Source organism: Mixophyes fleayi, chromosome 3 (assembly GCF_038048845.1).
Source record: "Mixophyes fleayi isolate aMixFle1 chromosome 3, aMixFle1.hap1, whole genome shotgun sequence".
In the NCBI taxonomy this organism is placed as follows: Eukaryota; Metazoa; Chordata; class Amphibia; order Anura; family Limnodynastidae; genus Mixophyes; species Mixophyes fleayi.
Genome location: NC_134404.1, coordinates 210483924 through 210556012, shown reverse-complemented (window position 1 = coordinate 210556012; position 72089 = coordinate 210483924). Strand labels below are relative to the sequence as shown.

The 72089-nt window shown below is 41.4% G+C and overlaps 1 protein-coding gene across 1 annotated transcript; it reads left to right on the top strand.

Annotated features, from left to right (window-relative positions):
- The first annotated feature begins 14929 nt into the window (after nucleotides 1-14929).
- On the top strand, nucleotides 14930-46908 carry TMEM244 (transmembrane protein 244). The gene is made up of 6 exons (XM_075203060.1): nucleotides 14930-15049; nucleotides 15984-16069; nucleotides 29729-29802; nucleotides 32231-32356; nucleotides 38721-38765; nucleotides 45128-46908. Exons 1-6 carry the CDS (start codon nucleotides 15017-15019, stop codon nucleotides 45220-45222), a joined length of 459 nt encoding a protein of 152 aa, XP_075059161.1. The 5' UTR covers nucleotides 14930-15016; the 3' UTR covers nucleotides 45223-46908.
- Nucleotides 46909-72089: the final 25181 nt, after the last annotated feature.

Below are 72089 nucleotides of genomic sequence, written 5' to 3'. Positions count from 1 at the left end.
TGATGATGTATCTCCTATAAATTAGCAACAATAACTGTTATATCTAGGGCACACTGCACTATGTAGCAATTACATAAATTAACAGACAGTTCTTCCACTCGAGGAACCATACATACATTTCACCCATTCCTAAGAAGCAATCCTAATTCAGATAAATAATCCTTTGGCAGGGAAGGAGCTTCTCAGGTTAAGGCAGTGGTTCCCAAAGTGTGCGACTAGGCTCCCTGGGGTGCCCTGGAGATCTCATAGGGGTGCCTCGGCCAGGGCCAGTGGTAAGCAAAGCGGATGACTACTTGGCAATTATTTTGGCTTAGGGGTGCCTTGAAAAAATTATGGATACCTTAAGGTGCCTTGAACTGAGTTAGGATCCACTGGGTTAAGGGATCATGCTCTGTTTACCAAATAAAGTACATATGATAAGTGCCATTTATGGCTTTTAATATCGTTCTGATAAAATAGTAATGCAGCATGTACCGCTGTTTAAACCTCTGGGTCCCTACCATATTCTATAACTTGTTCACTCTTATAGTTTTGCTCCACTAAATCTGGGGGCCAGACAGAGCTTATCTGCCTGTGTATGATTCCTGTTACCTTGTGTTTAGGACCACCGACTGAATACTAGTTAAATATTAGACCTCCTATTGAACTTTGCTTGCACTAGGTGCATTCAGCTAAATGCTGGCGCTCGTTTTACTGAGACTGAGCGTCTTCAAGGCAACTCTGTTTTGTCCAATTTCCATATGTTTTCTAGTTTAGTAGTAGTACCTTCATGATCAGTATGCATATTTAACTCTGATTACATTATAGAGAGTTGCAGTCTCTTGATATTACTGGCTGATGGTAACACAGTCCAAATAGCACAAACAGTTGAGCACTCAGAAAGAACAGCGTGGAGGCCCTCAGTATGGATGGAAGAAATCTGAAACGAGAGTAGAGAAAATACTCTGGTATGGTAACTGAAGTAGAGCGACTCGGGAGTAGAGTGCTGAAGATGGAGAAGGTGTTCATAAACCTAAGCCGAGTTGTCTGCAGCAAAAATCATTGTAATCAGAAGTCAGGAATCAGTACCAATGGAGATGCAGACCCAAGGATCACGAGCCAGAGATCACCGTAATGTAGAGCCAGATACCAGAAGTGTCACACATTGCAACAGCTAACCTGCATTTCGGTCACTGTTCTTACCTGTTTCCATTGGTTCTCACTCCCTGCATTCACTTGCTGGTCTGAACTGGGCATGCGCATTCCTGGTCTTTTCAAAACTTCTTGCATTTTCTTGATTGGCTAATTGCCTGTCAGCTGTGTCTATTTAAAGCACCTGCTTCTCTACTAAGTTGCTAGATCTTCAGGTCTCCTTATCTGTTAGGACGCTGTTCTCTCTGGCTCCCATCTGCACATCAGGATCCTGTGTTACCTGTTCCACGATCAAGACCTGTGGTATTATTGCAAGAACCTCGTGCCTCATCATCGGTCCCGTCCTCAATCTATTCGCTTTCCAAGAATCTTAGTGCACTAGTTCTATGCAGTTCACCACCTCTCAGTTGGTATCCTGTGTAACTTGTTCCACGATCAAGAACAGTGGTATTGTTGCAGGAACCTCGTGCCTCATAATCAGTCCTGTTCTCAGCTATTATCTTTCTAAAGTTCTCAATGCTTCAGTTCACTGCTGTTCACCTGAATCTCTGCATTTCTCATCCAGCAGTCCTGCTCTACTCCACAGTTCCATCTCAGTTTAGCAAATATTTTTGTCAAGAAAATATTCTGCTCACATGGACATCCTCTTGAGATTGTCTCCGACCAGAGAGTCCAATTTGCATCCAAATTTTGGAGAGCTCTCTGTAAACTCCTGGATATCTAGCTGAACTTCTCGTCATCTTACCATCCCAATCAAATGGTCAAACTGAAAGAGCGAACCAAAATTTGGAGACTTTTATTTGTCTATATATCTTGGCTTCCAAGGATAATTTGGTGGATCGTTTGCCTTGGGCAGAATTTGCCCATAATAACCTCAATCACGAATTCACCTCTTCCACTCCGTTCTCCATTGTTTATGACCTTCATCCTGATCTTCCCATGTTCTCAGCCCTTCATTTCACCCAGGTTCCAACTGCTTATTATCTCCATCGCAATTTCCTTGCTATTTGGAACCAGACGATTGATTGTCTCAAGAAGACTTATTCCCGTTATAAATGGTTTGCCGATAAAAAACGTTGGGCGATTCCTCCCATCAAGGTTGGGAGCAAGGTGTGACTGTCGACCAAAAATATCTGCCTACGAGTCGCTTCCATGAAGTGCGCCCTCCGATTCATTGGACCCTTCAGAATTCTTCAGGTCATCAACCCAGTATCTGTCAAATGCATGCTTCCTCCGCATCTTGAATTCCTTTCATGATTCGCTCCTCAAGCCTCTAATCATTAACCGGTTTTCTTCCGATAAGAATACGTCTCCTCCTCAAAACTTCCTGCATTCTCTTGATTGGCTAATTGCCTGTCAGCTCTGTCTATTTAAAGCACCTGCTTCTCTACTAAGCTGCCAGATCTTCAGGTCTTCTTACCTGTTAGGATGCTGTGCTCTCTGGCTCCCATCTATCCTGTGTTACCTGTTCCATGATCAAGACCTGTGGTATTATTGCAAGACCTTGTGTCTCATCATCAGTCCCGTCCTCAAGCTATTCGCTTTCCAAGGATCTAAGTGCATTAGTTCTCTGCAGTTCACCACCTCTCAGTTGGTATCCTGTGTTACCTGTTCCATGATCAAGACCTGCGGCATTATTGCAAGAACCTTGTGCCTCACCATCAGTCCTGTTCTCAAGCTTTTCGCTTTACAGGTATCTCAGTACATCAATTCTCTGCAGTTCATCACTTCTCAGTTGGTATCCTGTGTTATCTGTTCCATGATCAAGACCTGCAGTATTGTTGCAGGAACCTCGTGCCTCATAATCAATCCTGTTCTCAGCTATGCGCTTTCTAAAAACCTCATTGCTTCGGTTCACTATCGTTCACCTGAATCTCTGAATTTTTCATCTGGCGGTCCTACTCCACTCAATGGTTCCATCTCAGCCTGCTCTAATCCCCCTGAGAGGACCTTGAACTGTGGCTAGAGAGCAGCTAAGTCCATATTCCCTTGTGGGGATCCCTGGTGAATACCTCTCTACCTGTCTGAGGGTAAGTCTATCTAGAGGGGGGCTTCAAGGTCTATTCCAAACTCAGGCTCCGTGACAAAAAGTCACTATAATGCAGAGCCAGGGGTCAGGAGACAGAAATCAACCACAGTAGAAGGTACAAGACCAGAAAGTTAACATGTAAACGCTATCACCAGCAATATAAAGCTAGGCAGCTGAGGTCCTATCTCAGAGAGACCCCCAATAGGATTAGAGAACACGCTCCCAACAGTAATCAATAATTTAACTGGGCATTTCCTTACACTATTTGAAAGAAACCACAATGTAGAAAACCCCAACATGTCACACCCAACACGTTTCGCCTTAGAGTGAATTTCAAAATACATGTTAAGTAAATTGCTCACTAAAATCCTTTTTTCATCACTTTACTAAATTTCAAAACTCCTCTTATCCTTTCTTGATTTGTCATAGTTGAAATAAAAAAAAGGAAAAAAATAATTCCCATTAAAAAATGACCCATGGGCATACTGCAGCGCTGAAGGTGATAAAATGATTATAGGTGGTAGCTGGGGATGACCAGGAAGTTAACATGTAATCACTATCACCAGCATTATGAAGCTAGGCCAATAGAGAGAAACTCCCAATAGAATAGACCTCCAACAATAACTGTTTTGTTGATCGCACTAGATGTGAGAAAGTAACCAAAATGACCCAGAACACAGTGGCAACATGCATAAGAATGTACCAAGTTGAGAAAAGGAATAAACTGATCACATGCAAATCATATGCAAATCAGAGTGAATCAGAGTAGTAGCAATTGATGTACATACCTGGGGATGAAAGAGAATAAAGATAGTTAGCTGTTAGCTGTGTCATTTAATTGGGCACTTCCTCACACTTTGTGATAGAAACCACAGTGTAGAAAATCCCAACATGTCACACCCCAACACATTTTCCTTAGCATGAATTTCAAAATAGATGTTATGAAAATTACTCATCAGATTCCTTTTTCACCATTTTATTAAATTTCAAGACTCCCCTTATCTTTTCTTGATTTGTCATAGTCCAAATGAAAAAAAGGAAGAAAAATTCCCATTAAAAAATTACCCATGGGCATAGTGCAGCTGAAGGTGGCAAAATGATTATAGGTGGTAGCTGGAGATGACCCTCATAAGCCAGCAGTGACATGCTGCCAGCGTGGAAAAATGCATTCACTCTGACTAACTCGTCCCTTCTGCCTGTACAAATTGCTGCACCTCCACAAATGATGCCACAAACCTAAGTGCCTATGGACAAACCTATGAGCATCTGCAGAAATCAAGGTGCATTTTCTCAAATCAAGGTGCACAGTGTTTGCAAAGCTGTATTTGCACTGCACAGGGGTATTTTTCTTTTTACATCTTTTTTTCTTTTATAACTTCCAAAAGCATTTTAGCATGTCTGATAGATAGATAGATGTGCTTCTGGTAGAGCCTGATAATGAAGGTTCTGAGATGGTGAAGCAAATTGTCAGTCTATTACAGTTAACAAATCATTAAAAATGTGAACTCACACTGCTTCTTTTTTTGTGCAATTGCACCTATTTATCTGTTCAGTGCATCTCAAAGTGCAAGTCCAATTCCTCCAATTCCCGATCCTTGAAATTGCTTGGTGAAAGGAGGATGGGCATTTGTGGATACATATGAAAATGTGCCTAATGGAAACAGTATAATGTTACTTCAAAGACCAACTTGCTACAAATTGAAAGCCACCCATTTAATTAATTTGAAGTTTTTTCATTTTTCTCCTAAAATATTGCTGGCATATCCTCTTTTATGTCTTAATTTTATCATGAGAGTGAGGGACATCAGGGGGTAAATGTATCAAGGTGCAATTTTTTCAGTGATTTAAAATCGTGGCAAATCGCGGGTGATAACCCGTGATTTTAGTCCCCAAGTCGCCAGATTTATTAAGCTGCAATTTTTACTCTGATCTTCAAAATTGCTGGTCATCTCTGGTGATTTATTGAGATTTCAAACACTCCTGTGTTTAGCTAACTCTCCCGTGTTTAGCAAACCCACATGTGTTTAGGTTTAAAATCCGATAGACAACACGCTGCTTCCTAGCTGCATGATTAGTACCCACATCACTGGTACACTGCCCTGCCTATAGAGCCGGAGGTTGGCAGGCTGTCAGAAGATGAATGTTCCAAAAAAAAGAGCATATGGTCCCCCCGCCAGACCACTATTAACACTAGTGCTGCTTTTTTGGCCCTACATGTATAAACTTGAATAGCACATGTTAGCATAGTTCATTAGATACTACTGATATATGGGCACATTTTTGCAAGCATAGTCATGGGCAGACCTGGTGAAATAGTCATTGGCAAATGGTTATTGCTGGCATATTGTCACCATTGTGCTAGCATAGTCATGGGCACTGATGCTGGTATAGGAGCATCTAACTCTAATGGGAAAGTAATGGACACTACCGCTGGTATATAGGAATACAACTTCTGTTGGTATAGTAATGGAAACTGAGATTGGCATATGGACACTCACCTCTTTTTTGTGTTGCTTTGAAATGTGGGCACATACTGAATCTTTGTTGGCATACATGGGGGCACTGTTGGTATGATACAGACACCCACTTCAGCTGGCACATACATATGGCACCATTAGTAAAATATGGGCACCAGTCTTTCATATAGTCAGAGCTTTCTTTGTCATAGAACGCTAAGAATGGAGTTCCGGCATCTTTTTTCCATGGATTTTCAAAGTTTAATGAACTTTTTTAAAAAAAAAATTCTCTGCGGTGCTGCTACAGTGCTGCACCGCATCTCATTGTGTGTCCTGCTTCCGGCTCCGGCAGCGTTGTGACGTCACAACGCTGGCAGTGAGAGGAGCCGCGATCAAGCAGAAAAGCGAGAAAAGAAGAATAGAAGGTAAATACTGACTACAGAAAGTGGGGGAGGGGCGTAGAAAGAGAGGGCTACAGAAAAATGAGGGGGCAGAAAGAGAGGGCTACAGAAAAACAACGGGGGCAGAAGGAGTGGGTTACAGAAAAACGAGAGGGGCAGAGAGAGGACTACAAAAAAACGAAGGGGCAGGGAAGAGGACTACAGAAAAATGAGGGGGCAGAAAGAGAGGGCTACAGAAAAACGAGGGGGGCAGATAAAGAGGGCTACAGAAAAATGAGGGGGCAGAAAGAGAGGGCTACACAAAAATGCGGGCATTTAGTCATGGGCTCCACTGGTAAAATATGTGCACCTGAATCATTAACAGTGTTATCATGATTACTGCTGGTATAATATGGCACTAATTCCAGCTGACTTCTAGAGACTAAGGGCCTGAGTCATTAAGGCACACATACTGATGCATTGTGCAGTTGTACTCAACGGCACACAAATCGGCTCTGCATACTCCTGGAGTCAGCAAGGAATGGATCTCAAGACACGTGTGGTGTTGACTATGGATGTAGGTTCACTCTGCTGTACTAGACCAGACACTGCAGGATGCATACAATACGTATGTGGAATATGAAATCTCAAAAGAACGCACAGAGACAAAAATATTAATCAATTAATGTTACCTGTCAATATTATAGTCATTTATGATTAGAAATGGAAATTGTATAAAATAAAAAAAATTTGCCATTGAAAAACATTAGGGTTAGGCTGTTCTTCATGTCTACTGTACATAAAATACATTTTTACAGTTGCAACTGATTGCAGACACATGTTATAGAATGCATACGATACTGACTCAGGACTTAGACTAGCCCCTTAGCTGGTGCAAGAGATACGACAGAAAAACTAGAAAATTCACACACACAGAGCTTCAGTCCAACATGGCTGCATTTGCTTGAGTTTGGCACACCCACATTGTGCATCGAGTACGGGCACACGCCCCTTCCCCGCCCCATTCACTCCTGGAAATCGTAGACCGTCGTAACTGTCATTTGCAGTGGCACACGCAGCAAACTTGCTTTCATTTACGGCTGAGTGTCCTCGTTCTGGACATGCGCAGAAGGGAATTGTGTACAATACGCAAAAAAACAGAGATATGTTCCTTAATGACTCAGGTCCTACTTGTATAATATGGACACTTAGCTCCTCTGTTATATAATTACATGAATCCCCAACTCTGATATGTAATCCGATGTGCATTGCTGGTATAATATCATCATCATCATCATTTATTTACATAGCGCCACTAATTCCGCAGCGCTGTACAGAGAACTCATTCACATCAGTCCCTGCCCCATTGGAGCTTACAGTCTAAATTCCCTAATATAGACACACACTCACACAGACAGACAGACGGACAGAGACTAGGGTCAATTTTTGATAGCAGCCAATTAACCTACCAGTATGTTTTTGGAGTGTGGGAGGAAACCGGAGCAAACCCACGCAAGCACAGGGAGAACATACAAGCTCCACACAGATAAGGCCATGGTCAGGAATCGAACTCATGACCCCAGTGCTGTGAAGCAGAAGTGCTAACCACTAGGCCACTGTGCCGCCCATAATATGCACTGTGCTACTATACAGCTTGATGATGTTTGCTTATGGGATAAAATGATTGTTTTATAAGGTTAATATTGTGGAAAATGGACAAGTATTACTGGTGCAAGTTCAAAAATTACACAGAAGGGGAACCCAAACCTGCAACTTTGTTCATGGTCCCATTTGGTCTTAATCTGTCTCTGAAAAATTGGCTATACTGCAGCATGAGGCCTCATAAAGAAGAAATTGCTAACATCCCCGCTAATAGCATTTATGTTTTTCTATTATATAGTTTTTATACTTTTTTTATTGTACATTCTTTTAGATTATTTCCTTCCTTGATATGTGAAGATATAGAAGGTTATTATAATCTTTGTACACAGTCACAGGGAAGGAGGCCCCTTCAAGAAGATATCTCCATTCCTCAACAGCAAATTTAATAGCTAATTTTTCCCTATCTCCAGCAAATTTATGACTAAGAAAAATACAAGCCCAGCAGGTAAGGTTTATTTACGGATGAAACATCACACTAAATGTATTGAATCTATTCTGACATAGCCAAGGACAATTGGTAATCACAACCAAGTGGAGGCGTTCACCTAGTAAGATATCTATAGCACAGTTGCATTGTGATCCCTGCTTACTGAAAACATTTGAAAAAGCACCATATTGAGAAGAGAGACAGAGGAAGAGGACATCTGTAAATGAGGAGGAGCGCTAACTCTCTGCAGACACTGAGAGTGACCATGTGGATCACAGACAGGAATTTGCGCAGAGTGCCAGTCTAACACTGTATGAGTAACTGGAACCATGAAAACCAAGAACCAATTTGTCACGAACACGCTCCCAGCTGCCGTGACCTTGGGGTGTTCGCTGTATGAGGTCACATGATTTCAGCCCGCAGTCTCCCTACCTATCACACAGGTTATAGACCTACAGAATCGCCCCCAAACACATCGCTCTCACACCCCCAGACACTTCAGGTTCTGCCACCACCTATTGAAAACGGGCAATAGGACCCCAATATACTGTTCCACACTGGCACACAGGTTTCTAGCTATCCACAAACTAGCAAGACCCACACCAGCATGCACAGGGTTAACTCTTCACACCTCCAGACTGTTACACAAATGTAAATGAAGGCACACACAGCTTGTTAATCAAATGTATCAACAAATCACACACTGGTATTCCAAGGGTTAACTTGGTCGAGCAATCTTTTCTTCTAACAGGCTAATGGATTTGTTAGAGTATCAAGGACGCAACTTATTAAATTATAGATTTAATATACAAAGATACAGGGCATACAGATAAAAAAAAATAATGAATAACAATTAATTGACATAACAAGCAAAAACAGTTTAAAATAAAATGGGTTACATTCAGATTTGCACTTACATGAATTGCATTCTGGCCAACGAAATTTGGCTAGGAAGATGGATAGCTTATCAATGTGAATTGATTTCCCAAAAAGTCTGTACAGCGCTACGGAAATAGTGGCGCTATGTAAATAAATGGTGATGATGATGATGATGAACTATAGTATTAACAAACACAGGAATGATTAAGAAAGAGATAAAGGAGATCAGGGTCTCCAAGGTGGGAGTAGGAAGAACCAATATAGAGATTATAGAGGCATAGTAACTAACAGCTATGCCTGAATCCAAATTAGGATATAAAGTAACTGACCACATGCTTGACAGTTGTTGTAAAATGGGCACAAGAATCAAAGGAGGGAGAATGGATGGATGTACCTACAGGCGCAGGCTGGGAGGTATAAGCCCGGGGGGCACATAGGCGGCCGCATCACCGCCTGTGCGCTGACGCGGCTGCATCGGATGCGGCCGCCTGTAACATAAAAAAAATTATTATATTCACAGCGGGGGACGGGGGGAGGCGGCCGGCCCGAACAGCCGCTAGACTGAGCGGCCCGGGTGCCCGATGCCCCCCTAACCCCCGGTCCAGCCCGCCCCTGTGTACCTAGCAATGGCCTCACTAATACTAACTAGGCTTTGGAGTTTCCTGGTCACCATGATGCAACCAGTTGTCCTGGTTTGACACAGTAAAGACAATAATTAGTTTTGAACCTTGTTAGGAACAGCAGGTAGCTGCTTTCCGAGCTTTGCAGATGCTGTAAACAAGCATTTTGGTATTTACCTGTGTAGTGCTATCGCATCATCTGTTATATCACCTGAAGGCTGACCATGACCTGAGTCTCATGGGGCCTGATATCTTAAATAGCTACCATGTCAAACAAACCTTGCTGGTTACAGCTTCCACATACAGGCATCTCTATGCTCATGTTCAGTGTTGTTCTGAATACAGTCTGTTTTCTGATATCCTACTCTTGCTTGTAACCATGATTGTCCTATTTGCTGCTTGAGTTTCAGTTCAGCTAGAAAATGTTAAAGTAGGGGAAAGGACAGTATTCAAATGTAGATGTCATTGCCGATGACAGTCAATCAATGCCAGTTTGCATACCAGTAGACAAAGGTAGATTCCATGAATAGCAAAACATTAGACTGCAGAGCTTTTCATTATGCATAAATGCGGCTAAGGGCCTGATGGAGAGTTGGACACATTTTTTACGTATAAAACACAGACATAAATTTAGTCCAAAATAGGGCCGCAATTGCAGGAGTATGCTAAGCTGCAAGTATCTTAACCCCCATTTTTGTTTTCTGCTACTGCTGTGTGCCAATGTGTCCTAGATGTGCTAGGAACTGTAGTGTGTTTGAGTCATTGCTCTGTCCGGCAGCTGTCAAATGTTTAAAAATAGATCAAAGTTTTTTTTAAAAAAAGCGTGGGGTCCCCCCATCCGGTCACTATAACCCCAGTGCAGCCAGCCTACTGCTGGTTACGTGATAATCGGGAAAATTTTTTGCGTGGGTTCCCTCCGATTTTCACATAACCAGCACTAGGCAAACCAGCCTGCGGTGGCACTATAGCAGGGGGACACCACACGGCAGGGACAGGAAAGCGTGGGAAAATCCCTTATACTATATATAGACCTCGCGCAAGAGCTAAGTTCATTGTGAATCGGAGCTTCTACAGTGTAGAAGCTGTTTTGCTGCGTCTGTCCTTTTTTTATTTTTTTTTAACCAAGCATGTTCCGGATTGCATTACAAATATGGGGCCCTTCTGGTTGAAGACTGCTATCAACAAGGGGGCTCTCCTGACCAGAAGAACTGAAGATTTTTCCAAGCATGGACTTTGGGATAAAAATTTATTTGGGACATTTACAAGCCGTACTTTGGAATTACAAATACTTTTGGACATTTCAAGCAGGGACTTTGGAATTACAAATACTTTTGGACTTGGTTTTGAAGCATTTTTAAATTAAAAGCTGACGAAAGAAGAATAAATCTGATTGGTAAGTATTTTGTAGTTTTCTTATTTTTAATAAATATATGTGGTATTAATGAGGGTGTATATTGTTTTTATTGGGGTTTTATTATTTTAATTACAATTTGGTGGTTTTAAACAGGGAGTAGTGGTTTATTTAACATTTTGTTTTGTGGAACTATAGGTCCCAGCCAGTCATGGGTGTCAGGGCATGTTGGCACTTTTGGTTCTCCAAGTGCCAGCATATCCTGGCTGCCATGGGTATGCTGGTGCTTGTAGTTATACAAGTATCAGCATGCCCACACTGTTTATGGCAGCCGGGGCTCACTGGGGCTTGTAGTTCCACAAAAAATGGCATCCGTTTGTTTTTTTAACTATATACTCGCTGTTTATTACCCTACACCCACCGCTCCGAGAGGTAGGAAGAGGCCTAGTGCTTTCAGCACTGGATTGGGTGTCCCTAGAGGGGGGTCCGCTTATTTTTGTTGGCGGACCCCACTCCCTAGGGAATCCAGCGCAGTGCGGAACAGCCTGGGTTTGGTTGTCATTATGGAAGGTGCCGAGTGTCCCCCGCTATTGTGCCACCCATCCCAGGCTGGTTTGCCTAGTGCTGGTTATGTGAAAATTTTCCCCTATTCTTTTAAAAACATTTGACAGCACAGGAGAGTTTGCTAAACAAACCCTCGATTTGCCGCGATTTTAAAACACTGAAAAAATCAGACCTTGATACAATTACTCCTTGAAAGTGGCCTGGCTTCAAACATTCAAAGCAGTTCGAATTACACGCATTTGTAACCGACCCTTTGTCAATAGCAGTTTTACTGGGCACCGTGACAAAGAATGTCAAACCTGGATTTTGATGTGGCATTGGTTTTGGCACAAACACTTTGCTCATTTACTGAAAAACACCAAACATCTCTGAACTGTGGCAAGTTCTCCATAAGACTGTGGGTCCGACTGCACCTATTTTGAAAATACAGTGGTCTACTGCCAAAACGTCAATTCCTATAGGTGAATTCAACTTTAGCTGCAGCCATTTGTTTCTAATTTCGTAAAGTTTGGATATTATGCTTGGGCCGGTTTTTCATGGTCATAGAGCCACTCATGATAGCGCTGGTCTTGGCCTGGTCCTGAAACCCCAATGTGAGCCATTATCTTAGTCTTCAACCATGGATAATTGAGGCCTGGTTCTCATCTAGATCCATACAAGCTTACTGGGTTTCTCCAGTTAGATATGCAGTCAGCCTCTCAGTCCAAATTTGAGGAGGTCAATTTGCCCTTGTTCAACTCTTTCAAAGGACACCAGATATGCTTCTATGTCTTCAGCTGGTGAAATTTTTCTGCAGAGCTGGACCAGGTGGTATGTATCTGTCACGCATCTCCTGGGCTAACTCTTCCTGTACGAGCCTGGTGTTTTCCTCCTGTGCCTCTGCAAGTTGCAGCACCTGAGCGTGTTCTCTTGCTGTGAAGTGGCCACATTTGCGAGGGCTCTCAAGACTTCCTGCATGTTGATGTCTATGCGGGCTGGATAGCGGTAACCTGTGTCCCTAAGCATCCCACTTCTAACACCACTTATGGCACAGGCACTCTTCTGTTGATGCACACATGACCAACTTCTTGCTTTGTACTTTGCTTTATTTGTCAGGATGGCAAAATAGCTCATAACATACGTTCCACATACTTTCCTGTGAGCCTAATGCTAAATTAACAGAGACCAGCTCCCTAGACACTGGGCAAATTATTCGGTATTGGTTACCTTGAGCAATGAAAAAAGGTTTAAATACTTTACTCAACTCTCATAGCCCTAGCTTGATAGACAGATGACATTCCCACCTTGCCTTTAAAAAGGAGTTATTTGCATGTGTTCTGCTTGATTACTCTCACTGCAGATACAGCTTGTCAGCTTGTTGTTAGCTATGGATAATGATGCTTCTAAACCACTTCAAAATATGGAAGTCACATCATACTCTATACTATTACTGTGTAGTATTAATGTGCATCTTTGAACTAGGTGCACTGCTAAGTCCATATGTATGTGGACACTGACAAAAATTTTGTTATTTTAGCTGTTTACCAATACATATTCAGTTATATAATAACTATGGACCTAAAGTGCCATAGTGCAGACTCTCAGCTTTAATTTGAAGGTATTTACACCCCATGGCCTTATCTGTGTAGAGTTTGTATTTTTGGACAGGTCTAATGCTTCATTAATTCTTTATCAATTAAGCAGTTAAAACGTCTGGAGTTGATTCTAAGTGTGGCATAGCTCTCAATGCAAGTGAAACTGTCCATTTTTAAGCTGCAGTAACAAAAAAAATATTTTAGAGAAATAGCAGGAACCTTAGGAGTGGCTAACAGTTTGTTACATTCTGAGAAAAAAAAGAAAACACTTGTGAGCTTGGCAACAAAAAAAATGCCTGGACGTCCATGGAAGACAATAGTGGTGGAGGATCGCAGGATTCTTTCCATGGTTAAGAAAAACCCCTTCACAACATCCAGCCAAGTGAAGAGCACTCTCCTGGAGGTAGGCATATCATTATCCAAGACTATCATGAAAAGAAGACTTTTTAACAGCAAATACAGAGGGTACACCAGAAGGTGTAAACCATTCAAATGCCTCAAGAATAGAAGGGCCAGATTCGACTTTGCCAAAAACCATCTAAAAAGCCAACTCAGTTCTGGAACAGCATTCCTCAGACAGATGAAACTAAGTACCAGAATGATGGGAAGAAAAAAGTATGGAGAAGGCTTGGGATGATTTGTGAACTGAAGCTTACCACATCATTTGTAAAACACTGTGGAGGCAGTGTCATGGCATGGACATGCATGACTTCCAATTGCCATGGGTCATTAGTGTTTATTGATGATATGCAGAAGACGGAAGCAGCCAAATGAATTCTGAAGTGTATAGGTATTTACTGTCTGCTCAGATTCAGCCAAATTCAACAAAGTTGGTAAGACAGCGCTTCACAGTGCAGATGGACAATGACCCAAAACATACTGCAAAAGCAACCTAGGAGTTATTTTTAATTCAAAGAAGTGGAATATTCAATCACTTGATCTTAATTCGATTGAGAATGCATTTCAATCACTGAAGACAAAGCTAAAGGCAGAAAGAATGAAGACAGCTGCAATAAAGGCCTGGCAAAGCATAACAAAGAAGGAAACCCAGCATTTGGTGATGTCCATGGGTTCCAGACTTCAGGCAGTCATTGCCTGCATAGAATTCATGACAAAGTATTAAAAATAAACATTTTATTTATGATTATGTTAATTTGTCCAATTACATGTGAGCACCTGAAAGTAGAGGACTGTGTATAAAAATAATTACAATTCCTATATGTTTCATATGATATATTTGTTCGGCCCCTTGAATTAAAGCTGAAAGTCTGCACTTCAATTGCATCTCCATTGTGTCTGTCTATCTATCTATCTATCTATCTATCTATCTATCTATCTATCTATCTATCTATCTATCTATCTATCTATCTATGCCACCAAAAGAAAGTCCAATCTGCCTTGCATAGAAACATTTACTGGTGTAGAATACAAAATAAAAACAGCTTTTCCTGGTAAAAAAAAAAGATGTATAAGAAAATGTGAAAATTCATCTGGTCATTATGCTACTTCCCACTACAGAATATAACAGAAATATTGGACAATTATTATTATTATTACAAGTAAAACATTGTAACATTTTTCTTCCAATGCTAATTAAAAAGTTTTAATTTTTCCAGAGTGTGACTCATTAGAGCTATATATCTGTGTGATAATGTGTGGTGTTCTAATGATGCTGGAGTATCTAAATTACATTTCTTCTCCTCTAAGTAAGCATTCTGCTTTCTTCTGCTAATTTAGGAAAACATGCAGTCCAGGAGTTCCTTGGAAATGCACAGGCCATTGCTTTACAGATTATCCTAGCAGATGGCCTGAGTCTTTGCTGGGTTCAATCCTGCTAAGCTGCCAAGATATGCATTATTCAGTATATCCTAAGAGCTAGAATGATCCACATAGTTTTTATATATCTGTGTCCAACGGTTTTCTATATGTTGTAGAATCCTCTGATGGCGCTCAAGATCAAAGTACCTAAGACGCAGGTAAAAAAAAATAAAAAATTGTTAGAGAGCAAGTTACAGTCGATGCTAACATAGTCTGTTGTATTTTTTATTACTTAGATTACTATAGCTTAGTGGGTTACTACCATTGATATGTTGGTAATTTAGTCAATTCATTTTAAAAGCATTACATACATTTGAGTATGTATTTTATAACACAAAATTATTTTAAACTGTTTTATACGTAACTTAATTTTCACTTAAGTCTAAAGAAGTGGATTTTAAGTTCAGCATATTGTATGTCAAAGGGTATAGTTCTCTTTCACATACATCTGTAATGACTTTAAAGTCCAGATAGTGTGTTTCACAAAATCAGTCAATTCATATTAATTTATGATGGAAGCCTGTCTTGCTTGTATTTAATAGATGTACTAACTGTATTTAATAGATAACTGTCTGTATTTTATAATATTATTTTATTTCACTTTTAGTAATAAAAATACATCTGTCTTTCAAAGAAACTATTTTAATGTCAGTCTCCTTGAAAGAAGAGTACAAGTCTTTCGTTTAACACCATTTGCTATATCCCCCAAATGTCCATAGAATTCATGACACCTGTATATTTTGTCATTGTGTCGCCCACATTTTCTCATTTTTCTCTTGAAAAAAAAGACCAAATTGTCAGTAATCTGAATATAGGTAACTAAGCTGTTTATAAATGTCACATGCAGCAAATACCCCATAAGTATAGTCAGTCAATGTACCGATATGAAATCTTTTATCTGGAAGATTTAGGGTTTTCTGGATAATGGATTTTCTTGAAGAACCAGGTATAAAATGTGTGATTAAATTACACTAAAATATTAGCTACTCAGGCATGCCTATCCTTAATTCATCTCTGCCTACGTATTTATGTCTGTGCATGCAATATAGTTCATGTGTGTGTGTTTCACAATGACAATATTCTTCCCTACAGATTATCCTTCAGAACCTGTTCATTTGCACTACAATTTTCTATACAGTGTATTATTTAACCCACACCATTTGCTTCATAATACTAAGGTAAGTACCATGGCATAAAGGCAAAGGAGTCCAAAGAGGACTCACTGGTAGTTTATGGTTTGTTTAGCAGTACAAACAGTTGTTGAAGTAGGGGTGTATATGGGTATGCCCTACCGCCACTTGTCCTACTGCTTACATACCACAATGCATTGTGCATTGCCCCTATACATATTTTGCAATTCATAAATCACTCTGGAAGTGGCATTTATCACATTGGACCTTTTTTTTTCCTGAGAATTAGAATATTTAAAAATAATAATAATAATAATAATAATAATAATAATAATAATTGTGACTGGATGGGCTTACTCTGCCACCTAGTTTCCTTTTGGGAAGTCTTGCAACAAGAAACTACTTACAACTGTGTTTCTGTCTGTCTGTCAGTAACCTGCCAATACTGACCACTCCTTTTGGTCCCCTACCACCAGACACTCGCCATCTGCGAATGCCAACTGTGCACTAGAAGTAGGAGAATATTGCTGCTACCACCCAGCCACTACACTGGCACCAGGAACTGCTTACTTCTGGGTAGTTGGTAGTGCTGATGAACTGTCTCTTTGCTAGTGACTGGCTGGTTCATCCTGACCTATGGGTCAGTGCTGCTAGGTAGTCGGCAGAGCGTTAACACAAAGACGCTGTTTTCAACACATGACAGCTGGGGAAACATATTAGAATGTTAGCTCTTATGTGTATCTCAGGATTACAGCAAGCAATGTTATGTTTTTGCTGTTCTGTGTTAAGTCGTGCTGCTCTATTGATTCAGAAATCTATTCCATATTTTGTTGCATGTCAGATTTGTTGTGTTTCTGTTGCTGGGCAACCATACTTACCCTGCTTCCTGAGCTACTAATGAGGATTCTACATTGCAGCTGATTTATCAGCTCTTGCAAATCACTGCTCACTACCTAGCAGCTGAGCAGTCAACATTTTCTGCTCACATGATTTCTAAATAGCAGCTGGTTTGTCAGGACCTACATAAATACAGTAATTGCCATTATTGCCTTGCTGGTGTTAGGTTTACCTAGGCTAGTTCCTGTATTTTTATCTTATGTAGATTGGTATATCTCTTTGCTGCTGGATTCATTATATTTGACCTTGGCTTTGTTTACTGGACCTTGCTGTTGGACCTCTGCCTGCCCTTGAACTCTCAGCCTGCGTATTGACTTCATGTACCTCTACTGTCCTCTGCCCCAGCTTGCCAATTGACTATTCTCTTTTATGTCCTGTTTGTCTTGTTTGGCTGCATGTTGCTCAAATCTGCGAGTCTCTCTGACTCTACCTCACGCACAACTGTTAACAACAACACACTACTGGGATCATGTCAAGGGGGCATCCGAGTACCAGTGAACAGTGTAAATCTTGAAGAAATTAGAAATAACACAGGTGCCAAAAATTCAACACATAGAACATCGTGACGAACCATGGGATCAGGATCCAGAGAAAAACATGGACCTTTTTTTAGATCTCACGAAAGATCCCAGGTTTCTGACAGAAATAGTGCATCTGGACAAAAACCAAATAGGACAAATCCCCCCATCCCCCAGAAGGAGAAAAAGGCGCATATCTTCAGAGGAAAGAGGGGAGGAAGAATGTGTAGGGGCAAGGCCCAAAATAAGAAAGTAATTCCACTCACTAACGAAGGAATTTTCAACCTTAGTAGCACCCACCTTACTAAAGCCCAATATGAGGTTTTGGGGAAAGGACTCAAATTTGCCCCAAATAGAGCAATGGATAAGTTTGAAACATACATCGATATCCATAGATTTATCCGCAAGCTTACTTTAAAGAGATACTTTATCAAGGATCAGAAAGACATTGCCTCCACCACAACACCCAAGAGCAATAGAGAATTACTTGACAAATACACTCACACAACCTTAAGAAACAAATCTACATTTTACCCTAACTACATGAAAGGATCTTTTGTAAACACGTTTCAGAAACTAGTTGAAAATGACCTAGAGCAATTGAAAATAAAAGAAAATAGCTCTCATTGCAATATAAGTAAGGCAGAGATGAGAGCCATTAAAGAATTGAAGGAGAATCACGACATTGTCATCAAACCAGCGGACAAAGGAGGGGGGATTACTGTCCTTAACACCACTGACTACCTAACGGAGCTGGAAAGGCAATTGAGTGACTCAGATACATATGAGCATCTCAACGGTGACCCCCTAACCCATTATCAATGTGACTTAGTGCAATTACTTAAAAGTGCATCAGAGGAGGGAATACTTAATAAAACAGAATTGGAGTTCCTTAGGATCAAGGACCCAAGATTACCTGTTATATATCCCCAAGTTGCATAAGTCACGCACCAACCCACCTGGAAGACCAATTGTCTCTGGGATAAACTCCCTCACTACCAACCTGTCGAGCTACATAGACTTCTTTCTGCAACCACTGGTCACTCAGCAAAGAAGTTACTTGAGGGACACCAGCCACACTTTGGAAATACTACAGAGTGTCCAATGGGAAGAAGGATTTATTCTCCTTACATGCGATGTAACTTCATTATACACGATTATAGATCATGACAAAGGTTGCCAGCATGTTAGTCACATTCTAAGAGAAGAATCTAACCTCCAAGTAGAGCAAATAGAATTTCTTCTGCAAAGCATACACTTTGTTCTACAGCATAACTACTTCTGGGCAAACAGTGGATACTACAGACAAGTTCGCGGGACTGCGATGGGCGCGAAATTCGCGCCTAGTTACGCGAATTTGTTTGTAGCCCACTGGGAGAATCTTACCATATGGAACAACAACCCGTTCACAGAATACATACACAAATGGTACAGGTTCATAGACGACGTGTTGTGCGTATGGACCGGTACTATAGGACAGTTAGAAGAGTTTCTACTCTACATCAACACTAATGACCTAAATATGAGATTCACAGCTAACTACAGCAGAGAAAAAGTTGTCTTCCTAGATTTAGAGATCTACATTGAAGATAACCAGGTTGCAACAAAAACACACCTTAAAGAGGTTGACTGCAATTCGTACATCCCGGCCTGTAGCAGCCACCATACTAACTGGCTGCGAAACATTCCCAAGGGTCAATTCACCAGAATCAGGAGGAACTGTTCCACCATAGAACAATATGACATCCAAGCCAACCTTATAAAGGAAAGGTTCCTACAAAGGGGTTATGAGAGTACCCCTGTAGAGAAAGCCCTTGGTGAAGTCAGGAAGGAGGAAAGGCAGAATCTCCTAACAAAGAAGGCAATAAAATCTGGAGAACCATCGGACGCCCCCTCATTCATTACCAGATACAGTAGTGATTCCAAAAAAATAGAAAAAATTATCTGCAAACATTGGAATATCCTTCTGGGTGATGACAAATTGAGGGAGGTTTTACCCAATAAACCTAGGTTCATCTATAAGAAGGCCAACAACCTTAAAAATGTCCTTGTAACAAGCAGTATCCCTACTACAAGACAGACACCCATTAGCACATGGCTGGGAGAAGATAAAAAAGGTTTCTTCTACTGTACAAGATGTCTAGCATGCAGGACTAGTCATATGAGGGGTACTAAACCCACCTGTACATTTACTGCAACAGCTACTGGTGCCACATATACCATTAAGGATAAAATCACCTGTGACACCAAGGGGGTGATATACATGCTTGAGTGCCCCTGTGGAAAACAGTATGTAGGTAGGACCGCAAGAGATCTACATATCCGCATTAGCGAGCATCAAAGAAACATTCAAAAAGGTTTGGAGACACATAGTGTTTCCAATCACTTTGCACTCCTTCACAACAAGGATGCCTCATTGCTTCGATTTCTAGGCATCTGTAAGGTGAAAAGACCATGGAGAGGAGGAGATTTCATCCGATCCATGTCATGTGAGGAAAGTAAATGGATTTATACATTAAAGACTCTAACACCACGAGGCTTAAATATTGATTTTGAGCTCAACAGTTTTCTTTAATAAATATAAGGTTTCAATTTGGACCATATTTATCATTTTCACAATAATCCTTTTTTACACCTTTTAACATTCCTGGTTTCATATATGTTTTTTCACATATTGACACTTTTTGCTCTATATTGATTCCAAGTAAGGCTTGCTGCTATTTTTGAATCTCCTCATCAATACATCTGGTCTATAAAGACCTTCATGGGTTAAACTCCGTTTTAAAACTATAAAAGGAGGCCAAGTTGCCCTCCTATTCCATACATCCCTGAGGAAGCCCTTCATTGGGTGAAACGCGTAGGATACCTAATCTAAACGGATTTACCAATAACCAACAGCATTTACATCTCTCACTGACAAGCCGGCATCACGCTAATACAGACTGGATAATCACATCCGCATGCGCATGCGCGAACAACCAACTTTCACTCGGCAGCTGGATGTCTAACAGCGTGGACGGAGACTCGTACAGCGGCTTCCCCATACGGACACCTGTGGAATAGATCCTGCAGAAGCAGGGTGAGTTAACCCCCTTCTCTGTTCCCTATCCCTTATGAGGTTTACCGGAGCTGTTAGCACCCTTAAAGCAATTGCCAACTTACACTGTTTTCAACTGACTATTTACTGTGCACCTTGGACGGATACTAGTTTTTTACAGTCAACGAGATCACAATACCTATTGTTGTTTGGGCCTAATACACATGGCGAATTTTTAATTGCTTTCAGACTTGGCAACCACTTTTCTATTAGAAGATTACCAAACAGACGGCTGTCTGTTTTTTGGAACTTTTATGCATACCAGCAGGACTGCTGAATGTTTACTGTGCTTGTTTTAAATTATTGCAGCACTAGAAGGTGAATGTTTATGCCTCCACTTCACCATTGTGTTTATGTTTCAATAAATACTCATTAACTCATCCACTACCATTGTTTATATGTACAGGCGCCTGGGGACCACCCCAAGTTTTTCTTGTGGTCTTTTCTCAGTTCAACCAGGGAGGAGGGGTCCCCCCCGTTTACATTGTCCCCATTTTGGCAGCCATCACCGATATCAACTGGTGTTTGCGCAGATATATAATATTTTTCTATACGACTACCCATTTAGACCCCATATATATCAGCTGCATCCCAGTTCTTACTTTTACACACCACTATAATTATGATACAACATCAAAGAGAGCAAAGGCTCCTTAGGATAGGAGATATTTTCTCTACTAAAGAAAGGATCATTGAACCATTAATAAATGAAGATACTTTCTGTGACACTTACCTACGGTATGAGAAACTCCTAACTTTAGAACTGAAGCAATGGTGGGAAACCACCACGCTTAATCAATATATCCTACACAATATTGTACCTAGGGGCCTTAGAATCTCAAAACGTCCTACATACAATTTAGAGAACAAGCATTTTATGAGCAGATGGAACTCTATCTTAGAGAACTGCTCAGTTGAACTGATTAAACTCCTTATAGAGGACAGGGGAAAATCACTGGAAAAGATTGAGGAAGAGATCTCACTAATTCAGGTAAAATTAGACCCTCTCAAACACTTAGAGGACTACCAAAACTTGGAAAATCTAACATTAAATAAAATTAAGAAGATAGAAGAAGACATCCTTAAAACTAAAGAAAGTAAGTTTTTAAGAGATCTGAAAGATTATGAAACTCACTCTCAATTCATCCAGAATGAACCCAAATTAACAAACCATAGAACAGAGACCACCACACCACGGGATAGGGGCGGTCGAAAACCCACCCAAAGGACAAGTAAAACAAGATCAGGGAGACATAGGTCAGGACCTTATTATTCAAATAAAGAATCTATTCGGAGATCACCTCTGATTAAAGAATTGCCTCATAAAAGATCCCAAAATAGGATCTACAAACCCCTAGATCCCAGGAATCTAGACAACTCTCTGGGGCACATTTCCCCTCCTAAGAATTACATTCAACTAGCAAGAGGTGGATTTGGGAAGGGCAAAGCCACAGCCCACAAAGAAATCTCACAGGCACAGCTAGAAATCTTGAAGAAATTAGAAATAACACAGGTGCCAAAAATTCAACACATAGAACATCGTGACGAACCATGGGATCAGGATCCAGAGAAAAACATGGACCTTTTTTTAGATCTCACGAAAGATCCCAGGTTTCTGACAGAAATAGTGCATCTGGACAAAAACCAAATAGGACAAATCCCCCCATCCCCCAGAAGGAGAAAAAGGCGCATATCTTCAGAGGAAAGAGGGGAGGAAGAATGTGTAGGGGCAAGGCCCAAAATAAGAAAGTAATTCCACTCACTAACGAAGGAATTTTCAACCTTAGTAGCACCCACCTTACTAAAGCCCAATATGAGGTTTTGGGGAAAGGACTCAAATTTGCCCCAAATAGAGCAATGGATAAGTTTGAAACATACATCGATATCCATAGATTTATCCGCAAGCTTACTTTAAAGAGATACTTTATCAAGGATCAGAAAGACATTGCCTCCACCACAACACCCAAGAGCAATAGAGAATTACTTGACAAATACACTCACACAACCTTAAGAAACAAATCTACATTTTACCCTAACTACATGAAAGGATCTTTTGTAAACACGTTTCAGAAACTAGTTGAAAATGACCTAGAGCAATTGAAAATAAAAGAAAATAGCTCTCATTGCAATATAAGTAAGGCAGAGATGAGAGCCATTAAAGAATTGAAGGAGAATCACGACATTGTCATCAAACCAGCGGACAAAGGAGGGGGGATTACTGTCCTTAACACCACTGACTACCTAACGGAGCTGGAAAGGCAATTGAGTGACTCAGATACATATGAGCATCTCAACGGTGACCCCCTAACCCATTATCAATGTGACTTAGTGCAATTACTTAAAAGTGCATCAGAGGAGGGAATACTTAATAAAACAGAATTGGAGTTCCTTAGGATCAAGGACCCAAGATTACCTGTTATATATCAGCTCCCCAAGTTGCATAAGTCACGCACCAACCCACCTGGAAGACCAATTGTCTCTGGGATAAACTCCCTCACTACCAACCTGTCGAGCTACATAGACTTCTTTCTGCAACCACTGGTCACTCAGCAAAGAAGTTACTTGAGGGACACCAGCCACACTTTGGAAATACTACAGAGTGTCCAATGGGAAGAAGGATTTATTCTCCTTACATGCGATGTAACTTCATTATACACGATTATAGATCATGACAAAGGTTGCCAGCATGTTAGTCACATTCTAAGAGAAGAATCTAACCTCCAAGTAGAGCAAATAGAATTTCTTCTGCAAAGCATACGCTTTGTTCTACAGCATAACTACTTCTGGGCAAACAGTGGATACTACAGACAAGTTCGCGGGACTGCGATGGGCGCGAAATTCGCGCCTAGTTACGCGAATTTGTTTGTAGCCCACTGGGAGAATCTTACCATATGGAACAACAACCCGTTCACAGAATACATACACAAATGGTACAGGTTCATAGACGACGTGTTGTGCGTATGGACCGGTACTATAGGACAGTTAGAAGAGTTTCTACTCTACATCAACACTAATGACCTAAATATGAGATTCACAGCTAACTACAGCAGAGAAAAAGTTGTCTTCCTAGATTTAGAGATCTACATTGAAGATAACCAGGTTGCAACAAAAACACACCTTAAAGAGGTTGACTGCAATTCGTACATCCCGGCCTGTAGCAGCCACCATACTAACTGGCTGCGAAACATTCCCAAGGGTCAATTCACCAGAATCAGGAGGAACTGTTCCACCATAGAACAATATGACATCCAAGCCAACCTTATAAAGGAAAGGTTCCTACAAAGGGGTTATGAGAGTACCCCTGTAGAGAAAGCCCTTGGTGAAGTCAGGAAGGAGGAAAGGCAGAATCTCCTAACAAAGAAGGCAATAAAATCTGGAGAACCATCGGACGCCCCCTCATTCATTACCAGATACAGTAGTGATTCCAAAAAAATAGAAAAAATTATCTGCAAACATTGGAATATCCTTCTGGGTGATGACAAATTGAGGGAGGTTTTACCCAATAAACCTAGGTTCATCTATAAGAAGGCCAACAACCTTAAAAATGTCCTTGTAACAAGCAGTATCCCTACTACAAGACAGACACCCATTAGCACATGGCTGGGAGAAGATAAAAAAGGTTTCTTCTACTGTACAAGATGTCTAGCATGCAGGACTAGTCATATGAGGGGTACTAAACCCACCTGTACATTTACTGCAACAGCTACTGGTGCCACATATACCATTAAGGATAAAATCACCTGTGACACCAAGGGGGTGATATACATGCTTGAGTGCCCCTGTGGCAAACAGTATGTAGGTAGGACCGCAAGAGATCTACATATCCGCATTAGCGAGCATCAAAGAAACATTCAAAAAGGTTTGGAGACACATAGTGTTTCCAATCACTTTGCACTCCTTCACAACAAGGATGCCTCATTGCTTCGATTTCTAGGCATCTGTAAGGTGAAAAGACCATGGAGAGGAGGAGATTTCATCCGATCCATGTCATGTGAGGAAAGTAAATGGATTTATACATTAAAGACTCTAACACCACGAGGCTTAAATATTGATTTTGAGCTCAACAGTTTTCTTTAATAAATATAAGGTTTCAATTTGGACCATATTTATCATTTTCACAATAATCCTTTTTTACACCTTTTAACATTCCTGGTTTCATATATGTTTTTTCACATATTGACACTTTTTGCTCTATATTGATTCCAAGTAAGGCTTGCTGCTATTTTTGAATCTCCTCATCAATACATCTGGTCTATAAAGACCTTCATGGGTTAAACTCCGTTTTAAAACTATAAAAGGAGGCCAAGTTGCCCTCCTATTCCATACATCCCTGAGGAAGCCCTTCATTGGGTGAAACGCGTAGGATACCTAATCTAAACGGATTTACCAATAACCAACAGCATTTACATCTCTCACTGACAAGCCGGCATCACGCTAATACAGACTGGATAATCACATCCGCATGCGCATGCGCGAACAACCAACTTTCACTCGGCAGCTGGATGTCTAACAGCGTGGACGGAGACTCGTACAGCGGCTTCCCCATACGGACACCTGTGGAATAGATCCTGCAGAAGCAGGGTGAGTTAAGCCCCTTCTCTGTTCCCTATCCCTTATGAGGTTTACCGGAGCTGTTAGCACCCTTAAAGCAATTGCCAACTTACACTGTTTTCAACTGACTATTTACTGTGCACCTTGGACGGATACTAGTTTTTTACAGTCAACGAGATCACAATACCTATTGTTGTTTGGGCCTAATACACATGGCGAATTTTTAATTGCTTTCAGACTTGGCAACCACTTTTCTATTAGAAGATTACCAAACAGACGGCTGTCTGTTTTTTGGAACTTTTATGCATACCAGCAGGACTGCTGAATGTTTACTGTGCTTGTTTTAAATTATTGCAGCACTAGAAGGTGAATGTTTATGCCTCCACTTCACCATTGTGTTTATGTTTCAATAAATACTCATTAACTCATCCACTACCATTGTTTATATGTACAGGCGCCTGGGGACCACCCCAAGTTTTTCTTGTGGTCTTTTCTCAGTGTAATTCAGGGAAAGGCAGCTGCTAATGGGGAAAAACATCCCGCACCATAGGTTCTGTATAGGTGTTATCAGTTGCTGATTGTGGAGTTTATAACAGGCAATGGGCGTCATGCAATCTTGAGAGCAGTGATGGTTTATTGCTCTTAAAGGATACTTATAGGGACCATTACACACTAGTTAAAGGTATTGATGTTCATCCAGAAGTGCAGATGGAGTAAACTTTAATATGGACAATACAGCTCTTTTTATACAGTTTTGGACACAAACTGGATAGAGGTAATCCAGCCTCCTGTACCTATCCAGGCTGATTCATGCACCTAACATGGGAATCATCGTGGAGGGTTTTCACATCGTTAACATTGTTGCTAGTGGCAGGGCGAAGTGTACTTCCCCAATGTCCATGAACTGCCAGAGAGAGGATGGCTCAGCCTCTTCTACAACCCTGGTGCCAGAGTCTAGGGTGTGCTTACTCACCACTTGGCAATCAATTGTCACAAACAGCTGTCAAAACAGTGTGTGTAACTCTCATATACAAACAATGCTATTTAGGAGGTTTAGACTATTTGGATGTTCTATTTAGGAACCTCTTAGGAGAGTAAACACAATCTGTAATTCTCTTGTTTATTTCTTTTCATTACTCAATGCTATTGATGATTCATCTCATGACAGATAATAAACATTTTACTACTTTATTGATAGAGCTAGATCTCTGTTTCGTGTGTCTGTGTGCCTGTAGGCCTGAGTGTATGCCTGTGTGTCCCATTACTTATGTGTTTTGTGAAACATGAGAGAGAAGGTGGATAACTTGCATCACTATGTGTTTGCACTTCACTAAATAGTATTAAAAAGCATCTAAAATTAGGGCTAAAATTAATTTAAACCTATCAAATTCCCTTTACTTCAAGGGCTAGGTGCAACTGATCCATTCCACCACTTCTAAATTTCCACTTTGACCACAATGAACAATATGAAAACTTTCTTTTATTGCTACATTAGAGTGTTAAGAGCAATACATTCACATATTGTTAAATAAGTTATATACAACAATATTTTTAGAAATGAGAGGATTGCAGCAAATTTATACAAAAATTTCACTGTGGAACAAGTTGTTGCATAACGTTGCAAAGGAACAGTGACACAAGTGTAAAATTTCCCTTTTGCTTAATGGTTCTTTGTAATAAATTTCCACACTGTATTTGTAAATGTACAATTCACAGAATTTATAGTATTCTAGCTGAAGTACCCGGTGCTGCCCGAGGATAAATATTCACGTTATTAAATTATCAATGAGTTGAATGTAACTGTCAACATTTTAAAAATAATAAGCAGCCAAGATGTCAGTCAAATCTATCCAGTTGAAGGCCCAGAATAGTCTCCCTGGGTCACAGTTTAGCCCAGCATACACCAACAGGAGGTCCAGCCGAGACACCAACCACTCCATTAGGCATACCAGAACAATGCAACCCCTCTGTGAAGTTTTCATAAAAATCCATCCAGTGGAAGGCTCAGAGCAGGCTCGCCAGGTCAAAGTTCTGCCCAATGTACAGCAACGGGAGTTCTGACTAGTACTCTAACCCCCCTTACACCTGGCCAGAATCCAACTGGACCACCTCACATTGGTTTCATCCCAATTGGTCCAGGGGTGTCTGAATGCATAACCAAACAACAAATAGACCAATTAATTTAATATATAAGATCCAAGGAGGGTCACCTGGCGTTTCGTGGGTCCGATTTGTAATGTGCAACATTTTTTATATGTTAGCAAATTATTTGGTAAATAGACCAAAAATGCTATTTATAAAATAAGATTTGTTGCTTTGTCGTGTTGTCGTTATGTCATCTTGTGGTGAAGTTTCCTTCCAGCAGTCAAACAATTGTTTTCAACCACAAAATGATGTTTTCAATATTTGCCACTCTGCTGCTAATAGGTTACTTTTTCAATACTAAATAACTATGTGAGATTTGGGAGTTTCACCTTGAGAGAGAGAGAGAGATGAAAAATGCTGAGACATGGATTGTCAATTCCGTGGTGCAGTGTGCTTGGCATATTACTAGAAGCAAAAACTGGCAAAATATGCCTTATTTCACAGTCAATGGAGAAATGAAACAAATATTTAGTGGAGCAGTATTTAGTTATGTTAGACAAAAATTTAGACCACTATTAAGAGATGTTTTGTGAATTGGGTTAAAAACACTGTTAGCAACATTGATACAATTTTAATGTCTTTTTGACAGCAAAAAGTATTTCCAAATGGCAGTGTGTCCAGTAGGTCATGAAATGTAATTTAGTAAATGGGGATGAGCTTGCTCTAAGTTCACAAGTAATAAATTAGTCATGCATGCATGACATTATGCTTATAATCTCTGATTAATTGGGCTAATGTGTTTGATCCATTAAAATACTTAACAGTCTGTAAATTGTAGATCATGACCTAAACTTTTTCTGATCTATAACATTTCATTTACACCATTTAAATCTAAATTACGATATCTATGCTAGGAAGAAAAGATTTCTGCAATTCCTGGATACATATGGCAATAGTACAAATACATGGCAAGATTTCAGGGGCAGCATGTTGACTTGTCGTTCCCCCTTGAGGTTTGTAATTTATGGGCAATTGTATTTCTAAATGAATGACATTAATTTAGATTAACTTCTGCTATGGGTGGGTGGGGTAAGGGTGCTAAGGCACAAAACAGGTTCTGAGGCCATCCGTGAATTTGAGAATATATCCCAAAATAAGGACTCGCCACCCATTAATGCTCATTTAAATATCTTGTTCCACAGCATGAAATCTGATGTGAGTGCAATAGGAGTGTACCTTGTCCACATTCAGCAAAGAATGCCCCAAGCTACATATCCTAACCTTAGTAGCAGCAAAAGTTTGCAGGAAAAAGACTTGTTACTAGAACTTTCTATACCTGGAAATATCTCTGATTTTATTATAGACCACACAATACATTTAGTAACACAACACCGCTTTTGATGCAATGCATGACCGATCCAGAGAGAATTTTGTCCGGATTAATCATTCAGTTAGACTCAGTATATGACACCTAACACTGTACATCATAACATAGTACTGTACTGCTATCATATACTGTATATTATAGATACCCTAGAAGTGCCCCATATCAAAAGTAGTGACCTAATGGTTAGCACTTCTGCCTCACAGTGCTGGGTTCATGAGTTCGATTCCCGACCATGGCCTTATCTGTGTGGAGTTTGTATGTTCTCCCCCTGTGTTTGCGTGGGTTTCCTCTGGGTGCTCCGGTTTCCTCCCACACTCCCAAAACATACTGGTAGGTTAATTGGCTGCTATCAAAATTGACCCTAGTCTGTCTCTCTCTCTGTCTGTGTGTGGGAGTATGTGTATGTTAGGGAATTTAGATTGTATGCTCCAATGGAGCAGGGACTGATGTGAATGAGTTCTCTGTACAGCACTGCGGAATTAGTCGCACTATATAAATAGCTGATGATGATGATGATGATTTTTTTCTTGTTATTGCTGTGGTTAAAACAAACCGAAAAAATATAGCTTGGATGCTGCCAGGCAAACAAGGGAACAGAGGAAAATGAAAAATAAATATATACGTTTGCTTGTATTATCACATCTAAAATCTAATTAATTTCACTACATATAAACATATAATGAGTTTTAAATAAATATGAAATTGTAGCTGATGACTTGACCAGTTACTATATGTTTATGCTTACATGCGTGTGCGCATATGTGTGTGTGTGCGCGTGTGTGTCAGAGTTGTCAACATTATCCTATTCACAAAGGAGGCATTTGTCTGGATAACTATTTCTATCCTAGCTTTCAACGGAACTATCTTCAACTCAGTTAATTATTTGATGTAATTGGTTTATTTTACAACAGTTAAATAACTAAATCTAACTGTTGGTCTTTAATCAGGGATAATGCTTTGTTAATGAAAAAAGTTACTTTATACTGTACCTTGTTTGAAATACCTCATTGTTGTGTCATTTGGGAGCTGAATTGTGCATAATGTCACTGCATAAATCTTGGCTTTCTGGAATTTCATCATTTTCTAAGAAACCACTGATTTAAATTTTATTTTACAATGAAAATGAACATGCACTCAATGCTGTATATAATATGTTTCCCTATTTTTGACAGATTGGATACTTTTGATGAACTGGGACCTTTTGATTTTAAAACGTCTCCTTCTTGGGCAAATAAAAAGTACCTGGGTAATTTTTTAAAACCTTTAAAATTTACTGATTCATATCTATCTAAATGGTCATACTTTAACATCAAAGACTGTAATATTTCATCTAGACATAAGTGAAACTGAATAACAATTGTTATTTACTTTAACAGGGTTGGTATGTTGGTCATACACGCTGGGATATTGGGCAAAATCAAAAGGATGATTATTGGCATGTGGGCAAATGCGGTCAGAAAATGGTCACTTTTATAGTCATCTTCCCACTGCACTAACTGGCCTGCATGATGCTGGAAGTGATCCGACTTGATATGATCTAATTTTAAGTGTGTGGCTACATTGTAAATTAACTCAGGATTGTCCTGTGTGTAGCAGTCAGTACATTTAAGAAGTGATTTGCAAGAAGAGTTGTTTATATAGCATCTCATATTAATTACAAATTACTCTTCATGGAGATCCTGCTGCTAACTTTCAGATAATGCAACCAATACACATTTTCAGTTACATTTTTATATTATATTCAAAGTGTTTCTTTAACATATTTATAATTATCCATTTAGCTCCAATTATCTGTCAATCATGGTATCTTGCCCTAATTGCATCATAAAGCCAAACAATTTGAAAGAAGATTTGATAGAAACAGCTATGTGAGGACACTTCATAAAAACAACTTTACTTTGCCATACATAAAGGTAATTTATATAAAAATATTATTTACCCGCTATTTACAGCTAATGTGTTAAAGTGTCCATACACAACAGCCAGGTTGTCTTAGATGAAATTTGGGATTTTACAGATGTCGGCCAAGACAATGATTATATCTGACCATTCATATGACCATCGTCTAAACCCACTGTGTCCCATAGGATCTTCCCAATATTACAATGTGTGTGTACATGCATGTGTATGAGCACTCTCAAACACGCTTCCAATAGAGTGTGTATAGCAGTTCCTTTTCCCTCTCAATTTTCAAATTACATGTAAACTACAGAGAAACAAGTATACCAGTACTGTAATTTTCCAGTATAGTGAATCTCCAGTGATATCTGGATAAATATGCGGCTAGATTTCTGTTCCCAATCCCAATGTTACAGTCAGGCTAAGTATAATTGAATCACAATTTATGTCCTTGCGTTACCAACATGTCAAAGTGGAGTGGGCCTACATTGCAACCCAGATTAAATGTTATCTGCAGTGATAGACCTCAAACAGTTGACAAATGAATATGGACCAGGCCATCTTTCTAATGAAATAAATTATCACTTTTATTGCATCTTGCACTGTTCCTGGTTTCATAAATCACAGTACACATTACATTATTGGTCTGCAGAGCTGACACTCTCCTATATTGACACTCTCTGTCTGTCACTCTCCAACTCCACTCTTTTTCTTCACTTTCGCCACCCCAACGTAATGCAGTATATCTCTTTCCTCTCACTCGTATATCCTGCCCCCTTTGTACTCACAGGGGGATAATATCCTCTTAGAGTGGACCATTCTCCTGACACTCTGCTCTCTGGCAAGTCAGGCTGACAGCACCTGACACGTCTGCACCTCTAAACTCACCCCATAGCTCACAGAGATATTGACAGCTATTCTTTGCTTCTCACTGGGTTCTGAAGTCTTCCTTTTGTAACTCAAACTCTCTCTCTGACACTCAAGCACATCTCTGTCTCTGCTAGGTGCCAGTGCCTATTTCTTGGAACTCCCACTGGCTCACACTTGACACTGGGCAGCTGGTAGTACCTCCTGCCCTGCTATCATTGTAATGGAAGGGACTCTAGTGGCCTTCATACTAAATGGAGAGCTTAAACCTGAAGTAGGTGGTTAGATTTGAACAGAAGGGAGTTGGAGTGTTCTGTAAATCTAACTTGAAATCTAGAACTAACATTATTCCCCCCCCCCCTCCCTGGACCACTGAAATGAGTGCTCAAATGCTTTGGTACCAACACTACACTAGTAGCCCACTCCAGAAGCGGTTCCATTCATTCACAACACTCATGCAAAGGGGAATGTTACAGAAATAAAACATGTTTCTCTTCATTTTCTTCTCAGTAATTTGAATGATAAACATATTTTTCCTACAATTACGACGGGCCTGATTCATTAAGGAAAGTTAAGTAAAAAATTGAGTAAGTAGTCTCCTGGACAAAACCATGTTACAATGCAAGGGTACAAATTAGTTTTCTATTTTGCACATAAGATAAATACTGTCTGTTTTTTCTTTTAGCACACAAATATCAACGTTAAATTATAGTGTACAAATAAGCTGTCAATTATTTGGGTAATACATGAAAAAGCAGACAGCATTTAACTTAAGCGCAAAATAGAAAACTAATTTAAACCCCTTGCATTGTAACATGGTTTTGTCCAGGAGACTACTTTCTCAATTTTTTACTTAACTTTCCCTAATGAATCAGGCCCAAAGGCATTAACTTTTTTTTTAATTGCAGCTAATTTTATTTCCCTGGAGACCACATTTCTGGTGAGCAGTGTCATTTTTGTCTTCGTTGTGGAGGAATGGATTTGGGACTATGCTTGTACGATAACTGTGATTCATGTTGCAGTAACATCACTAGGTAAGTCACACTGAGTTTCCAACATATTAAGAACATGGGTGGAAAACTACCACAGGTCTAATCTGCATACTTTTTCAAGTCTAATCACCCACTAATAAGCTGAGGATTCTGTTGTAGAGGTCCCAAACTATAATTGAACTGCCTGGATCCCTTAATATAAATAAATAGAAAATTACACTTTCCTATTTAAATACACATAGATTTTTTTAGGATTGACAGGCCCCATAGCAAACTTTGGCCCAGTGATGCTGCTGTATCCCCTGGTCCCCCAGCTATGCTCTGAAAAGAGAACAGTGGGGTCTTCTTCTGTGCATGCGTGGCTGGCAGAGAATGGGACTCCATTCCCTTCTGCTCCCTTCCTCTTGTCTCCCATCCTCCTTTTTGGTATAAATCTATTCCTTCATGTACATTAATTAATTTCCAATGGGTTTAGTGTTTCTGTATTATACATTCTGAACTGCTCTTGAGTTATTTGATTCATGTAACATGTAAATTATGTGATTCGCTTAATGAGAATGGTTGAGATATTACAGTAAGGCAGAGAGCTCATTAGCTCTGTTCTGACTGCTGATATCATGTGTCCTTTTGCTAGCTCAGAGTGCCTGTGATCATCACCCCTTCCTCCTAGAACAAAGCTCAGCTCTGCTCTCCATTAAATATATCCTACTCAGAGGAGGCTGATCGGTGCCTTCTGAACAGAATGCTACTATACTTGTGCTGTGCATATATGAGCTGATGGGCCAGGAGGGCAGAGTATGTGAAAGAGAGAATAATGGTCAAGGGGGGCATTATGATGAAAGGGGGATAATGATAAAGGGAATGATGAAGGAGCTAAAAAATGGGTGATGAGAGAGGCATAAGGATGATAGAGGAGGAAAAGAGTTTGAAAGGAGGAAATAATGATGATATGGAGAAATAATAGGAGAAAAGAGGATGGTGAAGGAGGAAAGAGGGTGATGATGATGGGGATACATGTACAATGGGAGTGAAAGCACACATCAAAGCATTCAGTAACATTACTTAAATCACAAAATAGTATGGAAATTGTTATAAACATATAACAGCATTATATGTTATGTCTTTCTTCACACCCCATGATTTTTCCACCTACACAAAGACAAAGTCAACACAATTCAGCAAGTTGTTTCCTGATGTCAGATCAAGTACACGCCACCCTCCTTCTCCTTCACACCCCAATCCACCCTAAGTTAATTTTCCCCAGTAATGAAGGACACAGTCTCTGCACTCATCTCATCATCACACCCTATGACCTGCTGTTTGATCCTATTCCTTCTCAACTTCTCTGCTCCCTCTTCCCCAATGCATGTCCTTCTATAGCTCACCTTTTCAATCTGTCTCTCTGGAACATTTCCTTCCTCCTTTAAACATGCACTCATCCAGGGCCGGACAGAAAATTACTACTTTGGGCCGGTGCATGAACCGGCCCAAGTCTCTATTACTCTATTACTCTGGGACTAGACACCTTTCATAACTGGCCGTGGCCCCTTCTCCCCTCCGTTCATTTGGATTGTCACATGAGACGCGCACCATGTGACAGGTGCCGTCCCATTTGGGAACTGCCGTAGATGCACGGGTGGAATAATATAAGGAGGGGTGTTGATTTTATGTGTGTGTAGTATATAACTATAGTGTGTGTGTGTGTGTGTGTGTGTAGTATAGAACTATAGAGTGTGTGTGTGTGTGTGTGGGCAGCATATAAACTATAGTGTGTGTGTGTGTGTGTGTGTGTGTGGGCAGTATATAAACTATGGTATGTGTGTGGGCAGTATATAAAGTATAGTGTGTGTGTGTGTGTGTGTGTGTGTGTGTGGGCAGTATATAAACTATAGTGTATAGGGCAGCACAGTGGCCTAGTAGTTAGCACTTCTGCATCGCAGCACTGGGGTCATGAGTTTGATTCCCGACCATGGCCTTATCTGTGTGGAGTTTGTATGTTCTCCCTGTGCTTGCGTGGGTTTCCTCCGGGTGCTCCAATTTCCTCCCACACTCCAAAAACATACTGGTAGGTTAATTGGCTGCTATCAAAATTGACCCCAGTCTCTCCCTCTCTGTCTGTCTGTGTGTGGGTGTGTGTCTATATTAGGGAATTTAGACTGTAAGCTCCAATGGGGCAAGGACTGATGTAAATGAGTTTTCTGTACAGCGCTGCAGAATTGGTGGCGCTATATAAATAAATGATGATGATGATGATAGTGTGTGTGTCTGTGGGCAGTAAATAAACTACAGTGTGTGGGCAATATATAAATATAGTGTGTGTGGGCAGTATATAAATTTAGTGTGTGTGTGTGTGGTCAGTATATAAATATAGAGTGTGTGTGTGGGCAGTATATAAACTATAGTGTGTGTGTGTGTGTGTGGGCAGTATATTAACTATAGTGTGTGTGGGCAGTATATAAATATAGAGTGTGTGTGTGGGCAGTATATAAACTATAGTGTGTGTGGGCAGTATATAAATATAGTGTGTGAGGGGGGCATATATGTTAATATAATGTGTGGAGGAGGGCAGTATGTTAATATAACATGTGATTGAAGGGAGGGGGGTCTTAATATAGTGTGGGAGGTAGGGTATTTAACAGTGGAGTGCAGATGGGGGCTAATTATTTAATGAGTGCTATTTTATTTGTGGGATGATGGTGGGACAATTTAAATTATTGGTGGGGCTATTTAATTTAATATTGGAGCCTATTAATTTAAGGTGAGGTGACGGGACCCTTAATTAAAAGCAAAGGTTGTTTGGGACTATTGATTGAATATGGGACTGATTTTTGGGAGGAGGGTTATTTATTAATTGTGATTGTGAATATGATTTTTTTAATGCCGATGATAGTTATGGGAAATGGTTATATTAAACATAAATGTATTTAATTTATTGCTGGGGCTGTTTGGTGGGAGTGAAAAAGGTTTATTTATTAAATGAAAATACTATTAATTTAATGTTGGGGCTGGTAGAAGGGAAATAAATCTATTTAGCAAATGTGAATATTATTATTTTAATGTTGGGGTTGGAGGGAGGCCTAATTATAAAACGTGTGTGTTACTGATTTAACACTGGGGATGGTTGGAATTTTCTAAATCTCATGTACCCATTTTTTTCCAAATAGGGTATCCAACATTCCAGGATCCAGACAAGCAGCAACTGATCTAAAGACACCAGCAGCCACAAGTGATGAAAGTGACAAGAACAGGTAGAAGAGAGCAGGACAGTCTGCCAACTGTCCTGAATCTGGAGGGACAGTCCAAAATTTGGGTGACTGTTTCACTTAGTCAGGATTTGGACAGTTGGGAGGTATGTCGTGCTTCCCACTGTACTACTCCTGAAGGCAGAACTGTGTGCACCTAACAGTAGTGCACACAGTATTGCCTGTGTATTGTATAAAATTTGTCTTAAATGATAAGCCTGTCACATCATTTGGACCCCTGTCTAAAGTGTCCAGGCCCCCTAGAGCCTTAATCCAGCTCTAGGCCAGGGTGTCAGATTGACACCTAGTGCTCTTTCCAGTTCCACCCCTAATATTATTTGTTTTAGGTTAATCCTTAAACAAATAATAACTCTATTAGCATATAGGGCAAAGCAAAAATCAATCCCTTTGCTGGCAAAAACATCAGAATTTTTAAAGCAAACAGGCTTTTTGCATTATGATAAATCCCATTATAATCAGACAGGTATGTACAGAAAAAAAAGTGCTATAGGGAGAAGGAACATATAAAATAATATGCAACATTAAATGAGATTTCTTTTTTTGTTGCATTATTTATTTTCATTATTTCAGATTTGTCGTTTATAATAATATAGTATAGCATGGTTAAGCAACACTAAAATAGCCTCTTGATAAATATATATTGTGCTGAAAACCACCCTTTAAGGATGGGTCGCTACTTTTGGACCAGTGTGGTGTGCTTGCCCCCTGGGCTAAACTCTGCCAACCCTCCCCTGCACTTATCTCACCAATCCTAAAGAAACCATCTCTTGATCCAGTCTTTCTGTCCAACTACTGTCCAATTCCTCTACTCCCCTTTGCCTCTAAGCTACTTGAGGTATAACCGACTATCGCAATTTCTCTTCTATTTTTTCCTTCATAACTCTCTACAATTGGGTTTCTGCCCCCAACATACCACAAAGGCTGCACTGACAAAATTGATCATTTGTCATACTCATCCTCCTTTAGATCTCTGTTGCTTTCAACACTGTTGATCACTCTCTTCTCTTGCACACACTTCACTTCTTCACTTCCATGGCCTTTGTGACAAAATTCTTTACTGGTGCACTTCCTACCTTTCTAATCGCTCCTTCAGTGTCTTTACCTCTGGTACATTCTCACCTCCACTATCTGCTGGGGTAATTTAAGGCTCTGCTCTCCACCCTCTGCTTTTCTCACTGTACATTTTTCTTAATGAATTAATTTGCTTTTTTGTCCTTAAGTATCACCTCTACATTGATTACATCCAAATCACTCTCCTATCCTGACCACTCATTCTCTACTCTCTTGTGTAACCAAGTGTATTTCATATACACACATAAAATATGTTGTGAATATGTACTTATATATACATAAGCATTAGAGAAATAGGTTCCCCTAAGAATATAATAATGTGACCTTATTAACTGAATGTGTAACTATAAAGTCTCTGTCACTGAAATATTTGATCTTTTTGACCTTGTGTTATTGGTACATTTATATGTATTATATGCAATAAAGATTCTCCAAAGTGTTCACTGTGGTTCCAAAGCACAATTTATTTATTTTTTGCAAAATAGAGAACAGGCAAAGTATCGCATGCATACGTTTGTGCAGTTAACACCAACACAAGCTTCTATCAGAACACTCTGGTTTCCAAAGCCAGAGGTGAACATTCTATACACTGTACAGTTATAAAACACAGTGGGGCATATTCAATTAGGTTTCCGGACCGCGGGATCACGCCTAAAACGGGCCGTGGAGTTAATCCATGATACCACAATAACATGCATTTTCTTTCGCATCCCATAGGATTGCGCACGAAAATCTGCGTTATTGCGGTACCGTATTACCGGCAATACTGCACACTTTCCGCGGTAACGCGCATTACCACGGACCGGAATCCTAATTGAATATGCCCCAGTGACTTCACACTGTAAGGTTGATGGGTCATGACCTCCCAAGTACTTTCCGCCTCTAGACCTTTATAAACTGGTTCTTTTATGACATCTCTGGAGTTGCTATTTGGTGTATGAAAAGTGGTATTAGCTATAACTAGCGTTCGCAATGTGCGACTGCCTCTTAAATAGTACCAGAAAAGTTCTCATGTGGTTATGAACAGAATGATGTCATTAATATGTTGATATGTTAATATGTTGGAAACACTAATAAGCTTGTTTACCACATTATGTTTTTGAAATTAAACTTATTTACATGTTGCAAAGATTATGATTCAGTTGCGTATTAATCGCATCGCAACTAAATGTAGTGTACAGAAATTATTGATTACCACCTTTGTCCAATTATTAAAATTCAACATAAGTATAAAGGAATCTAGAGACTAGTTATTAATGTGTTAACAATTTTATATACATACTCTCATAATTAAGGTCTCAAGCTGAAATAACAAGGATGTGCTATATAGACTGGAGTTAGTGGGATCTTACTTATCTTAGAGCATAGCCTCTTAGTGGTAAGGAGGCCGTAAAGTCTCCTTAAATTCAACAATGAAGTTTAAAGCATCTGGCCAATTAAGCTCCGTATTATCTACTCACTTGTGGAAAGCCCCACATTTGTGAATTAAGAAAAAACTGTTTGGGCATGAGCAGCTGCTCTAATGGTACCAGTTTTGTAGCATTTTTGAGACACATTATTTAAGAGTATTTTAAAATCCTCTATTTGGAACATTTATTTTTTTACATCTAGAAATATGGTCCACATTGACCACAATTGCATAGACTGACAAAGTAGCAGAGCAGCTACTTTTACAACCAATTAAAAAAAAATACTCTGTTTTAGTAATTTAAGGAGCTTATGTAAAAAATAAAAAATAGCTGTATCTTTTATTGATTGAACTTATTTTATGTTAAATCAAAAGAATTTTTATAGATGTTCATTACAGTAATTATATATTATTTTCTGAAAAGGTAATATGCGTTATGATGATGTCTGCTTGTTTAACATAATTGGTGAACTTTTTCTAGTTAGTATATTTCATGCTCTGTTAAACATATTTTGTGTTAAGCCAACAAAGCTTAACACAAGTTAACCTCTGAATTTCCACCTTACATCTGACATTATCCATTAATAAATCTTTTAAAGAAAAGCTTAAATTATAAATCATGGAACTGAAGCTGAAAAAATAATTTAAAATTTTGTTTCTGTAGTTATGATGGAATTCCCTATCGTGGCACATTGGTGGACCTCCATAGGTAAAGGTATACCTTTTTAGTAATTAGGTTGTGTTTGGAGCTTACTGATGTAAAGTGAATGCTTTATTACAATAAATGCATTGAAGAGTACTGAAAAAATGTGCATTAGTAATGATAATTGAATTTGAGGTTCTTGATGTGTCTTGTTTAAGGCATTGCATATTTAATTATTGCACTTTCCTGATTTGACTGACTCTTGCACTATATGTAATCAAAAACATATTGCATAATGATTAGAGATGAGCGGGCTCGGATATCTGAAATCCGAGCCCACCCGAACGTTGCCGATCCGAGCCGGATCCGAGACAGATCCGGGTATTCCCGCCAATTGCAAAACTGAAACCGAGGCTCTGAGTCATAATCCCGCTGTCGGATCTCACGATACTCGTATTCTATAAATTCCCCGCTAGCCGCCGCCATCTTCACTCGGGCATTGATCAGGGTAGAGGGAGGTTGTGTTAGGTGGTCCTCTGTCCTGCTATATCTCGTACTGTGCTGTGCTGTGCTGTGCTGTGCTCAGTCCAAAAAAGTTATAAAAAAAATAATTATAAAAAAAAGAAATTTAAAAAAAATATCCAAAAACAATCCTGCAGTATAAGTCCATTGGTACTGCAATATTACAAAGTTCACTGATTCTGCAGAATAGACTGGGAATTAGTGGAAATGATTGTTATTGAATGTTATTGAGGTTAATAATAGCGTAGGAGTGAAAATAAACCCAAAAACTTGATTTTAACACTTTTTATGTTTTTTTCAAAATAAATCCGAATCCAAAACCTTAAATCCGAACCAAAACCTTTCGTCAGGTGTTTTGCGAAACAAATCCGAACCCAAAACCTCAAGCAAATCCGAATCCAAAACACAAAACATGAGACACCAAAAGTGGCCGGTGCACATCCCTAATAATGATACATGAACTAGTCTGCCTTTCAGTTAGATCTGATTGTGGCAAGGTAGCCATAGTGTGTGATTAGAGGTTATATGCTCTTGTGGCATTAGGCTCAAGGACATTTGATAAAACTGTTCCGCAGTTAACAGTGCAAAAATGAGGAGTGGTCCATAGTACTCAATTCAGTTCTATTTTCATACATATTATTACAGGAAATCAGTATATATCATCATCATCTATTTGTTTATATAGCACCACTAATTCCACAGTGCTGTACAGAGAACTCATTCATATCAGTCCCTGCTCCATCTACGATATCTGCTGCGATGCTGTGATAATAAGTCTAGTTAATAAGTCTAAGATATTAAGTCTGAAATTTGCGGTTTTCTGTTTTCGGGCATTTAAGTGTGAATTTTGGTTTGATAAATAGGCCCCTAAACCTTATCCACCTTTCACAAATGAAAAATTAAGCAATCTCTAGACAGCAGCAAACTGTCTCCCAAGTCCACCTACCAAAATAATATATAAGGAAGATTAGAGGACAAAACATAATATGTAATGAAGAAATGTTACCTTTTCCAAAATGGACTGGTTGCAGATATTGTCATAAAATATTGTAATGGTTAATTCCCGGTCCGCTGGGGTGTCCGGAAAAGAGGATTAGTAATGGTACATTTGACTACAATGAAAATGTTCCACTTTAAGAATTTAAAATTTGGTCGGGCAGCATTCTGAAAACTAAATACCAAACTGATTAATAAAGACTTCAATACGGATAAAACCTTTGCCATACTACCAGTGAGCATACTTCATAAAGACCTGGGAAATCGGTTATATTGGAACCACTGGTAAATGCAAATGCAAAGTGCCAGGGAGTAAGATCGTGAAGGACACAATATAAGATCACCCTCTCTAGAAATGATCGAGAACATAAGAAATATCCGCCTCAGATGGCATACCTTGGTTCCTGTTCAAACCCAACAAGGGGGGTTTGAGCTGCAGGCAATTGTGGTGATTAAGCTGCTTGATAAAATGTCATAAAGCAAAAATGAATTTAGATATACCAAGACCACACTTTAATATAGGTTTGAATAAAATCAGTTTATTAATTCAACTCCTCCTCATCTTATAGAAGGCTCTGAATCAACTTTACATTCAAGGGGACTGTAGTAATATTTTGAGTCCCAAAATAATATTTTATCTTGTATTATATATAGTAGTTAAAAGCCTGTCAAAATGACAGAAAAAAAATAAGAGTAAGCACTATTAATCCATCTTATGTTGTCAAAGAAATTTTTGGAATGTTCGTGCTGTCCTTTCAATAAGTGCTCAATAACAGGGGCAGACCTTATTGCATCCAATTTGACTTTACCCTTGTGGCCACATTGACTGAATAGTTTGTCAGATGGCTGCTCATCAGCAAAATGCTTAGCATGGCAAAATTTACAAATACTGTTCAAGGGGCCACAGTTATAAGCATTAATATTTGTTTCATCAAAGTTACCGACATCATGAATGGTGTAGCATCTTGTTCACTGTAGGTGTTAACATGATATTACCTCTGTCCTGTTAGCTCTTCAATTGTTTTCTCTATGATGGGCAATTTGCTGAGGAGTCATATTTGCATGGCAAAAATGATCACTTTTGCATTCTCTTTGGTCATTAGTCATAGTCTATCGTTGGGCTTTATCCCGCTCTGCCTTTAATCTTTTTGCTTCTTCTTGTTGTCATGCAATTACTGCCACAACAGACATTTACCTTTTAGGTGGCATCGCAGTTACACGTTGCTGCTTAAATTAATTAGTATATTCCTATTAATTTAACAGTAAGTGCAAATAAAACGAATGGATAGAAAATCGAGTTAATTTGGAATAGCAAAAGTCGTCCTAAATGGTAACTGCCACACACAAAATCTAAATAAACCAAACAAAGAAAGCCCAAGAAAGGAACAAAATCTAGTCAGTAGCAATAGTCAAGAGTCATTTGAAAACATTTTACCAAATATGTTTGTGTGTTTTGTGTATGCATTTATAAAGGTGAGGAGCAGCATTAGCCATATATATATATATATATATATATATATATATATATATATATATATATATATAAGAAAATAGGTAAAAACACAGCTAGTCTGCAGCAGCAGGCTGCAGACAGGGTTAAATTTTCCCTTGGATCCTTTTTCAGCACATACACGCATAGGTGTTCCACATGAGTGTAGTTTTGCTGTGATTTGTTTGTAGTGCTTGGGTGGAGGATAAAGACAAGGGGTCTGATTCATTAATGATCTTAACTTCAGAAACTTCTTATTTCAGTCTTCTGGACAAAACCATGTTACAATGCAAGGGGTGCAAATCAGTATTCTGTTTTGCACATAAGTTAAATACTGACTGTTTTTTCATGTAACACAAATACTTGATAGCTTATTTGTACACTGAAATTTAATGTTGATATGTGTGTGCTACATGATAAAACAGTCAGTATTTAACTTATGTGCAAAACAGAATACTAATTTGCATTGCATTGTAACATAGTTTGTCCAGGAGACTGAAATATGAAGTTTCTGAAGTTAAGATCCTTAATGAATCAGGCCCACTGTCTGTATTTGTGGGTGGGACCACCAATGCCAGGTAGTGGCCGGCTAGTAGTCAGGCAACTACTGTGTAGCCAGACGTAGGGTTGTGGGAGTAATGTGATGATTTTACTGGATGTGTCTGCTGGAACCAATTATGAAACTGTTTAACCCATCCTGACAACTGCTAATAAACAGTGAAGTCGTTCAGCCAAGCTGTGTGAAGCTCCAGTGAATGCCGTGCTTTATCACAATATATATATATATTTATAGCTATATATCTATATCTCTCTCTAAGTATATATTAGTATGCATTCTACAAACCATAATACGTTTTGGAAAGACCAGCTAACCATCCCTATGTAAGATACTTGAAAGGTGGTGTGTAATTAATATAAAAGCATTTATGCTCATTTGCCCATATTTTTTATTTTTTTTAACTCTTTATTTTCAACAACAACATGAGTTACAAACAATCCGAAGTGAGAATACAGAGATACTGTATACAAAACAAAACAATAATCATAATTGGTATGATCCAACTGTAAGTCTTGGAAAGGCTCGTTAATAGGAAACCCTACGTTGTTGTGTTTTTCCTAAGTTTTATTGAAAAGAAAAAGGAGAGAGGGGGGAGATAGGGGGGAAGAAAGATAAAGAGAGAAAAAAGTTAAGAGGGGAAAAGGACAGAGGGATCATGTGCCCATATTTTAATACTCTTAATATTATGATTTATGTTCAGCAAAGTCACCAATGTAAATAATGTTGGAGAGAGAGGGCACTTTCGATGTGTCCTTCTCTTATTAAGTATAGGATTAGAGAAGGTAGCCTCAAATAAAAACCGATGACTATGAGAGATAAAAAGCATCAACAGCATTTCCCCAAACCAATATTATTTATGTACACAGAATAAATAGTGTCTAAAGTATCACAAGACATGTTAGTATTAAGGTGAGCAACATAGCCTGTCTGCGTCCTGCTCGTTTCCAATTAGTTTAAACTACGAGCCTGGTGATGTAGCACAAAACCAACTTGGTATTTATGGTGCTAGTAAAGCGTATTACATTTAGAGTCTAGCATTTTTTAGGAGAAAATATTGCTACATATTTGTGGAGAACTGAGAAGATATTTGCTTAAGAGCCATCTAAAAGAGATTATCAAGAGTGATAATTATAAGTGAGTAATCTTACTTCAAAAAACCAGCAATCTTATCAGACATATAGCTAACTTAAAATGAGGTGGTCTGTTCTTGACTTCAATTTACGCAGATAAGCAGTTTTTCTAAATATCCCAAATTTGACATGAGGGATGTCTGGTAGCATATCCCTAAGATAGATGTGATAAGGTTTATGATGTGGGACCCTTGGTTATGACATGGCTGTTACTATGAGTGTTTCATCTTATGTCCTTAGGCTAGGGTCACCTGAGTTTATTACTTGGTGGTTCTCTAAAAAAATTATTAGGGGCATTTTCAATTAGGTCCGGTTATTGCGACTACCCACAGCTGCGCGTGTAAAGTGACAATAATATGGTACTGCAACATCGCGGATTTCCCTTTGCAACCCTATGGGGTGTGCACGGAAATCTTCAATGTTGCTGTAACAGGTTGTCAGTGGGAGTGTGTATCCGCGATCTTTAGACCTAATTGAATGTGCCTCTTACTGTCCATACTTACAACCCATTTTTAAACCTGCAAATGATAATATTTTTTTATTTACAGAACTATCCTAAGTATAGTGATTATGTGGAGTTTCTGGTAACAGCTGCACTCAGGAAACCATTCTCATAGAAAACGTTGTTACCAGACCTTTCACATGATCAGGATATGCATGTGGAGGCTTACAGGTTGCAGAAAGAGGTTAAATATTTAGAGCATGTCAATGTGTTATTATTAGACAGATGTATCCACACAAAAATCTCTGCCAAGAGCCCCTTTCAAAATGATGAAGATGAATGGGAGAAGATAGAGAAAAAGGATGATGGATAAGGGTTATTTAATCTGCAGAATGGACCATAAAGTAAGCATTTTTAAATCTGTTATCATCAGAGAAATGAACATATATTTTACTGATGGTTTATATAGCAAGAACAAATTCCTAAGGCGGCCTTCAAAACAAAGGTCATGCAATGCAGGAAAAAAATAAAGTAGTTTTCAATCTTGTAAAAGTCCAATAAACAATGAAATGAAATTAAGAGGTTTTGTTTTGTTAGTCATTGTTTGTTAGAGTTCAAAACGATCTCAGATTATATGAAATTTATCGCCATCTAGTGTTATCAAGTTACAATTTGTATTGTGCTGCAAATGACAACTATAGTTTGAATAATTTCATTTTATTTGTGGAAAGTTAAGGAATACTAACCCTACTCACTCATTCCTTAATAAGTCAATATTTTAGTAAAATACTATTTATAAATAGAATCACACATCAATCAAGGATGTGTTTGTGTTTTAAAGAAGGATATTATTCTGGCATCATCTATATAAGAGTAAAGATAAACAATGATATATGTGAACAAAAGTGTAGCAATAAAACTAATATATCAGATAAAAAGAGAACGTTTGGAAAACATCTATGATAATAATAGTAGTACCTTCATACCTAACTGTACCAGATCACATATCTGAAAATAAATAAATAAGATGTACACTGAATATTTGTAGACATCGTAATGATTGGGTTGTACCCTTGCCACTCTGTGGCATCTGTGCTGTGGTAAACAGGGAATGTAAACTGATGTCTGTTCATTGAGCAAAATCCATTTATCAAAGCTGTCTTTGCTGTGTATGAAAATGAATGTTTTGTATAAACATTTTTCTTCAATGTTGTTAACTCCTTGGCATTTTTTTTCTTGATTTATCAAATATACTTTCAACATAACTCTTCTTTTCTTGCATGAATTTAGGTATTGGTTTGACCACAATGGTTTGTGGAGGACAAATCCTGGCCTATCTTCTCTACAAAGACAACTTCATCTATCCAGACCTTGATGGTTTTTAAGCTACTCTTGTTGGAGAACACAACTAAGCATTACTTGAGTGACTATACTGGAGGGACAGTAGGTGGCGCTGTATATTAAGTTGTCACTGTGTGGCCTTCTACCTCTTCGAGTTAATTCTCCATGTTGCGAGTTTATACCTGTACTGGTCACAGTGAAGTTTTTGCCACAATTTTTCCCTGCGTGTTGATGCTTGAACATAGAAGCACAACCTACAGTAGGTTATGGGTCCAGAAACTGCACAGCAGAAGAGTACAATCAATCTTTAAGTGAAATCTGCAAAGCGTATGTGGGTAACTCAACACTGTATTTCAAATAAGGAATATAGAAAGAAAAATAAATGGCTGGAAGCTCAGAGCTTAAACCTCACAGCGGCTAAACTGAACAATGACAAATATCAGCTGTTGCAATTTAAGGTGGAGATGCTGCAATCCAGAGAGGATTTGTGGTACGTTATTACAACAGAGAGACCAGAGGTTAATAAATAAGAATGGGATGTGAAAAACAGACAGGCACATACAACCGTAAATGTATTAGTTGAAGCAGAATAGAGATTATGACAAATAGCATGTAGTATGTATTAAAGGTTCAGTGTAAATAGTAAGCTAGTTCTGCTGGGGAAGCTATACCAAATGAGACTTAGGAAAGGAAAATACATGCAGGAGCATGTAAATGAAATGCTAGAGGTAGTAGCTCAACTCCGATCAATGGGTAGGGACATAAAGCATAGCCATGTGGTAGCCATATTTCAGAGCAGTCTACCTGACACATACAGTGCACAGTTTGTGTGCAAAGCTTGTGAACGCCAGCCTTATAAATGAATACCAGCGTAGAAAGGAATGCATACAAGAGCAGGGAATAGCAAAATAAATTAAATGGTCAAAAAAAGAGAATTTTGTGAGCATGAAAGCAGGCCATCAGATGGGTCTTTCTACTGACTTATGTGGACTATCTTGTAGTATTCTTTGGGCAAGAAGGGGATAAAATCAAAATACAATATTTTAATACAAATGATAAACATAAATTATCTGACTATTCAAATTGAGTGAGTAGCAAATGACAGTTTCCTTCTTAATCAAGCAAAAGAACAGACATAAAATACATATTGATGATTTGGGGATGATTGATACAAAATCAGTAAGAACTGCCATGGAAACTAACTATAGGAATATTGCTCTATATTTCCACTGTCACCAGTCCTGATATTGCAACCACAGTTGTATTCTTATGTGGAAATGTCTCAAAGCCAAGTCAACTTTATTAAAATACAGTAAAAAGGCTTATATTGAAAAGGAACCATGAACTTTCAACTGAGAATTCTAGCAACTGGCAAATTCAGTCTGAATGGATACAGATTGGGCTGGAGACTCTTCTGATAGAAAGTAGCTAGTTGGCCTAGCAGAAAGCAATCACCTGTAACACTTTCATCAGCAGAGGCAGACAGTCATGAGGTGATACGGCTGAGACAGCAATTAGGTAGCTAAGGACAGCAGCAGGTGAACTGCCAGAAGTCTTTGAAGGTAACCAATGATTCTTGCACTAGCGCAGAGACAATGGTTTAACCTGAGAATCAAGCAGATTGATGTCAAGTATCATTTCCTGAGAGACCTACAAGGCCTTCTACAATTTCCTGTTACAGTATGTATGTGCAACGTTGTTAAGAATACCTATTAAATGTTAGCCACCAATTTGGCAATAGATTTATTAACAGTAATAAACTTTCATGTGAGAGACTGTGAAATCATAGCAGTAGTTTAACCGTATATAAAGCGGACTACTTGGGTTTAGAATTTTTTCTATTATTATTATTCTGGTACAACTGTATTATGGAATAACAGTATACATGGTATAAACATTATAAAGAAAGGGAAAAAAGTAAGGGAAATCAGTGGGAGAGGTAGGATGGGGAAAACGAAAGGAAGTCCCTCAGTACCATTTGACTGAATCTCTGAATCGTCAGAGAAGTTGTGGTGGATTGACAGGACTCCTTCATGAATTGTAGACATAAAGGGGTAGCGACCATTTAAAACCTAGGATAGTCCGTTCAGGTCTCTGCCTGAGAAGGTGATGGGTTTCCAGTGGATAGGGGACAATGAAAGAAATAAGATCTCACATTTTCAAGCCAAGCGGCTCATGGAAAAAGGAGAAGTAAAAGATGCCACCAAAACTATCATCCACGTTCTCATTATCTCACGCCTCGACTACTGCAACCTCCTCCTCACCGGCCTCCCCTTCTTCCACCTCGCCCCCATCCGCTCTATTCTGAACGCGGCTGCCAGACTCATCTTCCTCTCTCGCCGTTCCTCCTCCGCTTCCCCTCTCTGCCTTGCCCTACACTGGCTCCCCATCCCCTACAGAATCATCTTCAAACTCCTGACCACCACATACAAGGCACTCTCCCAGTCTACTGCCCCTTATGTCTCCAACCTCCTCTCCATTCACACTCCTGCCCGCTCCCTGCCCTCGGCCAATGACCGTCGCCTCTCCTCCTCTCTGATTACCTCTTTCCACTCCAGAATCCAAGACTTCTCCCGGGCAGCCCCCTTCACTGGAATGACCTCCCTCGCTCCGTCCGTCTCTCTCCCACTCTAAGCTCCTTCAAACGGGCACTAAAAACCCACCTGTTCCTCAAAGCCTACCATCCTTCCACCTAACCCGCTCTCCCCTCCCTCCTTTACATCAACTGGCCCCTCTTGTACCTGAGTTTTGTTCACCCTCCCTTAGGATGTAAGCTCATTTGAGCAGGGCCCTCTTCCCTCCTGTGTCCTTACCTACTCTTCTGCTCCATCCTTTCTGCATTAGCCTGCTTGGAGCTTCAGAACTGTTGGTATTTTTGTTTACTACTCAGTAATGTTTTACCCTGTACTGTCTATTGTCTGTGCATTGTACGGCGCTGCGGAACTCTTGTGGCGCCTAACAAATAAAGGATAATAATAATAATAATAATAATAATAATCCTTAATTAAAATTAGATTTATACATATCAGATTCTTTGTAGCCTAGCCATTGCAACTAGATATTTTGGATTTCAGAATAACATTCACATGAGGATGATTGTGAGGATACAAGGTTTTTAGAACCAAAGTCCACTAGGTTACCCTGCCCCCCTTAGGTTTAGGAATGACACAGGCAAGAAGGAGAACCAAAGATACAATGCTATCTTTACTTTTCTTATAGTTAAACAGAATATAAAACTGCACACTTTAAACAATAGGTCAGTGGATCACCAGTGTCAATAGGAGTCCCAGCAAGGTTCCCCACCCACCTTAATGCAAAGTGGATTATCTTCCGCACTAGAGTCGTTTAATCCATTTTCTGTAACAAATAATTGACACAGAATGGTTCAAACAAGAAAGTGGTGTCTAACTTATAATAAAATAATATTCTTACAAAAATCTGGTACGAAAACTAGCGGGGGTGCTGCTTCCCGTAGCATGGATTCGCAGTTTGCTGAGAAAAAAGGGGAGAGAAAGAGATACTAACTAGGGAAGGCACACCTCATATGTGTAGCCAGATAGTAATTTTAATGAGGATTAGTATATTCCAAAATTCTTCTCTAATAGCTTAAATTGCTCATGGACATGAGATATATATTAATAAATATTAGTAAATATTAGTGCCCCTAAGGGGGGCTTGTACGCTTTTTTTTTTACACCTTTACCCTGGTACCCACCAGCCAGGGTACTGTTGCAATTAATCTTCCTAATCATGGAGATTACATGATTTACAAGTAGAGGTGAAACTGGATACAAAAATAAATGGATTATTTAACTAATTGGTACAAGGAATTGCACAGTTTACATGGACATCATTGTTCTGACGATCTCACAAAGAACAAAGGTTTTTAACACAAAAGTGCTGCCTCATTAATACATCATTAATTTATTGAAACAAGACAAAAACAGTTATGACTTTAGCCATAATTGTCAGTAGTGCTAGTAAGAGGAGGAATAGAATATTGACTAAGAACAGTAAGTCAATCTTAGCAATAGGAAAGAGGATTGATCAAGGCTTTTAAAAATGAGCAGTTATCAAGATGAAGTTTAGTACCAGATTGTATAAGTAGATTTAAAAAAATAGACATCTGTAAACTGACTGATATCTCAAAACATTGTTTGAATATGAGACAATCTATTATTCAGAATCATATATATATCATTTTAGTACTTAAAAGGAAAAAAAAACATATTTAAATATAAAAATATACACTGATCAGACACAACATTAAAACCACCTGCCTAATAATGTATAGGTAGGTATCAGTCATACCACCAAAACAGCTCTGACCCTTCCAGCCATGGACTCCACAAAACCCCAGAAGTGGTATCTGGCACCAGGAAGTTAGCAGTAGATCCTTTAAGGCTTGTAAATTGCAAGATGCGGCCTCCAAGACTCAGGTTTTCCAGCACATCACACATACTGGATCGGAATTGAGATCTGGGAAATTCAGAGGCCAAGTCAAAACCTTATACTCTTTGTTATGTTCCTCAAACCATTCCTGAACATTTTTTGCAGTGTGGCAGGGCGCATTAATAATAAGAAAAAATAATGAAACTCCGCACAAAACACCAATATCAGTAAGGGTAATGTCAACTATATGAATGGAGATGCTCAATATTTATTTGTTATCATATGTAAAAATGTGTTCATTTGGAGCAGAGGGTGCTTCCCCAAAGAAATAAAACACTGTACTATTTACACAAAGAAAGAAAAGATATCTCTGCTATATGGGGTACTCCACCATTCGTTCTTGATAGTCCATTATTTATTAGAAATAGTTAAAATCATATTCCTTTATTATTACGTTTAAAATTAATTAATGAACACATACCCACAACACGACAAAATATTAAAATTGAAGATAAAGATTGATGACTGAGAAAATAAATTGATTAAAAATGCATCAAAATTGACACATAATAGGAAAGCACTTGTGGAGTTATATTATGTGATAGTAATCGTATCTAATAGTATGAATACGTTGAATGCACTTAACCGCTATATTGATGGAGGCATGTTAATATTATGTAAATTCATTCACCTGGTATAATCGACATAATGTCTGACTATCAGACTATAAAACATTCAAGAAAATATCTCAAGTGCTCTAACCTATATCAGTGTTCGTATAGTCCCTGGAGGGGTGCGGGATTACATATGCATTTATGTCCAGCTGCATAAGCCATGACATTAGGAAAGGAGGGGGGATGTATTTTAGTCAAGCGCAGTGGAGAATACTTTCCGTTTTGTGCAAGGTGCTGAAACCATTTGAAGTAGTCACCTGTGAAGGGAGTTCAGACACTGCGAGCTTGAGTCAAGTTATTCCAAGTTAATTATACTTTTGGAAAAGCAGCTTGAGAAACTGAAGGAGGAGATTAAACAAAGCAATTCCGCTAAGTATGTTGGACTTGTACATCAAGTACTTTATTTGCTTCACCAGTTTCCAAGAGTTATCATAATCATGAAATCGGATCACTACATTTTGGCGACTGTGCTTGATCCTCGGTTTAAGACCTATGTCTTCTCTTTGTTTCCAACTGACCCAGATCTGAAGAGATGCAAGGAGCTCCTGGTGAGCAAGATGACAGCTCAAGTGTTATGTGACAGGACGGCGTCTCCTCATTCAGTTTCTCACTCAACTGCTGCTAGGAAAAAACTTAGCTTTCCCAAGAGACCCAGAGATGATGCAGATGACTGCACCAAATTTTGACATCTGGGGATAAATGTATCAAAGTGCGATTTTGCCAGCGTGTTAAAATCGCGGCAAATCGCGAGTGTTTACCCACGATTTTAGTAAAAAAAAACTGAAATGTATCAAGCTGCGATTTTGACCCTGATCCTCAAAATCGCTGGTCATCTCTGGTGATTTGCTGCGATGTAAACACTCCCGTGTTAGCTAACTCTCCTGTGTTGTAGCAGCGTGTTGTCAAACACATCACTGCTACCATTGCCTGTCATACAGCTGCCGGAGTTTATTGTGGGTTTTTTATTTTTATTAAATGTATGTGGTATTGATCAGGGTGTTGTGGTTTATTTAACATTTTTTTTTGTGGAACTACAGGTCCCAGCAAGCCAGGGATGTCAGGGCATGTTGGCACTTGTGGTTCTCCAAGTGCCAACATGCCCTGGCTGCCGTGGGTATGCTGGTGCTTGTAGTTATACAAGCAGCAGCAAGTCCACACTATTTTGGGCAACCTGGCTGGCTGGCACTTGTAGCTCCACAAAACAAAATGGCGTCTGTTTGTTATTTTAACTCTTTATCGCCATATTACCCTACTACCCACAGCCCAGGGGTAGTAGGAAGAGCCCTAGTGCTATCAGCACTGGGCTGGTCCTCTCTAGGGGGGGGGGGGGGGGCGCTCGTTTTTTTCAGCGGACTCCACTCCCCAGGGAATCCAGCCCAGCGCTGAACAGTCTAGGGTTGGTTAGTCATTATGGCAGGGGGACCCCTGCCGCATGTCCTACTGCTATAGTGCTGCCAACCCTGGCTGGTTTGCCTAGTGCTGGTTAAGTGAAAATCAGGGGGACCCCACGCAAAATTTTTCCCCGATTTTCACAGAACCAGCAGTAGTCAGGCAGCACTAGGGTTAAGCTGGAATAGAGGGGGGACCCCAGGCTTTTTTTTAAAAAAAAATTCTTCTATTCTTTACCATTTTAACACTGCCAGGGCAGTGTAACAGTGACGTGCTATCAAGCAGCGTGTTGTATCTGACGTGTTTTCAAGCAAACTCTCCTGAGTTTGCTTACTCGCAGCTTCATACATTTGAGAGCTGTATAGCTGCAGTGGCAAACAGTCGGGAGTTTGATCTCTGACGATTTTGCAAATAGCGATTTTGACAGAAGCACAACTCTGGCAATTTTGCATGAAATCTCAGCTTCATACATCTGCGAGTTTCAACTCTCCCGAGAAAATCGCTGGGTTAGCAAAATCGCACTTTGATACATTTACTCCAAGGTGTCTATACATTAGGGCATTTCTTTTAAGCATGACCAGATATCATAACCTTTCACATTGGTGTGCTTCTATGTTGTTGACCCATAATCACTGTGACTCTTAGAAGGGGAAGTTTTTTTCTGGCACTACCATTTCTAGGAGAAGAGGGGGGCATATCATGTGCAAATTGATCGGACAGCTTGGTCAGAAGGAACTGTTGGCATGTGGGAAGTGATCCAATTTCAAGATGCTGCAAACCCTTGGGTTCTGGTGAAGTGAATAAAGAACTTGATCTACAAGGTCAACATACTTAGCAGAATTGCTAACTTTTAATCTCCTCCTTCAGCTTTTCCATCTGCTCTTCTAGTAGTTTGCGTAGGAGTAGGACTTGACTCAAACTGGCAGTGTTTGAACTCACTTCATTTGTTACAATTTCAAATGATTTCAGTAGTTTACATATAATAGTAAGGATTCTCCAATGTGCTGGAATAAGATACAATGTCCCCCTCTCCCTATCTCATGGTTTGATGTGTAGATCTTGATGGCTCTTTGCTGTTCCTCTAGTCGTTGAAGCATAAAAAGTGTGGAATTTCCCCTTGTTAGTACCTCTTGCTTCAGTTGGTGGCATGACAGATATAGCTTTATTGGGATAAGCTCACCTGCCAATGTCAAGGTATCTCGTTTTCAATTTCAAATGGATAAAGTAGATTCTCCAGTGTGCTGGAGTAAGGTAACATGTTCCCCCTCTACCTATCTCATGGCTAGATGTGTAGGTCTTGTTGGCTCGTTGCTGTTCATCCAGTCACTGAACCATATAAAGTGTGAAATTCCACCTCTTTACTACCTCTTGCATCAGTTGATGGCTTGGCAGATGATATTTTTTTTGCAACCGCTGCAATGTTCTACATGTGGTCGCTGAATGTCGAAAATGTCCAGAAATTTTAAGGTGCACAAACAGCATTCCTACACCACCAAGTTTTATGTGTGTGCAAAGTATGGTACTCTAATGTAGTGGAATGCACAATAATGATTGAAATAATATTATGTATGTATGCTATATAATGTACTTCTACTCCTAGTCATTTTCAAATATATATGTTAATTGAGGTACAGGCTTCATACAAACAGTGATCACTATAACTTACACAATTACAATAACCAGAATTACAGCCTCTAAATAAGTCTTTACTTCCCCCTTAGAGTTAATATGTTAGTCCTGTGATATTTACCTTGCAGAGTGGGCTATGTGCAAACACGGATTTGCAAATATGAAATCTGTGTAAGGAAGGCTCTGTTCAAAGCAGGACAGTTGCTAAGTGGGGGATGATCTTGCAAATATAGGGTGAAATGTGCAAAGAAGATGATCTGTGCAAAGGTAGAGGGTCTGATGCCAAGTTGGACATGTGCTACTTTTCATAGCATAAAATACGCAAATTGGTTCTGCACATGCCCACATAACAGGTATGCAGATTTGATTGAATCTGATACTTACACATGCTGCTTACAACTGGAGAAGTGGGACAGTGGAGAGAACGGGCCATCTAACATAGACAAGTACAGTAAGGGCATTTTTGCGTAATTGCAAATAGATGCTAGCCTGCACAGAGATGCATATACAAATGTCAAAACTGTATCAATTGAGGGTGCCAAAATGCAAGTGCAAAAACACGCTGATGACGGTCACCAGCACTACCTAACTGCTTCCGATTGGCTGATTGTGCATTTACTTTTTAAGCAGATAGGTGCTTTCTTCTTTGGTCATGCATACATTATGTGGTTATTCTGAGCATATTTTAGTAAAAAAAAACAAACATTAAATAATACACAAGAAGGAGTGTTATACCCAGGGACAAATGCATGATTTGTAGAGGGGGGGTTCCACACTACGCCGTCAGTGGGCATGACCAGCATGCATGGGGGCGTGGCTATAATTTTAGACAGTGCTTAATTGCTCTCCAACTCTTCCTATCCCCATAATATACATGGGCAATGCTGCGTGCACTACTGTTAGGTGCACGCAGCTCTCCCTTTTCAAGCAGAGCTGGTTGAAGCGGAAGCAGGGTCAAGTCAATTCAATTATACAGTGCCCCAGACTTGGAGGGGGGTTTCCAGGCACTGGGAAATCCCCCTCGGTTTGCCTATGCCGATGGATTCATGAGGTTTTTTTTAATGCTATTCAAACGTAATAGTGAATGCGTATTTCATTAGCAGAAGAAAAGTTTCAATAATTGGGTGTAAGTGTATCTGATGTCCATCCATCTATTGGCCAATAGAAACTTACCGGAAGTGACCTCAGACGCGGAAGTCAGGACCGGAAGCGTGTCGCACGCCTCATGTGGACCGCTTATCCATCCTTACAGTAGCGGGATTGATCACCCGCTGCTGTTTGTATCATCTGGACACTCCATTCTGTACGCCGCAATCCAACAGCGGGACCGCTACGAGTGACTGACACCACCATCCAAGGTTCACATAAATCGCAAGTATTAATCCCACCAGTGTGTGGGATACTTATGGACCAAGTACAACTTCTCCATTAGGTATATTACCTATATTATACCTCCCGTTATCATTATACTACTTCACCATTAGGACGTGACTATTCATGTCTATCCCAAATGTAGGATCCATTCGAGACATCATGCAATTGTGATTAAACCGTGGGCAATCCTTCTGTCAAATAGGAATACGTTTTAACATCCGAAGATCCACCCATTGGACTTTTAGACTGTATCTGAATTACGAATCTTGTATCCATTTGGTTGCACCACAAACAATAATCTTGGCATTGGACACTTTTTAGCTCATTCAAGTATATGTATTCTCAATCTTTAGAATTATTTTATTGTCTCGATTTTCTCTGACCTTGGTCTACCCAGGGCAGCATAAGTACATGTATTCATATGTTTTAGAACTTATTCCATTGTCTTTTATCCTTTTTCAGCTTACAATGTATAGGGATTAATAAATAAGATATTTTACGCCATAGAGTATTGTTCAATTAGTAGAGGTTACCCACTACCATACATCTGGTACACCATACAATACATATTATTATTACAATCATTTAGCCAGTGAGCGCACAGGAAAACTTTTGCTTGCTAGTGTATTACTAGGGAGGGATCCCTGGTCCTGCTTGCAGCTCCTGCAACCACCAGGAGGTGAGCGCATAATCTTCACCCTTTTTGCCATGTGTATCTGATGTATACCTAATGTAAATCCTGTGCAAATGCTACTGGTGCAGAGTTGCACACAACTTGAGATAAGTCCAAATTTGCAATGATGAATTGCATTTTTTTAGTAAGTGCATTTTATGTCTGCAAATTTAGCTGCAAATGCTTTAAAACTCAACCGAAGTCACTGAGTGTACAGTTTTAAGACTTCTTAGTGATAAAGTCTGAGACACAGGGGCGTATCTGTAATGAAGCAACTTAAGAAAGAAATCTCTGGATCTAAGGGCTGATAAGGAAATGTATAAGAATGTAAAATAATAAATAATAAATTATTTAAAATGTGTTAAGTTACTTGCAGCTAAATCTAAACTAGTGGTATTTGGTTTGTTGGTAGCTCTAATAATGCTTATAAATGACAATATTTGTATATATTGAGTAATATCTGGACTGAAACTTTGTGCCCTATTGACTACAATTATTGATTTACTCTTCTCTACAGCAAGTATCAGTAATGTGTAAGGCACCAATTAAATCACCTGTTTTTTCTGTGCAATTTGCCTTTGCCACAGAAATGCTATTTTCAATCACACAGTGTCAAGGTTCTCTTGTACATCACACTGAAAAAATGGCTATGGTGAACTAAAGTAATGTTTATTGTTACTACAAGCAGGATAAGATCTCAATGGCTGAAGGGCCAAGTAAGACAGGCAGCAAAAGTCCAGAATTAATATACATAAACAAAGCCCTTTAAACTTGCCATCATCATCATCATCATATATTTATATAGCGCCAACATATTCCGTAGCGCTTTACAATTGGGGACAAACATAGTTTAATAATCAACATACTGGGTAAAACAGACAAAGGCGAAGGCCCTGCTCGCAAGCTTACAATCTATTGGACAATGGGAGTTTGACACATGAGGTTAAGTCTACATTTGCAGTCGGCCCAGCCAGACTGCAAAAGTGACTCATAAGCTAAATGATCCTGTCACACAACATGGTCAAGGGGTAGTTGTATAACAGGTGGTAATAGGGTAATGAAGTGAGGTTAAGAGGGTGGTTGAGGAATATTATAAGCTTGTCTGAAGAGGTGGGTTTTCAGAGGACGCTTGAAAGCTTGTAGACTAGAGGAGAGTCTTATTGTGCGAGGGAGGGAATTCCATAGAGTGGGTGCAGCCCGGAAAAAGTCCTGTAATTGGGAATGGGAGGATGTTATGAGTGTGGATGAGATACGCAGATCTTGTGCAGAGCGGAGTTGCCGAGTTGGGAGATATTTTGTGACAAGAGAGGAGATGTATGTTGGTGCAGCTTTGTTGATGGCCTTGTAGGTTAGTAAGAGTATTTTATATTGGATTCGGTAGAAAACAGGCAACCACTCTCTGCTAAAAAATCATGGTCTGCAGGCTGTATGCCACATGTAATGACATTTGAACTGTACTCCTGACTCCCGGCCGACGTGATGACTGTGAAGAGTGAGCCTTGCCTGAGCCTGTGTCTGGCCGCCATGTGTCCTTGACCGCCGCTTCCGGGTCCCGCCGCCTGGTCTCCTGACCGCCAATCCTCCTACCTCCGGCTGCCGGAACTTCCTCCTACTCCAGGGCGTGGCTTGGGCCTAATATTCGGCTGTTCCCCGCTCCTGCTGTCTCCGGGTCTCGGGTCCTGCGGCCTCCAGCTGTCCCTAGCTCCTTACGCCTCACTGCTGCCTGCAGTCTCCTGCTAGATGCCTGCTGGATGCCACCTCGTGCCTCGACTTTCCCTGCCGCCATCACCTCCTGCTTCGGTCTCCTGATGCCTCCTACTCCAGTCTCCTCAGCTAGCCTCCTGACGCCTGTTGCCTACCGGACCGGTCTCCTCAGCCAGCCTCCTGATGCCTGATGCCTCCTGGTTCAGACTCTGTTTCCCGCTCCTTCAGCCCTGTCTGACTCCAACGGGCCTCCACGTGCCCCTCCCTGCTTTAGACCCCTTTTGGACCTCTTTTACCGCCTGCTCTGGACCTCTGTGGACCTCTTTGGAACTCCTCCTTGTTTTGGATCTTTTCCTGCCTGGTGCTCCACTCTTATCCGTCCATCCACCCACCGCTGACCCCTGCTTCTGTGGTCTCTCATCCCGGTCCTCCTGCTCCCATGGGCACCCATCCTGGACATCCTGCTCCCGTGGACACTCATGCTCCGTATGTACTGGTGATCACTCTACTTTCCTGATTGTTAGCTTCGCTGACCGTTGTTGCACTATTTTTAGCTGTACATGACTGTTTTTGCTCTGTTTATCCTTCTGCTCTGCCTTCTCATTACCTGCTATTGCTGTAGCTTATTGCTTTAATTGGTCATTTATTATTATTGTTATTGTTCCCCATCCAGTGTTCTATCCAAGTTTCATACAGACCTGTACACTAGCTTCCTCTTCTGAGTGCTCCTTGCCTTTCTCCCCACACTCTGTCCTCTCCTTCTCTCCTGTGTTGCTCCCTGCTCCCCTGTCTCTCACCATGCCGCCCCGCTCGGCTCCAATACCCATCCTCTCCCCTCGCCTCCTTCATGGCTCCAACTCTCATTGTCCCATCTCTCACCCCCCCCTCGCTCCATCAACCCTGATAATCTTATCCCCACTTCTCTCCCTTCTCTTCTCATGTGCCCTCTGTAACTCCAGGTCCATCCGTATCAAACTCCCCTCCATCCATTACCTCTTCATCTCCAACTCTCTTAACCTCCTCGCCATCACTGAAACCTGGCTCTCCTCTTCTGACACCGTCTCACCTGCTGCTCTCTCCTTTGAGGGTCTCTCCTTCACGCACTCCACCAGACCTGATGGGCGTCCTGGAGGCGGAGTGGGCCTCCTCCTATCCCCCTAGCTGCACCTTTAGGGTCATTCCCACTGTACCTTCCCTCTCTTTCTCCTTCTTTGAAGTACACTCCATCTCTTCTCCCCCATCCACCTCCGCATCTCTGTCGTCTACCGTCCCCCTGGCCCCACCTCCCTCTTCCTCGACAACTTCGCTGCCTGGCTCCCTCACCACCTTTCCTCCAACCTTCCCTCCATCATTATTGGCGACTTTAACATCCCCATTGACAACTGCTTTGACCCCGCCACCATCAAACTTCTCTCTGTTTCCACCTCCATAGGCCTCACTCATTGGACCTCTCCCCCCACCCACTGTCTTGGTCACTCCCTGGACCTCATCTTCTCTCATCTTTGTGATCTTTCTGACTAATCCAACTCTCCCTTCCCACTCTCTGACCACCATCTCCTCTCCTTTACTCTGTCCTCCTTCCAGGCTCCCACTTTGTCGAAATCTACCTTCACTAGGCGCAACCTTGATGCCATTGACCCCGCCATATTCTCCTCCTCTCTCGACACTCTCCTTTCACCTCTTCCCTCCCTGGCCTGCCCTGACCAGGCGTCCTCTCTCTACAACCTCTCCCTCACTACTGCCCTGGATGCTGTCGCCCCGGCCTCCTCTATCCGCCAGCGCCGCCTCATTCCCCAACCCTGGCACTCCAAACTCACCCGCTTCCTCCAAACGTGCTCACGCACTGCTGAACGCCTCTGGAGGAAATCTCACTGCCTGCCCAACTTCCTTCACTTCAAATTTATCCTCACCTCATTCTGCTCCGCTCTCTCCTTTGCTAAACAATCCTTCTTTAAGTTTCTCATTTCTTCTCAGTCCTCCAATCCCCGCCGCCTCTTTGCCACCTTTAACCTTCAACTCCCTCCTCTCCACCCCCCCTCCCATCCCGCCTTGCCATTCAGCTTCTGACTTTGCCACGTTTTTCTTTTCCAAAATTGAGGCCATCAGACTGAACATCTCCTCCTCCCATCCCCCTTTATACTCCCTTTTCCCCTCACCTCCCCTCAATAACCAACTCTGGTGCTCCTTCTGCCCTACTTCAGGTGAAGAAGTTTGCTCACTTATTCTATCCTCTCCACCTTCTACCTGTCCTCTCGATCCTATCCCCTCTCGCCTCCTCCGCTCGCTCTCTTCCACCTATCACTCTCCTCTGGCGTAGTCCCCTCCTCATTTAAACATGCTCTCATCTCTCCCATCCTCAAAAAACCCAATCTTGACCCAACCTCTCCTGCTAACTATCGCCATATCTCACTTCTCCGCTTTGCCTCTAAATTACTTGAGAGGATTGTCTACAGCCTCCTCACCAGACTCCTCTCAGACTATTCCGTTCTCGACCCTCTTCAATCTGGTTTCCGCCCCTTCCACTCCACCGAAACTGCCCTGGCCAAAGTTACCAATGATCTATTTTTAGCCAAATCCAAGGGTCACTTCTCCCTACTCATCCTCCTCGACCTTTCTGCGGCCTTTGACACCATAGACCACCCCCTCCTCTCTCTTGGCCTATCTGGGTCTGTCCTCGCCTGGTTCACCTCTTACCTCGCTAACCGCTCCTTCTCTGTATCCACGTCTGGACTACTCCACTACTCTGCCTCTTCCCACTCCAGAATCTAAGACTTCTCCCGTGCAGCCCCTCTTCACTGGAACGACCTTCCTCGCTCCATCTGTCTCTCTCCCAATCTGAGCTCCTTCAAACAGGCACTTAAAATTCACCTGTTCCCTAAAGCCTACCATCCTTCCACCTAACCCATTATCCCCTCTCTCCTCCCGATCCCTTCTCCCTCCCATATACATCAACTGATTCCCTTTGTGCCTGAGTCTTGTTCATCCTCCCTTAGGATGTAAGCTCATTTGAGCAGGGCCCTCTTCCCTCCTGTTTCCTTACCTGTTCTTCTGCTCTGTCCTTACTACATCAGCCTGCCTGGAGCCTCTGAAGTTTTGGTATTTATTGTTTATTGTTCAGTAAAGTCTTACTGTCACGTTACCAGAGAGACTTCAACTGGATCCTGATAGTTCAGCCGAGATTGACGTTACTTCAGCGAGGGGCGCGGAGTCTAACAAGTGAAAGGTGTTCACCAGAGATTCCCGCAAGGGAATATGGGCTTTTGCGGCTTCCACTTGCAGGTCGCGGTCCCCTGGAGAAGTTCTCAGCGAACACAACAGACGGAGCGTAGAATCAGGTAGAAGTAGTACTGTCACTTGATAGTGGTGTTTAGCCGGGAAGTTTGGCAGCGTTGCCACTTGGGAGAGGAAATATAGCTGGGATGTTCAGCGATGTAGTCACTAGGGAGCTGGTTAGCAGGAAAAGATAGTGTCGCCACTTGGAAGTGCTTTCACCGGAATGTTAGGAGCGTAGCCCCCTTGAGGTGAGTTCCCCGGAGAGATGAAGCTTGGGAGCTGAAGAAATAGCAAAAACACAGGAGCTGTTTCCAATCTTAAAGTCAGGGACTGACTGAAAGAACCAGCATTGAGTTCTGGTCAGAGGAGGTAGATATAGTGCAGTTCCAATTGGACAGCCAATAGAGGGCAGTGAGAACACATAAAACAGTTAGACAGTTCTGCGCATGCGCAGAACCACTGAGCGCTGAACGGAAGAAGGGGAGAGACAGCGCTGGAGAGCTGCAGCAGCGTGGACCAGGTAAGTGAAAAAAAAACAGAGAGTCTTGGTGAGGACGGCCTCCGTAATCAGTGGACATACCCGCCGGCTCCCGGGGAGGCAGCGGGAGTCCGGCGTGTGACAGTATCTCCCCCTTTAGAGGTGGGCACCGAACACCTAGGACCTGGTTTCTTCGGAAATTTGGAGTGAAATTTTTTCAGCAGAAGAGGAGCACGGATGTCTGCAGCCCGTACCCAGGAGCGCTCTTCGGGACCGTACCCCTTCCAGTCCACTAAATACTTGATTGTTCCTCTAGAACTTTTGAAATCCAGAATATGGCTGATCTCGAATTCATCAGTTTGTTGGAGAGAAAGAGGAGTGGTAGATGTGACAGGAACCGTGAATCGATTAATGATGAGTGGTCTCAATAAGGAAATATGAAAGGCATTGGCAATACGTAGAGTGGGTGGTAGCCGTAACTTAAAACAAACGGGACTGATTACTTGAATGATCCTATAAGGACCAATGTAGCGAGGAGCAAGTTTCATGCAGGGCACTTTAAGACGAATGTTCTTTGTAGATAACCACACCTTGTCGCCAACCTTCAAAAGAGGAATAGCTCTGCGTTTTTTATCTGCTGCCAGCTTGTAGCGAGTAGAGGATTTCTGAAGGGCCTTTCGAACTCGAGACCAGATGGATAGAAAGTCCTGTTGAAGAGTGTTAACCGCTGGAACTTGGGTGGGAGGGAGGGCTGAAAATTCTGGCATACGAGGATGGCCTCCAAATACCACGGAGAACGGAGTGGTTCATGTGGATTCGTGAAAGGAATTGTTATGAACAAATTCTGCCCAGGGTAGCAAATCCACCCAATTACTCTGGTTGGCTGAGGAAAATATCCTGAGAAACGTTTCCAGATCTTGATTGACCCTTTCTGTCTGGCCGTTGGTCTGGGGATGATATGCGGAAGAGAATTTCAGACGGATACCCAGAAGATGACAAAGGGACCTCCAGAATTTTGAGACAAATTGTACCCCACGATCCGAGACAATTTCAGCGGGGCAGCCATGTAGTCGGAAAATTTCCTTAATGAAATGTTGAGCTAGACATGCTGAGGACGGAAGACCGATGAGTGGAACGAAGTGTGCCATTTTCGAGAAACGGTCCACAATAACCCAGATGGTATTAAATTTATTAGCTGGAGGAAGGTCAGTGATGAAATCCATGCTAAGATGGGTCCACGGTTTGGTAGGTAGTGGAAGAGGGTGAAGTAGCCCTTGTGGAACCTGGCGGGGAATTTTGTTTTGGGCACAGGTAGGGCAGGCAGCCACGAAATCTTTAACTTCGGAGTGGAATTTGGGCCACCAGTACTGTCGAGAGAGTAGTTCAGATGTTTTACGGGAGCCAAGATGACCTGTAAATCGTGAAGAATGACACCAGTGAAGAAGACTCTTCCGTAGATGAGGAGGAACAAATGTTTTTCCCTGGGGGGGAATGGGAGTTGAGGAAGTTGAGAATAATTTAATGCATTTAGAGTCCAGGATGGGACGTTCCAGCAAGGTGTCTGATCCCAAATTTTCTGGGAAAGCCCGGGATAATGCATCCGCCTTCTTATTTTTGATACCGGGTTTGAAAGTGACCCGCAGATCAAAGCGGGTAAAGAAACAGGACCAGTGGGCTTGACGTGGATTCAGGCATTGAGCTGACTGGAGGTAGAGTAGATTCTTATGATCCGTGAAGATCGTAACTGGGTGACGAGCCCCCTCTAGAAGATAAAGCCACTCCGTTAGAGCCAACTTCATGGCCAGAAGTTCTTTATCCCCAATGGCGTAATTACTCTCTGCTGGCAGGAACTTGCGGGAGAAGAATGCGCAGGGATGGAACTTGCCTTGAATAGTTTTTTGCGAAAGAACTGCTCCCACACCGGTGGAAGATGCATCCACCTCTAGGAAAAAAGTAAGGGAGACATCGGGTTGCTGGAGGATAGGTGCCGATGAAAAGGCTCTTTTGAGAAATTGGAACGCTTCCAATGCTTCTGAGGTCCAATTTTGCGGGTTTGCCCCTTTTCGGGTAAGAGCTGTCAGAGGTGCCACAACAGATGAGTAACCAGCAATAAAGCGCCTATAATAATTGGAGAAACCCAGAAAACGTTGAATGGATTTGAGTGTAGTTGGTTGGGGCCAGTTCATTATAGCATGAACTTTTCCCGGGTCCATTTGTAGACCGGATCCAGAAACCAAATAGCCCAGGAAAGGCAACTTAGGGACCTCAAATATGCATTTTTCCAATTTGCAGAACAAATGGTTGGTACGTAATCTGGAAAGAACTTCAGCCACATGTAGACGATGAGTGGAAAGGTCCCTGGAGAAAATTAAGATGTCATCTAGATATACTACTACATTGGAATATAGCAGATCACGAAAGATTTCATTCACAAAACCCTGGAAAACGGCTGGGGCGTTACATAAGCCAAACGGCATCACTAGATATTCGTAATGGCCGTCCCATGTATTAAAAGCCGTCTTCCACTCATCCCCAGAGCGAATCCGGATCAAGTTGTAAGCTCCGCATAGATCGAGTTTAGTGAAGATTCTCGCACCTTTAATGCGATCGAAGAGTTCGGTGATTAATGGAATGGGGTAGCGGTTTTTAATAGTGATGGAGTTCAGGCCTCTGTAGTCGATACACGGACGGAGAGCTCCATCTTTTTTTTTCACAAAGAAAAACCCGGCCCCGGCGGGTGAGGAGGAAGGTCTAATGAAACCACGTTGCAGATTTTCCTTGATGTAGAGTGTAGTAGCCTCTGTCTCGGGCAGTGAGAGCGGATAGACTCGGCCTCGTGGAGGAGTTTTCCTCGGAATGAGATCGATGGGGCAATCCCAAGCTCGGTGGGGTGGTAGACGCTCAGAGGAGGCTTTAGAGAAGACATCCGAAAAGGAAGAATACTGGTGCGGTAAAATAACTGTGGTGGGTTCTGAAGGAATCTGTGTGAAGCCGAGAGGCTTGACTGGTGTTAGACATTGGCGAGAGCATGCAGGTCCCCATGCAGTGATTTGTGATGAAGGCCAATCCAGATGGGGTGAATGTAGATGAAGCCATGGTAGACCTAGAATGATTGGGCTGATGGTTAGTGGGAGAACGAGAAAGGAAATGTTTTCCCAGTGGAGAGCCCCAACTTGCATGGAGGTTTTGTTCGTTTAAGAATACTGCCATTAGGGAGACGGGAACCGTCAATGCCTGTAGTAGCCATGGGCTTTTTCAGCGGAACAGTGGGCAGCGCTAGTCTAGTAACTAGAGATTGTGACATAAAGTTCCCGGCTGCTCCTGAATCCAACAAGGCCTTGGACGACTTGGGCCCTGAAAGTAAATGTAAGGTGACAGGAAAAGAACATGTTAGATCTGGAAAAGAAGTTGGAGAGGAAGTAAGAGTCCCTAGACTGACTTCTCCAGTGCAGGCTAGGGTTTGTCGTTTCCCGAACGCCAGGTACATGAAGCCAGGAGGTGACCAGAATCTCCACAATATAGGCATAGTTTATTCTTCATCCTTCTCTCTCTTTCATCCGGAGATAAACGGGAGCGCCCCAGTTGCATAGGCTCATCCGTAGATGTGGGTGGTTGAAAACGAGGAGCTAGACGAAAGGTAGACCGTCTAGGAAGGTCTTTCTCGGACGATCTTTCCCGAAGCCGAAGATCTACCCGGTTGCAGAGAGAAATTAGGGCATCTAAGGTGGGTGGCAATTCTTGAGAAGAGAGAGCATCCTTGATCTTATCTGACAGCCCTTGCCAAAAGGCAGCAACAAGAGCCTCATCGTTCCACTGGAGCTCGGAAGCTAGAGTCTGAAACTCAATAACGTATTGAGCCACAGAACGGGAATTTTGACGTAGTCTTAGGATGCTAGTAGCAGCGGACGTCACTCGTCCTGGTTCATCAAAAATCCTCCAGAATGCCGAAGTGAAGGCGGAAACATCATTGAGGAGATTGTCATTACGTTCCCAAAGAGGCGAGGCCCATGCCAGGGCTTTTCCGGATAGGAGGGAGACCATATAAGCTACTTTTGACCTGGGAGTAGGAAAATTCTGAGGTAATAACTCAAATTGGATGGAGCACTGATTTAAAAAGCCACGGCAAGAGTTAGGATCACCATCAAATTTGGAGGGTGTAGGCAAACGCAGAGAGGAAGCGGCTGCAGCAGGGACCTCGGCTGCTTGTGGTTGAGCAGCCGGCTGAGGCGGGGTCTCCTGTAATGCGTCTAGACGGGTAGCCAGAGTTCGCAAACATTGCAAAAGTTGCATCTGAACTGCATCCTGACGCTCCACTCTTCCAACCAAGTGTTGAAGCATGTCCTTGGCGGAAGGTTCTCTAACAGGATCTGACATGGCTGGTTCTTAATGTCACGTTACCAGAGAGACTTCAACTGGATCCTGATAGTTCAGCCGAGATTGACGTTACTTCAGCGAGGGGCGCGGAGTCTAACAAGTGAAAGGTGTTCACCAGAGATTCCCGCAAGGGAATATGGGCTTTTGCAGCTTCCACTTTCAGGTTGCGGTACCCTGGAGAAGTTCTCAGCGAACACAACAGACGAAGCGTAGAATCAGGTAGAAGTAGTACTGTCACTTGATAGTGGTGTTTAGCCGGGAAGTTTGGCAGCGTTGCCACTTGGGAGAGGAAATATAGCTGGGATGTTCAGCGATGTAGTCACTAGGGAGCTGGTTAGCAGGAAAAGATAGTGTCGCCACTTGGAAGTGCTTTCACCGGAATGTTAGCAGCGTAGCCCCCTTGAGGTGAGTTCCCCGGAGAGATGAAGCTTGGGAGCTGAAGAAATAGCAAAAACACAGGAGCTGTTTCCAATCTTAAAGTCAGGGACTGACTGAAAGAACCAGCATTGAGTTCTGGTCAGAGGAGGTAGATATAGTGCAGTTCCAATTGGACAGCCAATAGAGGGCAGTGAGAACACATAAAACAGTTAGACGGTTCTGCGCATGCGCAGAACCACTGAGCGCTGAACGGAAGAAGGGGAGAGACAGCGCTGGAGAGCTGCAGCAGCGTGGACCAGGTAAGTGAAAAAAAAACAGAGAGTCTTGGTGAGGACGGCCTCCGTAATCAGTGGACACACCCGCCGGCTCCCGGGGAGGCAGCGGGAGTCCGGCGTGTGACACTTACCCTGTATAGTCTACTGTTTGTGCAGTGTACAGCTCTGCGGAACCCTTGTGGCGCCTAACAAATAAAGGATAATAATAATAACCAGTGACATACAGAGTGATTCAACAGAGAAATAACGATTTGCAAGGAAAATCAATCTTGCCTCAGCGTGCAAAATAGATTATAGGGGTTTGAGTCTGTTTTTGGGAAGGCCAGCAAGGAGGGAATTGCAATAGTCAATGCGGGAGATGTTAAGTGCATGAATTAAGGTTTTTGCAGTGTCTTGTGTGAGATATGTGCGAATTCTGGAAATGTTTTTTAGATGTATGTAACATGATTTAGATATAGAGTCAATGTGGAGAACAAAGGATAGGTGTGAGTCAAGGATTACACCTAGGCAGCGAGCTTGTGGGGTGAGATTTATGGTCATGTTATCAACAGAGATAGAAATGTCAGGTATGCTCTTGTTGGTGGGTGGGAATATTATTAACTCTGCTTTAGAAAGATTAAGTTTGAGTTGGCGAGAGGACATCCAGGATGATATGGCAGAAAGACAGTTACACGGGACAACACAGATGTCGAGAAATCAGGAGATGAAAGATAAATTTGGGTATCATCCGCATAGAGATGATACTGAAATCCAAAGGAACTTAATAGATTTCCAAGAGAAGCGTTATAGATAGAGAACAGCAGAGGACCTAGCACTGAAGCTTGCGGTACTCCAACTGATAAAAGAAGCGGAGCAGAGGTGGCCCCAGAGAAATTAACAGTGAAAGAGCGATTAAAAAGGTAGGATGAGAACCAGGATAGAACAGTGTCTTGAAGCCCTAGGGATTGCAGTGTTTGTATGAGAAGAGAGTGGTCAACGGTGTCAAATGCAGCCGAGAGATCCAGGAGAATTAGGAGAGAGTAATGGCGTTTAGTTTTAGCAGTGATCAGATCATTGACAACCTTAGTCAATGCAGTCTCTGTGGAGTGTTGAGAACGAAAGCCAGACTGAAGAGGATCCAACAGGTTGTTTGCAGAAAGGAAGCGTGTGAGGCGAGTGTAGGCAAATCTCTCTAGAAGCTTGGAGGGGAACGGCAGCTGAGAGATGGGAATTTCATAAATGTAGAATAGCCACACTAGCCGTGGGTCAGGGTACCAGTAAGGAGCATGGTCAGCAATAGCCAAGGTCAAAAGTCAGGTAACAAGGAGAGTGTTGCTAAATAGAAAGGTGCTGGAATACAGGAACCAGAAATATCAATGACCCAGAGCTGCACAACAAAAACTGCAAAACAATGATCCAGCAAGGTCTGATTGCCATGGGTGATTATGTATAGGATAGTCATCAGCATTACCAACTTACAGCTGAGTGAGGCAGCTCAGCTGTTTCCACGACACATAATCCCCATAGTGACCACTGGAGGGGAAAATGCAGAACTGCATCAGTACAGGCTGCAGCTATGTGTCAGACCGCAACACACAGAGTCAAATTAGACCTCTGTATTGGAGCAATGTCTACGATAGGATAGCATGCCAAAAATAATGCAAAGTGGTTGTTTGAAAAAAATGTGTATGTTCGAGTTCACCAGTTTCTAATTCTAAATGAAAACTTCTTTTTCAAGAAGAATTGCAATATAAAGAATTTGCTAGCTCCCAGTCTCTTGCGAGATGAAGAGGATTTGGGAAGTACTTCAACTAGTTACCCTGATACATCAGAGGGAGGGTTATGTGGTTTTTTAAGGTGTGGAGGGATGAGATGTCTCACATGCAGCCACATATATAATAAACAAATATTGTTTTTTGATAAGGATGTACAATATTCCATCAGATGTTTTATAATTTGTAACACCAACTATGTGGTATATATACTGAAATGTGACTGCAATAAGTTAGTTGTACGTGGGGAGAACAGTAGGATCATTAAGAACACGGTTTCTAGAACACAGACAAAATATTGTTAAGAAGTCCACTTCACATAGTGTTTCACAACACTTTGTTGAAGTTCATGATTCTAACTAAGGATGAGCGGGCTCGGATGTCTGGAATCCAAGCCCACCCGAACAGTGTGATTCCGAGTCAGATCCGAGCGATGTCTGGGTATTCCCGCCGATTCCGAAACTTAAAACGAGGCTCTGACTCATAATCCCGCTGTCGGATCTCGCAATACCCGGATCCTTTAAATTCCCCGCTTGCCGCCGCCATCTTCACTCGGGCATTGATCAGGGAAGAGAGAGGGTGTGTTAGGTGGTCCTCTGTCCTGTGATTTCTCGTGCTGTGCTGTGCTGTGCTGTGCTGTGCTGTGTTCTGCTCAGTCCAGTCCAGTGGTGCTGGGTCCTGTGCTCTGTCCTGCTGAGTCCATTGGTGCTGTGTCCTGTGCTCTGTCCTGCTGAGTCCAGTGGTGCTTTGTGCAGTGCTGTGTCCTGCTGATTCCAGTGGTGCTGTGTCATGTGCTCTGTTCTGCTATGGGCATTGTTATTTCTAAATTATTCCAAAGTTATTAAAAATTTATTAAAAAGTTATAAAAAAATAAATATAAAAAAAATAAAAAAATTATACGAAAAAAAAAAAATTAGGTTGAAAAAAATAGGTAGTACTATTTCAATTCAAAGTCACACTACGTTCACTCTTGCAGCTGTCACAAAAAATAGGTAGTACTATTTTAATTCAAAGTCACATTACGTTCACTCTTCCAGCTGTCACAAAAATTAGGTAGTACTATTTCAATTCAAATTCACACTACGTTCACTCTTGCAGCTGTCACTAAAAATAGGTACTGCTGTATAACTACAGTCCAGTGTTACTCTCCTGTGCCGCAGATAATTTGTAAAGGCTTTGCCCAGTGTGTGTGTGGTTTAGGGGTACGCTCTCTTGTGCTGCATATAATGGAGTACCAAAATTTGGAGGATAAAGTAGGGAAAGATCAAGAACCACTTCCTCCTAATGCTGAAGCTGCTGCCACTAGTCATGACATAGACGATGAAATACCATCAACGTCGTCTGCCAAGGCCGATGCCCAATCTCCTAGTACAGGACATGTAAAATCCAAAAACCCAAAATTGACTAAAATTTCCAAAAAAAGAAAATTAAAAACATCTGAGGAGAAACGAAAACTTGCCAATATGCCATTTACGACACGGAGTGGCAAGGAACGGCTTAGGCCCTGGCCCGTGTTCAGGACTAGTGGTTCAGCTTCACCCAAGGATCTAAGCCCTCCTCCTCCCCCCTCTCAAAAAAATTGAAGAGAGTTATGCTGTCAGCAACAACAACAAAACAGAAAACAACTCTGTCTTCTAAACAGATGACATCACAAATCCCCAAGACGAGTCCAAGGGTGTTGGTGGTTGATAAGCCTGACCTTCCCATCACTGTACGGGAAGAGGTGACTCCATCCACCATTTGCAGCACACCCTCTGCATATGCTGGAAGGATCACCCACAGTGTAGATCTAGATTTGGATAATCAAGATGTCAATGTTGTACACCGGGAGGAGGCTATTGATGTAGCTGGCGCTGTGGAGGAACTTGATGATGGGGATGCTGATGTGGCTACTGTAAATGAGGCACCAGGTGGGGAAACAGCTGTTGTCCATGGGATGAAAAAGCCCATCGTCATGCCTGGTCAGAAGACCAAAAAATGCACCTCTTCGGTCTGGAGTTATTTTTATCCAAATCCTGACAACAAATGTATGGCCATATGTAGCTTATGTAAAGCTCAAATAAGCAGGGGTAAGGATCTTGGCCACCTAGGGACATCCTCCCTTATATGTCACCTGAATAACCTTCATAGTTCAGTGGTTAGTTCAGGAACTGGGGCTAGGACCGTCATCAGTCCAGGGACACCTAAATCCCTTGGTCCTGTTGGATACACACCACCAACACCCTCCTCGTCAACTTCCTCCACGATCTCCATGAGATTTAGTCCTGCAGGCCATGTCACCAGCCAGACTGAGTCCTCTTCAATACGGGATTCATCCGAGGAATCCTGCAGCGGTACGCCTACTACTGCCACTGCTGCTGTTGCTGCTGGTAGTCGGTCATCTTCCCAGAGGGGAAGTCGTGAGACCGCTACGTCTTTCACCAAACAATTGACCGTCCAACAGTCATTTGCCATGAGCACCAAGTACGACACTAGTCATCCTATGGCAAAGCGGATAACTGCGTCAATAACAGCAATGTTGGTGTTAGATGTGCGTCCGGTGTCCGCCATCAGTGGAGTGGGATTTAGACGGTTGATGGAGGTATTGTGTCCCCGGTACCAAATCCCGTCGAGATTCCACTTCACTAGGCAGGCGATACCAAAGATGTACAGAGAAGTAAGAACAAGTGTCCTCAGTGCTCTGAAAAATGCGGTTGTACCCACTGTCCACTTAACCACGGACATGTGGACAAGTGGTTCAGGCCAAACTAAGGACTATATGACTGTGACAGCCCACTGGGTAGATGCATCACCTTCGGCAGCAACAGCAGCAGCTGCATCAGTAGCAGCATCTCCACAACGGCTGCTCGTGCCAAGGCAGGCAACGTTGTGTATCACCGGTTTTAGTAAGAGGCACAACACTGACAACCTCTTAGAAAAACTGAGGGAAATAATCTCGGAGTGGCTTACCCCACTTAGACTCTCCAGGGGATCTGTGGTGTCAGACAACGCCAGTAACATTGTGCAGGCATTGCATATGGGCAATTTCCAGCACGTCTCATGTTTTGCCCACACCGTTAATTTGGTGGTGCAGCATTACCTCAAGAGTGACAGGGGTGTGCAGGAGATGCTTGCGGTGGCCCGCAAAATTGCTGGACACTTTTGGCATTCTGCCAGTGCCTACCGCAGACTCGAGCAACATCAAAAAAGTCTGAACCTGCCCTGCCATCACCTCAAACAAGAGGTTGTGACGCGCTGGAACTCTACCCTCTATATGCTGCAGAGGATGGAGGAGCAGCAAAAGGCCATTCAAGCCTACACAGCCACCTACGACATAGGAAAAGGAGCGGGGATGCGCCTGAGTCAAGCGCATTGGAGACTGATTTCCGTGTTGTGCAAGGTTCTGCAGCCGTTTGAACTTGCCACACGAGAAGTCAGTTCCGACACTGCCAGCTTGAGTCAGGTGATTCCCCTTATCAGGCTGTTGCAGAAGCAACTGGAGAAAGTGAGGGAGGAGCTGGTAAACCATTGCGATTCCACCAAGCATGTAGCTCTTGTGGATGAAGCCCTTCGTACGCTTTGCCAGGATCCGAGGGTGGTCACTCTTTTAAAGTCAGAGGAATACATTCTGGCCACCGTGCTCGATCCTCGGTTTAAAGCGTATGTTGTGTCTCTGTTTCCGGTGGACACAAGTCTACAGAGGTGCAAAGACCTGCTGGTCAGGAAATTGTCCTTTGAAGAGGACCGTGACATGCCAACAGCTCCACCTTCATATTCTTCCACACCTGTGGCTGCAAGGAAAAAACTCAGTTTTCCTAAAAGACCCGCTAGCGTGGATGCAGACAACATCTGGTCCGGACTGAAGGACCTGCCAACCATTGCAGACATGTCTAGTGTCGCTGCATTGGATGCTGTCACAATAGAAAAAATGGTGGAGGATTATTTTTCTGACACCATCCACATAGACATGTCAGACAGTCCATATTGTTACTGGCAGGAAAAAAAGGCAGTTTGGAAGCCCCTGTACAAACTGGCTCTATTTTACCTGAGTTGTCCCCCCTCCAGTGTGTACTTGGAAAGAGTTTTTAGTGCAGCGGGGAACCTGGTCAGTTAGCGGCGAAGGAGATTGCTTCCGCAGAACGTTGAAAAAATGATGTTCATTAAAATGAATTATCAATTCCTCAATCAAGTACAGCACTGCCCTCCAGATAGTACAGAGGGACCTGTGGTTGTGAAGTCCAGCGGGGACGAATTGATAATGTGTGAGGAGGAGGAAGTACACACTGAAGGGGGAGAGGAATCAGAGGATGAGGATGAGGACGACATCTTGCCTCAGTAGAGCCTGTTTAGTTTGTACAGGGAGAGATGAATAGCTTATTTGGTGTGGGGGCCCAAACAAACCAATCATTTCAACCACAGTTGTTTGGTAGGCCCTGTCGCTGAAATGATTGGTTTGTTAAAGTGTGCATGTCTTATTTCAACAACATAAGGGTGGGTGAGAGGGCCCAAGGATAATTCCATCTTGCAACTCTTTTTTTTGGCATTATGTGACCGTTCAACAGTCGTTT

Excerpts from the sequence above, each read along its gene's own strand:
- TMEM244 (XM_075203060.1), top strand. The coding sequence starts at position 15,017 with ATGGCGCTCAAGATCAAAGTACCTAAGACGCAG. Across the intron at positions 16,070-29,728 it reads ATTTGCTTCATAATACTAAG|ATTGGATACTTTTGATGAAC; the intron begins GTAAGTACCATG and ends TATTTTTGACAG. Across the intron at positions 32,357-38,720 it reads TGTTGCAGTAACATCACTAG|TTATGATGGAATTCCCTATC; the intron begins GTAAGTCACACT and ends TTGTTTCTGTAG.